This window comes from Mastacembelus armatus, chromosome 22, assembly GCF_900324485.2.
Source record: "Mastacembelus armatus chromosome 22, fMasArm1.2, whole genome shotgun sequence".
NCBI lineage: Eukaryota > Metazoa > Chordata > Actinopteri > Synbranchiformes > Mastacembelidae > Mastacembelus > Mastacembelus armatus.
The window spans coordinates 9,106,260-9,177,445 of record NC_046654.1 but is presented as its reverse complement, the minus strand read 5'-3'; the positions used below and the strand labels follow the sequence as shown (position 1 = coordinate 9,177,445).

General features: G+C 38.7%; 4 protein-coding genes across 9 annotated transcripts; 1 reads left to right on the top strand and 3 right to left on the bottom strand.

Annotated features, from left to right (window-relative positions):
- Positions 1-1,236: 1,236 nt before the first annotated feature.
- Positions 1,237-14,587, bottom strand: dcdc2c (doublecortin domain containing 2C). Its single transcript, XM_026305574.1, has 10 exons — positions 14,193-14,587; positions 13,740-13,788; positions 13,391-13,467; positions 13,132-13,263; positions 12,438-12,590; positions 12,256-12,308; positions 8,673-8,792; positions 6,980-7,080; positions 6,299-6,421; positions 1,237-1,326 (listed from the first exon to the last, which is right to left on the bottom strand). Exons 1-10 carry the CDS (start codon positions 14,474-14,476, stop codon positions 1,237-1,239), a joined length of 1,182 nt encoding a protein of 393 aa, XP_026161359.1. The 5' UTR covers positions 14,477-14,587.
- A 2,537-nt stretch (positions 14,588-17,124) lies between these two features.
- colec11 (collectin sub-family member 11) lies at positions 17,125-19,097 on the bottom strand. Of its 3 annotated transcripts, none has more exons than XM_026305803.1 (6): positions 18,818-19,097; positions 18,646-18,717; positions 18,078-18,149; positions 17,929-17,982; positions 17,701-17,796; positions 17,125-17,534 (listed from the first exon to the last, which is right to left on the bottom strand). In XM_026305803.1, the coding sequence occupies exons 1-6, from the start codon at positions 18,951-18,953 to the stop codon at positions 17,125-17,127; spliced, it is 840 nt and encodes a 279-aa protein (XP_026161588.1). In that variant the 5' UTR covers positions 18,954-19,097. The 3 variants fall into 3 exon arrangements, with proteins under 3 accessions (XP_026161588.1, XP_026161597.1, XP_026161604.1); XM_026305812.1 differs by having other exon boundaries at positions 17,125-17,516; XM_026305819.1 differs by lacking the exon at positions 18,078-18,149 and having other exon boundaries at positions 17,125-17,516.
- Positions 19,098-21,569: 2,472 nt separating this feature from the next.
- On the top strand, positions 21,570-52,713 carry myo6b (myosin VIb). 4 transcript variants are annotated; one of them, XM_026307120.2, is made up of 34 exons: positions 21,571-21,841; positions 24,654-24,800; positions 26,689-26,758; positions 26,851-26,924; positions 27,354-27,483; positions 27,915-28,020; positions 28,299-28,354; positions 28,447-28,544; positions 28,716-28,880; positions 29,625-29,705; positions 30,447-30,455; positions 31,308-31,488; positions 31,664-31,808; positions 33,073-33,230; positions 33,601-33,692; positions 34,121-34,193; positions 35,263-35,390; positions 36,365-36,460; positions 36,997-37,167; positions 38,316-38,354; positions 38,588-38,681; positions 39,157-39,287; positions 39,520-39,597; positions 39,743-39,872; positions 40,918-41,008; positions 41,868-42,018; positions 43,291-43,499; positions 43,639-43,717; positions 45,663-45,823; positions 45,964-46,014; positions 48,264-48,367; positions 49,831-49,965; positions 50,848-51,066; positions 51,613-52,713. In XM_026307120.2, exons 2-34 carry the CDS (start codon positions 24,684-24,686, stop codon positions 51,810-51,812), a joined length of 3,822 nt encoding a protein of 1,273 aa, XP_026162905.1. In that variant the 5' UTR covers positions 21,571-21,841; positions 24,654-24,683; the 3' UTR covers positions 51,813-52,713. The 4 variants fall into 4 exon arrangements, with proteins under 4 accessions (XP_026162915.1, XP_026162924.1, XP_026162934.1 ...); XM_026307130.2 differs by lacking the exon at positions 30,447-30,455 and having other exon boundaries at positions 21,570-21,841; positions 51,613-51,812; XM_026307139.2 differs by lacking the exon at positions 45,964-46,014 and having other exon boundaries at positions 21,570-21,841; positions 51,613-51,812.
- A 413-nt stretch (positions 52,714-53,126) lies between these two features.
- Positions 53,127-70,653, bottom strand: impg1b (interphotoreceptor matrix proteoglycan 1b). The gene is made up of 18 exons (XM_026305227.1): positions 70,448-70,653; positions 66,957-67,172; positions 65,734-65,900; positions 65,597-65,625; positions 65,424-65,458; positions 65,260-65,306; positions 64,992-65,141; positions 64,147-64,205; positions 63,685-63,884; positions 63,200-63,592; positions 61,311-61,918; positions 60,817-60,906; positions 56,452-56,671; positions 55,767-55,977; positions 55,069-55,254; positions 54,793-54,976; positions 54,179-54,262; positions 53,127-53,668 (listed from the first exon to the last, which is right to left on the bottom strand). Exons 1-18 carry the CDS (start codon positions 70,512-70,514, stop codon positions 53,585-53,587), a joined length of 3,030 nt encoding a protein of 1,009 aa, XP_026161012.1. The 5' UTR covers positions 70,515-70,653; the 3' UTR covers positions 53,127-53,584.
- Positions 70,654-71,186: the final 533 nt, after the last annotated feature.

Sequence of the window (71,186 nt, the reverse complement as noted above, 5' to 3'; positions counted from 1 at the left end):
CACCGTGACAGCCAGAGAATATGGGGCATGAATGATGCAGAACCATACATAAACAGCTGCAACAGTATAATGTGAAAGGGACAGAAAAATGAGTCTGTGGGTCTCGAATCAACAAGTAATAATGTGCTGTGATTTACTTCATATGCCCCCTGCAGTGCCCATTGATAACCTGCAGGGAAATCATTAGCAGTGCTAGTATGTACAAGGCTATACCTCGACCTCTAATGCTACCAATATGAGAATAGTTGAAAGACAATAAATGCATACAAATAAAAATCATGCACATGTGTACGAGAGAAAGATTTGATGTCTGTTAGATAACTCTGTACATATATGCATGCACATGGACATCTAGTCATATGTGTGTACTTTAATGACAGCATGAATGACACCTGGATGAGGTATGGAGTCTGCTGTTTGCGCAGGATGCAGTGATTTTCCTGGTGTCACACTCAGAGAACAAACCTCAGATTGAAGGGGCAGACAGTGATAACCACCTGCAGGGATTCACATCCCATTGCATTTAGTCACCTTTGGAATGTTCACAAGGGACAATAGAAGATGCAGGGAAACCAGTGAACGGGCCTCACTACCAAAGCATGTTTTGTAGGTAATTACAGTGAAATTGGCTGAACCAAGTGACAGGCACATTCTCACAAGAAAGGAGAATGTCAAGTTTACATCATTGCTATTGCTATGGTTTGTGTTTAACACTAGTTTATCCCCCCACACACAATCAAATGCGTATAGCACTTATTTTATATTTTTTGAGATGTGTTCTTCTCTAAATCAATCAAATAAAAGTCAGACCATGCAATTCTACTTACAATAAGAAGCCATGGAGAAAAAAATGGATTTTCATAGTAACAAGGTGTATTTCCCACTCATTCGGTCTGAGTGGCTCCAAATTACGAATAACACAGGAAATATAAACAGGGATGAATAATCCCAGGCTCTCAGCATGGCACACACATGATGTGCAGGTGCCTTTAATACTAGAATAAGTCATCTGAGATTAGGGAAGCGAAAAAACCCACTCAACCAGATGGTCTCCATAAAGCATGGCATAAAGCTCTCCCAGATGTTGAGAGGTGGTTGTGGATCCAGTGACATGCAATGTGAGGGAGGAACTGGTAATGCAGAGTGTATTAGTGGTCTCTTTATGAGTGTATTAGGTGCCGTGGAGGGGAACGCAGGGGGCTGCCGACACTGCTGCCAATGAGCTACTACCAGGCTTTATGCTTTGATGAACCTACCCTTGAAAAAGCAGGACATCCGTGACCGTATTCTGTCGAGACTGGTAGACACCTCCCGCTCTCTAGCCTCCTGGAAAACATAAATCAGTTTCTCATATCATCATCTAGTCATGTTCAACGCATATGCAGCTCTAATCAGTAAATCTGTCAGCTTTTTCCCCTTTTAGTGATATATCAGATTCATAATGCTCCTGTATATGTGGTAAATCTCTGACAATGTCTGTCTTTTAAAATTCAAAGACATGAAGTGAAGAACCTCACTTGAAAACAGAGACTGGAGTAGCAGTTCAGTTTAGGTCGTCTCTGACCTTCAGTGATTCCAAAGTGTCATCTCTCTCCTTACCACTAAACATTGGTCCAGACGGAAGGCCAGAATAAATTTCCCAAGTTCATTGTCCCTGCTGAGGACTAGCAGAACAACTCAGTCTGATTAATGGATGTACACTGCCTAATGAACAGTAATTGAATGGTATAATGCAGCAGGTCCTTAAAAGCCCAGAGGACTCGTCTTCCTCTGCATTGCTCTCTGGAAAAGCAAAGCAGTAACATTGTCTAGTGCTGATTATAGTTGACCTTGCATGAGGAGAATAAGGCATTTGAAATGGCTAACCTAAGCTTTGGGGAATAGGAACACAAAAAAACAACTGAAAGACAAATGAAATGGACTTGCATTGGTAAAGGAAAGGAATGAATCAATGCAACACTCAATAATGATTTGATTTTTTATCACAAAATTCTTAAGAAGAGGAAGACAATTGATCAAACATCCCTAGTCTTATTGGCATTTCTAACAATATTAATTAAGAAAAAATACTTAGCTAACTGCTTGATAAATCAGCCGATATTCTTAAATCAAAACAAATGATAGTTGTAAAGACAATACCACAATAGTGAGTACATGACTACAAAGTAGTGGTTGGGGAGAGTGTAGCCAGACAGCATAGGATGGTGGTGTGTAGGATGACTCTGGTGGTGAGGAAGATGAAGAGGACAAGGGCAGAGCAGAGGACCAAGTGGTGGAAGTTGAAAAAGGAAGAGTGTTGTGTGGCTTTCAGGAAGCAGCTGAAACAGGCTCTGGGAGGTCAGGAGGTTTTTCCAGATGACTGGACAGCTACAGCTAAGGTGATCAGGGAGACAGGTAGGAGGGAACTTGATGTGTCATCTGGAAAGAGGAAAGCAGATCAGGAGACTTGGTGGTAGAATGAGGAAGTTCAGGAGTGTGTTAAGAGGAAAAGGTTAGCTAAGAAGAAGTGGGACACTGAGAGGACAGAAGAGAACAGACAGGAGTACAGGGAGATGCAGCATAAAGTGAAGGTAGAGGTGGCAAAGGCCAAACAAAGAACGTATGAGGGTTTGTATGATAGGCTGGACACTAAGGAGGGAGAGGTGGATTTGTACAGGTTGGCGAGGCAGAGAGACAGAGATGGGAGGATGTGCAGCAGGTTAGGGTGATCAAGGACAAGGATGGAAATGTGTTGACAGTTGCCACAAGTGTGATGGAAAGATGGAAGGAATACTTTGAAGGCAGTTGGTCCTGACGACATACCTGTGGAGGTATGGAAGTGTTTGGGAGAGGTGGCAGTAGAGTTTTTGACTGGGCTATTTAACAAGATCTTGGAGAGTGAGAGGATGCCTGAGGAATGGAGCAGAAGTGTAATGGTGCCCATCTTTAAGAACAAGGGAGACGTGCAGAGTTGTGGAAACTACAGAGGGATAAAGCTGATGAGTCACACAGTGAAGTTATGTGAAAGAGTAGTGGAGGCTAGGCTGAGGTCAGAAGTGAGCATTTGTGAGCAGCAGTATGGTTTCATGCCAAGAAAGAGAACCACAGATGCAATATTTGTTTTGAGAATGCTGATGGAGAAGTACAGAGAAGGCCAGAAGGAACTGCATTGTGTCTTTGTAGATTTGGAAAAAGTGTATGACAGGGAGCCGAGAGACGAGCTGTGGTTTTGTATAAGGAAGTCTGGAGTGGCAGAGAAGTATGTTCGAGTGGTGCAGGACATGTATGAGAGCTGTAAGACAGTGGTGAGGTGTGCTGTAGGGGTGACAGGAGTTCAAGGTCAGGTGGGACTGCACCACGGATTGGCTCTGAGCCCTTTTTTGTTTGCTGTGGTTAGACAGGAATATCCGTGGACCATGATGTTTGCAGATGATACTGTCATCTGTAGTAAGAGCAGGGAGCAGGTGGAGGAAAATCTAGAGAGGTGGAGGTTTGCTCTGGAAAGGAGAGGAATGAAGCTTAGCTGCAGCAAAACAGAGTACATGTGTGTAAATGAGAGGGACTCAAGTAGAACGGTGAGGTTACAGGGAGCAGAGGTAAAGAAGGCGGAGGATTTTAAGTACCTAAGGTCAACAGTCCAGAGCAACGGAGAGTGTGGAAAAGAAGGGAAGAGACGTGTGCAAGCAGGTTGGAACTGGTGGAGGAAAGTGTCAGGTGTGATGTGTGACAAAAGAGTGTCAGCAAGAATGAAAGGAAAGGTGTACAAGACAGTGGTACACTAAAGTGGTTAGTGGTTTAGAGACAGTGGCACTGAGAAAAAGACAGGAGGCAGAGCTGGAGGTAGCAGAGCCGAAGATGTTGAGGTTCTCTCTGGGAGTGACGAGGATGGATAGTATCAGGAAAGAGGACATCAGAGGGACAGCTCATGTTAGATGTTTTGGAGAAAAAGCCAGGGAAGCCATATTGACATTGGACAGTGGTTTGGACATGTTCAGAGGAGGGACAGTCAATACATTGGTAAAAGGATGCTGAGATCAGAGCTGCCAGGAAGGAGGCCTAGAGGAAGACCAAACAGGAGGTTCTTGGATGCAGTGAAGGAGGACATGAGGATAGTTGGTGTGGGTGAGGAGGATACAGAGGATAGAGCTGAATGGAGGCTGATAATTCGCTCTGGCGACCCCTGAAGGGAGCAGCCGAGAAGAAAAGAAGACAATAGTGAGTACATATCTACCCTTGTCCACATTTCCTCAAAATGTATGGCATTTAAAAGACAGACACAAATCCACGTCATGAAATCAATCAGCTCTTTAACAAGTGTACTCTAAAGGAAAACCCACCCCTCACCTTCACAAACCCCAACAAAAGTCATTCAAGCGATTATAAGAAAAGCCTTGATAAATGTGCATCAGGCTCTAGCCCACCATCCTTTGCTCTCGTCCACTGAGATAGCCTGCCTTCACTCCCAGCGGACATCTCCACTTGGCAGAGATACTGAATCTCGTTATTCTTTATTTGGCCTGGACCACACAGGTCAATATCATCTGCCTCACCGGTGTGCTGTCCGTAAATGTATTCACTATTTAAATCCAATGCAATAAATCATTTAAAGGTTCAGCTGAAAATGTAATCATGTAATTGAATTTGGTCATCAATATCTTCTATATTCATGCACATATATAGAATACATGGGGCATTTCACAAGCCCATATGAGCACCGGAGTGGGAGGAAATCTGTCCAAACTCAGCTCAAAGTATGAGTCATAGCAGTTCAGTTATATCTTATTATTATTCACAGTGCTTTAAATGATGAGGTTGCCGACAGCAAGACAGCAACAGCCTGTTTGGCCTCAAAGAGAAAAAAAGAGTATGCATGAATGATGGTTGGACTTTAAGTTAGGTAAGTATCACCTGCTACAACATTATTTCTGGTCTGATGACAACTTGTATAAATATACTTTAATCTCTGCTAAAACATGGATGAAAATAAAATAGATTTACCACAAAGCACGTTTTTATTATGGTAGAAGGTGTTTGGAGATTAAAACTTGCTTTCGCTTTATGATCTACTGTAACTTTCCACATTTCAGGTTTGAGTTATGCCCTTAGCACTGACACAGTTTGGACAATTGTGCTGTAAACCATGATTAGTCCTGCTTAAGATGTGTTCTGGCATAATCTCTTTAAACTGAAGAATATGGAACAAAAATTATACCTTTTCCTAATGTCAGTCTTTGTTGGGTGACAAATCAAAAACTGCTTGGCAGGATGATTTTTGCAAGAAACAGCTGACTCTGTCCTGGGATTGTTATTATTTCCCATTATCTAATGGTCATTCCAAGCAATCCATAGCCAATCTGAATCAGCAACATTCATGTATGACTAAAAGCAATAAGTAATGAATTAAGCTATTGATGAGGTCTTTAGCCAGGGTCATAACTGGCCCCCAGAAGTCAATAATTATCCCAATAAGAATATCTTTATTGCAAAAGTGCATACGGCAGCAAAATCATCACCACACCAAAACATTCCCCTATGGTGTAATTGCCACTGCTTGAAATTATAGTTTTCATTAAAATGAAATGTTCAAGGTTATTGATTGCTTAAATAAGACTCAATATCTTCTCATTTCAAAGCCAAATGAAATTGCTTGGAATAGTAATAACACCCAACTATTTGGGGCATTCATCACAGTTATACTGCTTCATGTTACTGTACCTCAAGGATTATTAGAGCAAAATAAGTGTATTTAAATGAGTGTAATTTCGAGGAACCATGGATCCATGCAAAAAACATCTGTATACACAGCTCACCCCTATTGTGAATGTGCACATTAACCAGGGTAAAGGACAGACAAATAAAACCGCACAGTGTTCTGGAGTGCTACTCAACAAGCACAGACTTCTATGTATTTTTAAGCTTGATGCTGTGATACATAAAATCGCTATTGCTGCAGCTTGGCTCTACTAACCAGTACTACATAGGATTCTACCTCGGGCTGATGTATCTTTAATCCTGCGTCTCCAGTACCAGCACGTTGCCGTGTGCCTTCTACTTGTTGTGAAGATTGGCTATGCTGGCAAACATACAGTACACAATACACAGAGAAAACCATGGAGACAGAAAAACAGGTTACAGTCACACATTAAATAAAAGTATTATTGCTGGAAGCAGGTCTACAGTATGCGATTCTCTTGCAATTATGAAAATAGTGATTGCCATAATTACTGGTTTGCCCATTTTATGACCTAAACCAAAAGCAAATAAAAAATTGGGCATAATAATACAGTAAAAATGAACTCTTAATAATAAAGGCTGTTACATCCTTCCTGGAACTTGCAAAAGAAGACTTTTGCAGACTCGAGCTGTGTGAATCACGGAGGGAGGCCTTGCAGGGACTTGCAGAACTATCCTCATACTCCTCTTCAACTATCTTGGCCTCAACCTAGAGGGAGGGGGAAAAAAAAAACAAGATTCCCGCCAGCCTACACTGTACTGTACTGATATATTGATTTAGCAAAATATTTATATATTTATGTAACTTTTTCCATTGAGCATTCATAAGCCTTATTCTAAGCAGAAAGTGATACTGCACTGGCCTAGAAATTCTAAATTCTGTTTGAAGACAAAAAAAAAACCAAAGGTAAAGCTTAATGAGAGGAAAAATGAGGGTGCTATATTGCAATGATAGACACTTTTCCATCCAATACATTCCTTTTACAGCAAATGTAAATTGTTTATTGTTTATCACCATTTAAAGCATACTTCTGCTGCTAGCTCAAAAATTATGAAAACTAGTAAGTACAGTTAGTACATTCTATAGTATACTGAATGAAATCAGCCCAAGGCCAGGTGACATATGATTATCTACAGTAATGCACTGGATAGTGTTTTCAGACTGCGATCAGTTCTGACTTCCTGTCTGATAGAGTGGATGAGGGGGTCAAAGATTGTATGCTAAAGATCTCATCAGGATGCAATACTGTATGGGGCTGTGTTTTACCTGATCAATTGGCAGGTCCACCTGCAGCTGGCGGTCTTCCTGCACCTCTGCTGCTCCTACCATCTCACTCCTTTTGTTTTGTGCATTGAACACACTGCCCTCTGAGAGAAGTGATTAATCACAATTACCTCATCTGCTGGCAGTCACCATCTCATTCTTGTGCACACTCTCATTCTCTCCCTCTCTCTCCATATATATATATATCCCTCACTGCCCTCCTGTCCTCTCCTTTTTCTATCCTGTTCAGTTTCACAAGAGATCAATGTTGCTGTCAACCCATTTATTTATTTAGAGTGGTCCCACAAACGAAAGGGCCACACAAAGCCACAGCTGCTCTGCCACAAATATGGCCAGGCAGCATGAGCTTTCAGTTCAGGGTTAGTTCCTGACAGTGACAGGTTGCTTTTGATCCATGTGTAGAATAGCTTATACAGCAACATCACATTGTGCTTTTTGTTTTATTTTTCCTTTTCAACAAACTCCGTTTCTGTCTGTGGCTGCTAGAACTGACATAGGGTGGAAATTGAATAAGAAAAACATAGCTAATTATCCAAACCTCTAGACTTTATTATGCTTGTGGTTTAATTTTGAATATCTTTCTATACCAATTTTAGTTAGAAAAAGGCAAAAAGTTGAAATACATCTGCTGCTGAAATCTCTGATCCTGTAACAGATGATGCTCATGAAAACTTCTTGTATTTATGATGGGATCCAAGAGGTGGTTTATTTAAAGAAAACTCATAAACTTTTTAACTTTTGGGCCTTGAGTATAGGGTTTTGTGGGAGGATACTATACTATAGGTATGATCAAGTATCAAAATGTGGCAAAGAAACTGCACTCAGGTCTCAGGTCTTTTAGGCTACAAACTACAGCCTAAAAGTAGGAATAAATATTACTTTCCTTCAGATGGCTCATTATTTAATAATGTCTGCTACCACATAATAGTATGTTATCCAGGATGAATCTTTCACAAAGAATCAGTGTACTACTGTGCACAGATGGTAATACAAACACCCATAAAATAACCACTGAATAAAGAATAGAGGAATCAATGACACAATTACTGTCTAATCATAAACAAAATATCACTTTTAAACAGCACAAATTGATACAATATTCAAAGATATCAATCTAAAGGAGTATTTTGTCACTGTTATTGTGATTAATAACTCATTACCATTTTGAATCACATATCAGAAGACAATTAGAGCATTTTGTTTTCCCCCACATAATTAACAAGTCTTCGAATTCACATTGAACAAAATGGCCTTATTGAATTAATTTATGATTTAAACCCCCTTGGCAGTGTTTGAAGTCTTGTTCTGTTTAGCAGTCACAGAAAAGAAAGTTTCTTTCAAAAAGCAGGGAGCTGTGGCCTGTTTGGACTTGAAAGAACAGATTCAGAATCCAGAAAAGTTCCTTCACCTTCCAAAACGTAGATTTTCTCTATGTTCCCAACACACGCTTGACTCATATCTCCTTACATGCACACACAGATGATGTGTGGTATGTGATATGTGTGTCGAAATGGAGCCCTATACATGTACACTTGCACACTGTCCCAAAACACAGGTGTCTACACATAAATTCAAAAGCTAATAGTGAAAAAGGTGAAAAAGGACATGCTAGTGGAAAAATAAATTGAAGATGATGGTTTGGAGAGAGAGATTCCTTTGGAATTTTTCTTCCTACCCCCTGTCACGAAGAGAACTGGGTTTCTGGACACCTGCCTCTGTTGTTTGGTTGTCTCTCGCTTGGCTGTGTGTTTCTGCATCTGGCCCCTGGCTGTGTGCTCAAGGTCCCATCGTAAGCCTGTGTGAGCAAACTACATGGATAGACAAAAGAGATGACAAAACACAGGGCACAGATAAAAACACATTTCCTCAGATTTCCCTGTGATTCATGATCGACTTTGTGCTGTTGTTCTGTAAAGAGTAAGACAAAAAAATACAAAACACGGTGGGGCAAAACTTGTTTCTCCTCTTTTCAACGCTTTTTTTACATTTCCTATTGACCTCAATTTTTCATGAGCTGATATGCTCTGCAGCTCCCTCATGACTCCCACCGTATTGAATTCATCTGGTTCCAATACATCCAGTGCACAACCTATCAATCACTAGAGAGCGTGGCAAACTAATCATTTATTGATGAAATAGGGCAGCCCTGAATTTCTGACTGCATTTGTCTTATTTATCAAGCCAGATCAAACAATGAAAATCCAAACAAGCTTAAAGGAAAAGAGAGGGACTCACAGGGAATAACTTATTCTTCAGCAGTAGAGAACAGGTTACTGATGGATATGGGAGGGGGGGGCTTAGGACCTAGGACTGAATGGTGAGAAAGTGAAAAGAGAAAAACAGAGAGTCGCGAGAGTTAAGAGTGATGTTCAGACAGCAGTGTTCAGATCTGAATTAATGCTTCCACAAAAGACAATTTTCTCCTCCTTGGATCCTCATCCCCTTTCTAGGTAGCATGGTGAGGTATGTCTGAGAATGAGAGACACAGACACAAAGAGCAGGAGAGAGCAGACTTAATGTTTCTTTTCAGCCAAAGTGCTCTTTACTGTAGCTGCCTGGGTGGATCCCTGCACTGGCTCGGGGGATCGTGTAGTGATCTCAGGCTTCTACCAGAATACACTTCTGGCAATGGTGTTTGCAAGCTCACTAACATTGAGTCTGGGGAATAACAGCATTGTTTCTTCACTTGTTTGCTTTCTTTAATGCAAAGGCAAAGTCTGCTGATATTCTTTTGAATTTCTACAGTGGTTGGTGGGCTGAGGGAGAAAAATAAAACAACAAAAGAAGAGTGAAATTTGCCTGGTATATTCAGCGAAGAAGAGTTGAAACAGAGTTCACATGAGCGCTGTAGTGTCCACAAACACAAGATCAAAGACAGAAGAGCACTGGCACTGTCGCAGTGGAAGCTGTAACCTCATTTCATCTGTGAGTGATGTGAAACAACTTCACACTAAAGTTCAAAATCAAAATACATATGGGCTATCAAAAATTAAACATCTGGTTTTCCATGTTTACAGCCTGGTAGTGAGATGTAAATAGATCTTGTTCAGATCAACAAGGTTCATTCAAGACTGTCTCACTCTGGGAGGAGAAAGCAAAAGAGGAGTGGTGATGCAGAGCTGGGAGAGTACAGTACAAGTGGGAGCACAACTGGAAACATGGCAGTGGAAAAGCTGAGGTCATCTAGCCTCTCGTTCTGTATAACATATCTACAGTACCACGTCCTGTGGGAGCAGACAAGTGTGTGTATCTAGAAGCTCCAGAGAGAAGGAAACTGAGTGAAAAAGAGAGTGCTAGGAGTTAGTGTGGGGCTCAGAGGGGCTGAGCAGCAAGTAATCTGCAGTCCTCTCAAATGGCAGAGAACAGAGTCAACAAGAGGACACTGTGATATGATAGCCAGGGGAAAACAGAGGTCCCAACCAATTGGACCGACCAGTCTCCAGCCACAGTGGCTGGGGTATCAGGAGCCACTCCCAGGACCAGGTCCTTAGTGAGCAGACACGATGGCAGCAGTGAGAGGTTATAGTTTTCCATGGGGCATTACCATTTCCCCTAACCAATGAGATCATCCAAGGCAATGCAGAAATGGGGAGCAGCAGCAGCAGCAAGTCATCACTGATGTCAGACAGCACAGCTATTAAAGGTTTAGTCTTTCCGAGCTGTTTTCACAGGATGCATTTTAGGAAATACATATAAAGCACTGTACTCCTCATTGTGTTTAATGTAAAATAAAAGTATTCCTCTCTTCCCTATTAGTCTTCTCATTTTATGTCTCAACTCAAATGTTTCCACCTCATCATGTATGTGAACACCTAACACATCAGACACAGTTACTTCTGCTGAGAAAATGGTGTTCTGGAGAGTTTCAATATCCCAGTTTGTAGAGCAGTCAGTTTAGACTTCAGCAGTTGCTCCAGACCAGATGGGCCATTCGGCAGCACAGAAACGCTCAACCATCAGCACAAGTAAAAAAGGACAAACACCTTTTCCATACAGCAAGATTGCTAGCAAAATGTTACATTCTACACAACCACAGTGAGCACATTTAAAGGCTCGTCTTACAAGCATTTCAGACCAGATCTCTGTTGTTCTGTGGAGTCAAACCGAAATTAATGATGGACATATCCTATAAATGTATCCATAATCAGTAAGCTCAACTGCTGACAGATCAAGACAGAGTAGGAAATTTCTGTCCCATATATCTGTCACCTCTGAACTGGTCAAACCATGTTAACAATTTCATGAAGGATCAGATGAAGAAGCAAGTGAGTAAAATGCAGCAGCAACATTTTTAGTGAATGAGTAATACTACAATGAGCCGGTGGATGCAAAACACAGCCATAGCTTTGTCTCTGTCTCCACCTCATGGTACTATGTGATATGGCAAAGGCCATGGTCTATGCAGTGTTGATCTAGATTTGCTCATCTAGTGTGTCAAGACAATCACAGTTAAGAATGGTTTCCCTAAATTTCAGGGTTTAATAAAGTTTATCTCATCTCATTTATGTCTATTGTTTTATTTCTACATATGTTTTAATAAGATGAAGAAAACAGCATTAAAGTATGTAATGTATTAAAATGTATAATGTATAATGTATTATAAATAGTCTTACTGCTGGATAAAATGGTAGTCAACCATAAATACAGTAAGAGATAAGGCATGGGACATTTTTCTCCATTTGAAAAAAATAGCATCTGTCACAGCAATGTCATCTTTCATGTTTAAAAAAATCAAATGTCAGGCACATTTCTCACAGGATGCCCCATCTCCAACTCAACCTGCTGAGTGGGCATGTTCTCATCTTCATTGTGTGATTTGGTGCAGTGCAAGCCTCATATGGATTCAAAGCATTTCACTGTCTACTTAATCACAATACAAATTGTCCTGGTTCGGGTTTGAATAAGAGATTTTTTTGTTGCCCCCCTGGTGCATATGATCTGTCTACAAGGCTCACTGCACTTGATCAAGTGGGCCAGGCTGTCTCTGTGGGGATTACCCATCAAACTGGAAAGCAACAGTAACTCAGTGCCTTCTGTGGACAGTGATTGATGACACTGCTCTTTCATAACGAATCGTGCCCCCACAACAAGTCTCACACGTGGGAAATGTTAATTGAAATGCTGTGTGTGCAAAGAGACACTTTCAACTACCAAGGTGTTACAACAACAAACCAGGGGGGATTTATAAACAATTTAGAATGTCATGAGAAACTGAACAACTACATGGCAAACTGCAGCCAACTCTAAACCAACTGTACTCACCACATCCTTTGCATGTCTTGTCTTTCTAATAGCAGGTAGGATGCCTTGGCTGCAGAGACGAAAAGGAAACCAAAACTGACACCCATATTTCTCTTTCCTTCTTAAATCAATGAAGGTGCTCATTTGATGTGTGTAAATAAAAACTTATTTCAATGACTAAGAGTCAGAGGTCCCATACCGTTGATTCATGTTGCTCTCCCTGATTAAATCCCTAGGGACACTCGGATCATATGGGAGAGCTTTAAACTTTTCGGCACCAACTGCAACATAGTGCTGGTTATTCTCAAGTTCAGTGGGGCCACAGAGAGGACGTCCATCTAATGTACAAAGCCTGGAAAGTCAAATATAGAAATACCACAAATTGGAGCAATGCTTTGCTCTCAGTGTTTCGACTAAGCTTATAAATATCAGAGTTTTGGAAAGGAATAGAACATAGTTAGATGTTGCAAGCATTGTTTGAGTGGTTAAATTTAATGTTAGCATATTTTTTAAAAATCCATAGAAGCAGTGTTTGCCTAACGAGCAGTTTTAGATTTATTCCAGTGAGTACATCACAAACCAACATGGTCCCAGTCACTAATTAATTAGAAAAATACTTCCACTCTGCTACATGTTGCGGCATTCAAACTGACTGGAAAGCCTGCATTAGTCATACTTCATTTCTACAGGAGAAGCTGACTCAATGGTCAATGAAAATTATTATGGTAACTTTTAAAAATTTAGTAGTCTATCCAAATTTTTTGCAACTTACCCATTTTTCTGACATATTACATTTATTTGAAAACCAATGACATTATATATTAGGTACATAAGTAAGTAGCTACAGGCAATGTCTTTAATTGTCACTTAATGGTACTGATGTCAGACATTACCTGTACACAGCACCGGTACGAAGATGCACTTTCTCTGTCACCATGGCTAAAACATTTTCCCAACTTCTAAGAGTATATTTCGGGATTCGTATTCGAGCTGGGGGCGCCAAGACATCTCCGTTGGCAAAGACACTATGAAATACAACAACAGATGATACAGCGACAATTGTAAACATATAACACATTTATAAATATATTTATATTATAGCATAGCACTCTTCTCTCTTTAACACCTGAGTAGCTTCATATCAATACTCACTTTATTGTGCAAGTCTCATCAGTAGTTTTCTTCCAGCGAGCAGAAACTACTATTCTGCTGTGGACAACAGGTCGGATCTGAAATTTTCAAACTCTTGGTCAAATTTAAATAGACCAGTGGTAAATAAGGAATGAGCCACCTTTAAACTTTTTTGTTTATAATTACTTATTATAACTGCTCCATTTATTATTAGTCAGATCATTACCAGGGTTTAGGTTTCAGACACCTGCAACCTCCCATTAAAGAAGACCCCATCATCTGGTCAAATATAATAATATAACAAGTGAAAATAAAGGTAAATTTGTTAAATAATTTTCATTATAACTGATTTAACAAAATGTGCTTTTACCTGTTCTTTTTTCTTAGTCTGTGGCTTCTTGGCTGTGATCTCACAATACCTGGAAGGCATTAAAAAGTAATGCAAATGACTTAATCCCAACATAACATATACAGTTACCTATGGTCTACAAAGACAAATGGGATTTAAATACTTACCTGGTTTTACAGCTGAATGTCAAACAAAAAAGGGCTTTGAACACAAATTTAAACCCCAACTAATAAACACATTTAAAACGCACTTTAAAAGCATTTAATAGCTTGTTTAGTTAATGAAATAGAAACACATTTTAATGACATCCTTCCAACAAAAGAAGGAAGCAACGCAGAAACATGAGAGTTGACTTCGTTAAGAGTGTTTACAGGCCAAAACTAATGCAGGACACAGCTCGTCCTCGGCTAAAGAGACTTTGGCTGAAAACAGACACACTTCCACAAAAGCCTTACAGCATGGCGCCAAACTTACTCCAGCTTTTTGAACTGCTCGTTCCCGCCTGCAACATATGCGCTCCCGTGCGTCAGCTCGTCCAGATCCTGAACTCTGCGGCCCTGGATCGGAGTGTACAGCTTCCTCACGGCGCCAAACGGAGCTTCAATGCTTCTGGTCAACGAGGTCAAAAAGTTGTCGAAAGTGGACACCTGCCGCGGGTTCACAACTATTTTCCTTCCGGGGAAGAAAGCGTCTCCGTTCCTATATACAATTATAGTTTTTGTCGGTGGTGCGTCACTTTTCCCTGTGACAGCCGGCATTATCAGTTAGCTAGCAGTCCATTAGCTTAAAACAACACACAGCAAACAAAAAGTGTGGACGTAAATGTGTCAGAGGCGGGTGTGTTCATTCTCAGGAGATGTAACTGGAGATAGCACCTGATATGGAAACCAATTCTTCCAACATGAGAGGTGTAGCTAGCGTCAAGAAAGATATCCACCGTCCGTGTTGTTAGCGTTTAGCCAACGTTAATGTGCTGGTCGAGTCTAGACCGGAGAGTTTCCATGGCAACCTGTATGGACAAATCAAGCGGTTGTGTGTTTATCAATAGCAGTTTATTATCTATTTTTTATTGATTAATTTATTTATTATGCTTTTTCTTCACCATTTGGTTGATCTGTGTCCAAACAACTTTATTTTGAGTATGTGTGAGTCTCACCTGACAGGCAGATACTGATGGGCGGTATTAATACACACTCATTTTTAAATATTTGTCATTTTATTATAAACAACTAAAGCATCAATACTACAGTGCATATTTGATATTTACATTACCACTGCCTGAATAGATAGAACATTAGATGCAGGTGCGTGTGTGTGTGTGTGTGTGTGTGCGCGCTTCTCATTTTCATGCAGTGTACCCGTATCTCCCACTTGCAGGCCATTTTCACCATAGATTATGATCTGCAGGTCCAGTGTTAGACAGAGCGATCCAAATTATTTACCCCTGAGGTAACCAGAGATTGCGCCAACAATAGCACCTAATTGGTTTAGGCCAGACAACTCCTGGTCAATTAAATGCATAATTCATCTCAGCATTAATTATTCATTTCTTAAGAGACTGGTGCTGTGCTTTATTAGGAGAACAGCATCATGCATATTCAAATTCTTCTTCTAAGAGGGATGCAATAAGATCTCAGCTGGGATGCCCATCTTAAAAAACAATAGCATCCAGGACTGTAAGACAACTTCTATTAATCACACAATTAAACCATAGAGGATTTTCTGAGAAAATCTCATACTAACCTATGATGCAATGTCTAGTTTTTGACATTTAGCAAACAGTGGAATAATTATTTTATTATTCTTGTTAACTCTATTGTGTTGATTCAAGACGATGTTTGTAAATCATGTCACAGAACATTGTCGGTGTTGAAGTATAGTAGTAAAATCACAACACCACAGGATTTTGGTTTAGTTTAGTGCTTAGTTCAAATTTAATTCAATGCAATATTCATATAAAAAGACCTACAACAATTGGATCCAAATAAATATCTTTCAAAACATTATCTTAAGTGTGTTGTGCAGATTTAATGATGTTTTTCTTTGTTTTTTTCTTTCTTACTCTTCTACTGAAACTAAAACTCAATGTGTAGTTACCCAAGTTGATGACTCCTGTGTCTTGTTTTAAGATGTTGTATTGCTCCCTTGATAATCCATGAGACACTAACTCTGTTAGCTCAAGATTTTTGCATTAGCTATTGCATCTAAAGGACTTTGCATACCAAACAGAGAGGTCTTAACTGTTGACAGTATGGTAGGGTTTGGAAATATAGCCATGTTTTCAAAGTAGTGGCTGTGTTTCAAGTTTTGCACTTACACTACCTGTCAAAAGTTATATATAGAATTAAATGGGAACTGTATCCAAACTTCTGTCTGGCAGTGTATATTATTTATTCAATGCCATATACCTTTAAAAACTTAATATGCAAGTTTTAAGTTCAACATTATCTTTTATACCAGGGATTTTAGTCTAGATAGCTACAATATGTGTAGCCACATCTTAAAAAGGATCATAGGCCTTTTCATAGAAGACATTTTGATATGTTACAGTTGTAAAAACACAGGTGTGAGTAATAAACTTAATGATGGCTGAATTTAGCGTAATTTCTTCAGTTTTAACAGAGCCATAGGGAATGGTATCAATAGCGCCTGTACTGTACGTTTCCTGCTATGACAAATCAAAACATCTGCTGTGAAAAAGGGCCATGGGGCAGCCAAAGCCACAAAATATACGCTACAGTTTGAGAAATTGTTGGTGTGTTACAGCTTTTATCCACTGGGTGGAGGCTGTTTCAGGAATTGTTACAAAGCAGTGTTGCACCAAATAAATGAAGTCAGCTCACAGGCATAAAATAATGTACAAACTGCATCTCTTTTTTAAATTATTACTGAACAACTTATTGCACAACTGCCACACAACGTATATGAATAGAGAATAAAAACCGTATTCCTTTACTCTGATTAAGATCACCCAACTGGAAGCAAAATCCTTTATTTACTTTCACATTTTCGACACAATATACAACCTTCTGCATTTGCTTGTTTGTCTTGTTTGTTGATGTTACTGTTGCTCAGTGGATAGTATGCGCTGCATAAAAACTCAATACATTGCATGGTGCACAGTTGGAAATTAATAAATCACATGTATAAGAATAATAGTGTACTTAAAATAGGTAAATTTATAACCAAAGGGAAAAAAAAAACTCAGGTTGTTTTATGAGCAAAGAAAATAAATATCTTATAAGCTCATAAAAAGAGAAAGTAAAACATATACTACTTTGCACAACTTAAATGTCATTTTGTCATCCCATTTACAGATTAAAGACACAGAACAAATACTCCAAAAACATCTACCTTTTGTCATATTTCTCGTATTTTTCAGCAGTCTCTTCAATAAGGACCGTAATTAGACACTGTCCTTATCAAATTCACAGACAAAATACATGGTGGGATGGCAAGCCACATCAGTCCACTCCCCAGAGGCCACCATCTCAGCACAGTCCTCATCATCATAGGCATTGTTGGGCTCTCCTTTTCTCCATTTGCTGTAAGTAGTCATGGGAGAGTGATCCACATAGGTGAAAAGACCCTCATGGTCTAGGTCGTGAATGCCTATGTACACTCTGCTCAGGCCAGCTTCAGTAATGTACCCCGCGATGGCTGTGTTGGCTCCTTCATCCTTGGGCATGGCCAGGTGCCCTCCCCTCGTCTGGCAGTAGGCCTCAGCTTCAGAGTAGCGTTTCTCCTCCTTCACCAATAGATAGACCTTACTGTCTGTCTCTTTTATGCCAGCAACAGCTGCAGGGGAGGGCAGTGCTGAAAAATGAGCACTTGTATTTCTATAAATTTCACATTGACATGCCCAGCATTTGCAGTTCTTTGAGCATAAAACGTGAAGCAAAAAGCATGAAGTGATGAGAGTGGTAATAAAATGTTAAAATTGCTTTCAAAACACGTTTTCAGAAGAATCCTAAAATCATACCATTTTTAATGAACTTCAGTTCAGAGGATAGTTGAGCCACAAGATTGTCCATTTCTCCAATCATTTTTCTCATTGGTGTGCACTCACATGGAACACCTGATCAGGTTTAAAAAATATGTGGGGGACAACCACACATTTGTCATAATTACTTTTAAAAATTTTACCAAATGTCCTTCTTTAATAATGCAATATTCTGTTGAAATGAAATAAGATTTTTTAATATCTCACCTGGCTCTCCATCTGGGCCTCTTGGACCCGGATCCCCCATGTCTCCTTTAACCCCTAAGATATGAAATGTAATTATTTGCAAAACATGAAAACTCTTAATAGATTCCCAAACAATGGCATCTGAGTGTATTTGTACATGTTATAATTACCTTTCATTCCACTTGGGCCCACCTTTCCATGACGACCCATAATTCCTTTTTGTCCTTTAATTCCAGGTTGGCCTGAAAAAAAGTGTGACAGGAATCTTTCATTAGTGTGCAATCTCTTTAAAAAGTTATACATCTCTCACGCAAGACAAAATTCAAGGCATTAAAAGACACAAAGCTAATGAAAATAATTACTGAAATTGCAAAACCACTATTTACTTAATATTTTACTTCTACTAAGGTATGTTAATTAAGAAGATAAATCTGTGTAATATCCATTAAAAGTCCTCATTAAGGTCTTTGGTAAACACTTGTCAAAAGCAGCACATTTTTGCAAATGATTTCTCCTCCAACCTCTCATCCAAATATAAACACTGTGGCCATCTCTCCATGGCCTGTTAGTGATATAACAGCACATTATCAACCCAAGCATGTGATCTTTACTCCAGTTATTTTTTTGTTTAAAAAAATACATAAGTGTCTGTCTGGTAAATGTTGTCCCAAGTATTAACAAAAATATATATATATTCTGGAATCATCTTCTTTTGTCACAAGTGCAGCACATGTATACCTATCTCTCCTGGAGGGCCAACTCTTCCTGGTCTCCCTGGTGCTCCTTTTTGTCCTTTCTCTCCTGGTTCTCCTTTTGCAGAAAAAAAAAACATGTTTAAAAAAAAAAGTAAGAAAAAATGAAGGTATATTCTGTTTTGGTTCGCTTTTTATAGTGCGTCAGAATGGCGTGCCTTTGAGTCCGGGGACAAGGATCTGAACTGTGCAAGCCTCTTCTGCCGAGTGCTGTCCATAACACGTCTGTATTGGTAAAAAACTCATCATCACAGACATTAGTATCATTGGTAGTAACATCTTCTCTCCTCCCATTCTTCTACATGGGCTGGTTGATAATCTATACTGGAGAAACACAAGATATTGATAAAATATTAATGAATAGCATTTTCCACAAAATAACTAAAAGCTAACTATGGATATCTTAAATAAAATATGCTTTTTTGACTCAAAAGTAAACATTTATTCCAGTGGCAAAACCATAATATAAGTTACCAGATTCATGAGCACACACGCGCTGCTGTGATAACAAATAATACGATACACGCAGCTTTTATACCAAAAATACTAGAATCTTGCTTATCTGTGTTTATCATGGGAAATAGTGGATGTTACATGAACTTCAACTACACAGTTAAAGCCATTAACACTAGCGTCATAGGGAACATTCTTTCAAACCAATTCATGATTGTCAAATTTATTTATACTTCATCTAAAAAGCTTTTGACAAACAACATGGAAGACACAGCCATATTCGGCTTCGCTGTGATAATCTTAGTATTTCCAATACCTCCTGAGGAAAAAAATAATTAAAATGAACAAAAGAGCATACTGAATTTTCTGGCCTACCTGTAGATGAACTTTCCAGACAGAAGGAAAAAGTATTGGTGGCTTAAGACTTGCAGGGCTTTGAATACTGGTGGTCCTACAAAAACATTTCATGTTCCTCCGCAGGCACCACAGAATGTGTGTGATAGGGCTTTTATAAACAGTTCACAGATAGAGTCAAAGCAGCTGGGGCCCCACAGATAACTGGCTGGGAAACTAGTAGTGGTTGATGGCGGAAGAGACTGATGCAAGCACTGACTAAACAATGTATATCAATCATTTCATAAAATAAGTGAGTTTACAAGATATTGTAAAAGGTTTTAAGAGAATCATTAACATTTTTATCAGCCAGTATAACATTTACTAGCACCATATCAGCATGTATTTAATCAAACATGGCCCATTTTAATACCATTACCTATGTAGCTGTGGTATTACTTTGTGTTTTTGTTTTTCCTTAACTTTTCCACTTCTAAAAAAGTTTTTATTAAACTTTTTTATGAAATATGTAAAAGTTTTTTTTCCAAAGGCCCTAATGCACTTCACAAAATTAATGGCATAAGACTTCCAGTTCTCCTAATGTATCCTTTGAGATGTAATATGATTAAAGTATCTTTTTTCCTGTGTGTTCCAGACTCCATATTTTGTGCTACACTACATATCTATCTTATATAATTTATTTTTTTAATTTAAAAAATGCCTACATGGATATACAAAAATAAACAAAAAATGCACAAGATCAATGATATAATAAGGATTAATATATGCAGTACATGAAAGATTATAACTTTGTAGAGGTATACAGTGAAATATGGGAAGTTGTTGCCCAAGTCTCTAGCAGATGTTCACTGAGGCTTTGTGTAGGGAGTCTGTTTTAACATTGTAATTACTCATTTAACATTGTGACTAAGTAAGTGTTGGTATTTTATGGTTCCATATGAATATTGCAGTCCCAGATATTGCCACTGCCACTGTCATTTTCCCAGAGTGCACTGGTTCCTTGTGATGATCGGCTCTCCAGCACATTCCTCCCATACCCTTTATTCTTCTCTGTGCTTCCTCTAAGGGAGATGTATTTTGGGGGATTTGGCTTTAGATTTGCAGATTTGCTTCTCTCCATTATGGCCACTTGATGGAGCCAGTGTCCATGCAGGTACAGCAGTGGACTGCGGGCTGGATCTTAGATGTAGCCTAAGATTTGTCAATTTGTCTTATTTGCAATTAATTAGTGAGTACTACACATATCACATAGTAAAAATAACCAAAGAGATTATGCGGTTTAAAAAGAACTAAATATCAATAAACTATGTGAAACGAAAGTAATGTTACAGTGATTGTCTTCGTTGATTAGTATTCACCAGAGTGAAAAGGGAATGAACATGTTAACAAAATAATTGGCTGCACATTTCTCGATCATTATTGTATCTGCTGTTAGAGTATAATGTACTGGTCTATCCAAAACTAAAATATGTCAGCGCCTTTTTAAGGTGGAGTGCTGCACCTCTTATTCAGGATGTCTTGAAACTTGGACTTTTAACTTGTGAACAAAAAAAATGCCATATTAATGTTTACATGTTGTCATTTTGTGTCAGTAATCAGATATGGTGCAGTAGAGTAAAGTTAGTATCACATGTCCTAATTAGATCTACAAACCCAGTAGCAGCTTTCAATGGTGGATTGTGTGTCTCCTTCAAAAATCCCCTCAAAAGTTTTAGGTTACAAGCTTTTTAAATATTCATGGGGTGACAAGGCAACATTTGCTTTCTTTTAATGCAGCCAGTGAAGTAGTCAGGTATATACTGATTTTAACATCTAATTCCAGTGTTATATGATAATGAGTTTTATTTATTATTTTTAAAGTTATACATACAGTATGGGCACAAGCAGAAAGGTAGGCTTCCAGCGACTTGTTGCTTTTCGTATATTTTTCTATCCCATCACAATTTTCACCAGATTTTCCTCAGAGAATGTTTTAGCGTTTGATTGTATTATTAGATCTGTCAGTCGGCACATCATTGGTGTGATGAGAACTTCACTTCTTTCACAGCCGTGGATATTTACAGTCAGTTCAGTTCTACCGTGTGGGTTTCCAGACTAAAACACAGCCAGCAGCAACTGTCTGACACAGGATCTTACGAGCAGCACTTCAACGCACCTTCAGTAGTTCAGTCAGAGTGACGTCAGCCGTGCTTACTGGAGCGCGAGCGCAGCCGGTCATCCAGACACCCCGCTGGTCCTGCTGCTGCTCCGTCCGGTCCGGGAACGACAACACGGAGAAAACTGGACTGCACAGCCCCGCATCCGTATGAGGGACCTAAAACTCTTACAACTCATCACCGTCGCTCTGAAAATAGGTTCATTTAAGGAAACAAGTAGTAAGTGCCCCCTGCTTCTATCTAACTTTTACCTCTTATTACCTAATATAGTGCATTAGCTATAATCTTCTGTTCATGCTAATTACTTATTGGTATAGTGTTTGCTGCCAGTCTCTTACAGTAGTCAGTCAGTCAGTCAGTTTTTCAGGGTGGTCATATGACTGAATTCACTAAATTGTGAAATTGTCTTAGATAATATCCTATAGTTTCCAGTTATACATTATAGTTTATGCATTATATTATAGTTTCACTATGTCCCATGTTGGTCCCAAAATGGTTACATTTGGGTTATTTTGTACATTGAATTATTTACAAGTTTTCATATAACTGCCTCCTCTCTTCTGTATGTTTCATTTTATCATCTCTGACTTGTTGCTATTTCTTAGAAAAGCGTGCACACCCGTTACACCTAAGATATATGTTTCTGCACGTTTCCCCAAGACAGACCTCGGAAAGTGTGACCTCCACGTACTCTTCATCCTGTTGCTCTGTAGTCGATCTCCAATGCATTTTCCATGTCCCTTCTGCCTGGCAGAGAACAGGAAACAAGAGGCAGGAAACAAGAGGCGTGTTTGTGTGTCCTGCTTTAACTCTGACCCAGCCTCCAGTCATTTCTGCATGTATATTTGTTTCCTCCTCCCTGTACTGTACGTCTGTGTGTTTCAGTGGTACATGTGGCATTTCTGATTTGCATTGTCCGCCTGACCACTGACTTTTAGACTGAAGTGTCTCACCTCTCTGTATGGATTAGGGTCACATACTAAGAGGATTTAAGGCTGTAGAGTCAAAGTTACTCATGAGGGATTGGTCTCAGTTTGGCTGCGAGCAGTCAGATACTTATGCTTTGTGTGTTGGACTCTGAGGGTGAAGGCACTCACCCTAAGCGATATACCAGAATGTTTGTAGGTGAGCTTTGAAAATAATATGGGGACAGTGCTCTATATTATGAAGACACATTTCCTGTATGGAGCTATGTTTGCAGAACATTAGACAATGTTGTTCTTGGTTTATGATCAGTAATTAAGAATCTCCTTTTTATGGAGATGTTCTCTTACAGCACGATGTGTGTTGGTTTTTGGTGTGCTCGTAGAATTGTGCTGACTTTCCTGTGGGTGTGGTGTAATGCAATTAAACTTAGACTGACGTTTCTAACACAGATAGTTTTGAAAACCCCACCAGCCTTGATCTCACGCTTGAAGGTTGAAGATAATAGGCTGGGAATTTAATCTTATCCTCCCGCATTCTGGTGCATTTTTTTTCCTGCAGTATAGGTATGTTTGAGCGTGGTCTGAATAGGGAACTATACTGTGTAAACCTACAGCTTTAGTGTTTGATAATCAAATCACGGCCGATACACATTTTTAGATGCTAACAAGTAACAAGCAATTTCTGAAATACTGTAGATCCTGTCTTTCATTGTAGTCGATCCTAGTAGAATAATCGTTGTACAGTACAATCAGATTTATATCAGCTGTGTCAGTGTTCAGACAGTTCATTGAAACAGTTCAGCAGCCCTGGTTTTCATTATTAATATCATAAATAAATTGTTCTATAGATTCTCATTTTAACGGGTTCACCATCTGCAGCTTGTGTTCTAAAATATTTCAAATGAGTAACTGGAAGGAAACCCACATTGGAAGAGAAGCCCACATTACTGTGGTGCTTGCCAGACGTAAGCACATTGACCAGGGATGGCATGTGCTTGACAATGAGCCAGTAGTTAGTCAGTCCCACTTTATGATTTGTAAGGATGCAAGGAACTATCTTCTTTTTGGGGAGGAAAAAAAACAGTTGATGCAAAGTGCAATAAGTGCTATAGTCTTTACTGACATTGTATTTATTGTAATGCTGAGTAGACATACCTGATAAAGTTTGAGTTCTTGTTGAAGGCAACATCAACTGGTTCTGCCACCCACAGTCGCTTCTCTGACATTGACCTTAATCTCTGAAAATAACTGAAGATAACACAAGCATAACACAGGCAGTTTTGCTTTACAACACTGCGGTTGTATGATTTTTAATAATCAGGTAAAACCCCAGCTTTCACTTTGAGATTGTCAACACAAGGGTCAGGCTAGCTGTGATTTACTGTATTTCAATCAATATAGAATAACCACTATACTAATCTAAATATTATTTCTTGTTTAACCAACCAGAACACAGAATACACCCCAGAATTTCATAGTTTGATAGCATACTCTCAGGTTTACTTGCTTTAGCTCAGCATAGTCCAGACCTAAAATGCATCAAATTGGTTTGTTTCAATTGGAAATGCTCCCTTAGGTTTATGCTGTTCATGATGTTTACAGACTTGTACTGTAGCAGCTGCATCTACATTTGTTTTGTTTGAAGTTTTTTTTCCCCATAGCTAATTGTTATAGTAGCGAAAGCACAAAGTACTAGATCAGTTTGATCATGAATTCATTCTGATCTTTGTTTTGTGGGATTTCACCTACTGTAATGTTCTAGTAGTCTTATCTGCTCCCCAGGCGTTCATTCACTGTATAGTTTAGCAAAGGCTGTTTCATTTTGAAGGGGCTTACAAATAAAGATGAAAAATTAAAAAGTACACTTGTAAGAGTTTAAAGTTCTCTTAGTCTTGAAATTAGCAAGACTGACATCAGCTTTTGTTTCTCAGCTGTAATATAATTACACATACAGGTCTTGGGTCACAACCGATTCAGTTTGTTTTGAGTACTTAAAAAACTCACAAATTGTCTACTGTACTTTAAACATCTATTTTAATTCCCAATATGTGCTTGACTTCACTAATTTTGCCTCCTTCCTCTTTTTGGCCCTTTGCTTTTCCCAGTTGCACAGCTGTGCTGACTCACGGTAAGCCATGGAGGATGGGAAGCCAGTATGGGCACCCCACCCCACTGACGGGTTCCAGCTCGGTGTGATCATTGACATAGGAGCTGACACGCTCACCATAGATCCACTGAACCAGAAGGGCAAGGTGGGTCATCACACACAAACACACAGGCAGATACTGAACACGAACTCCAGCATAACATTTGATCAGTTAACATAAGTCCAACTAAGAAATGGGTGAGGGGCTTGTTTCAATTTCTTGTGATTCTGCATGTGAATGTGAGAATGTGAGAACTGCACATTCATTGTCTAGGTCCTATAAACGTGTCGTTTGCCTTAAGGTCATGAAGTACAAAGTAGTGTGTAAGGAATTAAATCTTACATTTGATGTACTTTTGTTGATATCTGTAAGTGGGGTTTTACTTAAAAAGCCTTTAGCACAACAATGTGTAAAATGGGAGAAATATGAGAGACCACATGCACAGAGCCATGAATAAATAAAGACAGCAGCAGCAGGGGTGCTGATACTGTTGCCTAGAGAGAGAGCTGCTCATTAGGAGGTAAAGGCCACCTGTTACACCTGAGCCATCACATGTCCCCAGCAAGTAGGACTCTGATGTTTACAGGCTTGTACTGTACTGGCTCTATATTTGTTTAGTCTGAAGTGCTCTTCCTATACCTCCCTAACTGTTATAGTAGCAAAAACACAAGTGCATCTACATGTAATAACATTACATGACTGTGTTTGACCAGTCAAAATGCTCACTATGAGAATGATATTTTATTATGTTTGACAGCTTTCTGTTTTCTCTGGTAAAAGTTACAGTTACTGTGTTCAGTTTGAACATTGTAAATAATGTTCTTGTTTCTTTTAAACATGTTAAGTCAATCTACAAATGTACATTTATATATATTTTAAAAAGACCACTATTGGTCAAATTTGAAGTGAATCTTATTTGGAGTAGCTGTGAACTTTTAATGATCATCATTTGTTAATGCCTGTTTATCTTTTGCAAGGCATAAACTCTGTCCCATTCAGTGGGAGAATGAAAGGCCCATTGAGTCTTTTTTACTGCGGTGCTGAGCTCATTAGGGCCTCTGCTGTGTACATGGCCCTCAGCCTGGCTGCCTCTTCTTCTTTGTCAGTTTTATTGGTTGGACAAATCTCACATGGTGGTTATTGTTGATGGGACTGTCCAGACTAAGCCAAGTTAATGTAGCAGACACACAAAGCAGATTCTGTTTATGCTTACAGGCTGTTTGAGGTAATAAACCATGCATCATGGCTCAGCCTGGGTCCCACTCACACAACTAGATGGTGATACTAGTATAGGCGATGTGTAATGAACATGTAAATGAAGAAAAATAGTGTTTATTATATTCAGATACACTGTAGGGAACAGCCAAACACAGGCATTGTTCTACATTAATCAAGTTACCGTGTGATTGCCTTGTTAAAAGGGTAGGTGGCACCATCAGTAAAATCCCTGGGCCTGTTTAATAAATGGGGGTGGAATTTAGTTGTTTTTAATACAGTGACTTGTTTTGTTCCTACAAGATCAGCACAGAGCACCGGCATCATCTTTTGTATACCACAAACATGCACTCACTTACTCACTCAGGTGTTCAGGTACTGTTGCTCTCTCACCAAATTATTCATTACCCTGCCATGTTTCCCCTTGTTTCTCTCACAGCCGGCTTGTTCCATTGAGTTTATTTCCATTAACTCAGACTCTTAAACAATAGTGCCAGAATATCAGTAACTAATTTAGCAGGGAACATGTCACACCAAACATCATTACAGTGATGTTTAAGCATTATGAATGATTCATGTTTATGCATGCTCGCTTAGCTTCTTATGATGTTTTATATGTCTTCCACTTTTAGGATGCTAATAAAATTTGTTTTGTGTCATAAGCTTTTCAATGAATAATAAGTAAACAATGAATAATCTTGTACAGAGCTAAAAGACTTTGACTGCTTGCTACACCAGTATCATTAACGTTAATACAGAAAACTGTTCACATTAACAGACCTTTCTTGCTCCAATGAGCCAAGTCTTCCCAGCAGAGGATGATGTCAACAAACATGTAGATGACAACTGTAAGTCTGCTGGAATTATTTAAACTAACAAGTTTTTGTCTGTTTTTAAAAACTGTAATTTTAATAATTTTGTTTTTCTCCTCTGTATCCAGGTTCTCTTATGTACTTGAATGAAGCTACCCTTCTCAACAATGTCAAAGTGCGGTACAATAAAGACCACATTTATGTATGTATATGTATATATCTTTTTCTATACTTGTCTGCATTAGCTCAAGTATAAATCCTTAATGTCTGTCCTCTTACAATGGCTTAAAGCAGTTACTACACAGATGCCTCATAAGGAGAAAGGTTGGAGGACAGATGGAGAGAGGATACCTGTCCTTGTTTCCCTGAGGGGAAAGTACCAGGTGGCAAATAGGGAGAAAAAGCTAGAAAAGGGGCACAAAGTCACACTGACAAACCCACTCACTTAGGAAATGAGGGACACCTGGTAAATGGGAAAGCAGTACAGGGAAACAAGATGTGTCTCAGCAGCCTTTACTATGTTCTTTTTTGCCACTGTTGTCTCTCAGTGTTGAATAACATCATGTATTTTATTTCTAACTTTCTTGAAACGCGGTGACCTGAAGCATCCTTGTATTAATATCTTTTACAGACTTATGTGGCCAATATTTTGATAGCTGTGAATCCTTACTATGACATCCCAAAACTGTATGGTCTTGAAGCCATCAAGTCGTACCAGGGGAAGTCACTGGGCACGCTGCCACCGCATGTTTATGCTATAGGTGAGAGCTCACACCTTCTCACTCCCACATTGTCAAAGTATCTAGCAGCAAGTTAAATTAAAATTACAGGATAAGTCAAAAGAGAGATACCTTACTTTTTTAAGACTGATTATAACGTTACAATCTTAAGGGTTCTGGCGTTATCCTTCTTTAACCTTTATTCACATTGGCCTTGAGAACTCAGTGCACTGCAGCTTAAGAAAACACATGCAAATAGACAAAACACAAGCAAATTAAGAAAACATCTTTACCAATTTGAAGACACAGACCCAGCATTTACAAAAAACACTGCAAATATGAGAAAAGCACCCAAATACAAAACTAGGCCACAAATACAAGTAAAATACTGGTAAATACTAGCAAGTCATGTAGATGTGACAAAAAATACAATAGTAAAATTAATACAATGCAGTGGTACTTTTCCTTTGTAGCTGACAAGGCCTACAGGGACATGAAGGTACTAAAGATGAGCCAATCCATCATAGTCTCTGGTGAATCTGGTGCTGGAAAGACAGAAAACACCAAGTTTGTTCTCAGGTATGAACTCATGAAACATAAATAATTCTGCATTCCTTCCTTACCTTCCTTTCACTCAGTCCTCTTCCCTGTAGCAAGATACTAGCAATGGTGTAAATCTGAGTTTTTATAAGGACATTATTGTTGCTACTGTAGCTATATGTCAAGTAGCTGTAAAATTAAAACTGCTATAGTCATATTTACATTTTTTAACTGGGTTTCACTGAGTGTGTTTCTGTATTCCAGTAATTTACTGTACATAAGCATTGTTGATACTGTCTTTCATCCATGCCCTGTAGATATTTGACCACAACATATGGAAGTGGTCAAGATATTGATGAGAGAATTGTAGAAGGTAACGTATTATCAAACTAAAGACTTAATATTCTATGTGCTGCTTCGGGAAAATCATGATGCTTAATCTGTTTGTCACATTTCATAACTCAGCAAATCCCCTTCTTGAGGCCTTTGGAAATGCAAAGACAGTCCGGAATAATAACAGCAGTCGCTTTGGCAAGTTTGTGGAAATCCACTTCAATGACAAGGTAATGGATGAACACTGATTAAAGTGTAGCTTGTTGTATAATTTGCTATATTTGGACCATCATTTTTTATATCTGCTTTTAAAGGTCCTTTTTATTATCCTTCCATTCTTTAATATTATTATCTCTATGTATTATTATTATTATATTTCTATTATTTTTTTGTGTTACCAGAATGCGGTTGTGGGTGGATTTGTCTCCCATTACTTGTTAGAAAAGTCAAGGATATGTATGCAAAGCAACGATGAGAGAAACTACCACATCTTCTATAGGCTGTGTGCCGGGGCATCTGAGGACATCAAGAAAAAACTGCACCTGGACTCACCAGACAGCTTCAGGGTTAGCAGGCTTGTTAAGAACACATAGGATCCCGTATTGTGACCCAAGACAAAATTGTGTTTAATACACAAAATTGTGTGTATTAAATTGTGCCATTACAAAATGAAATTTATTAATGAACTGTCCAGTTTTTATAAAAGAGCATAAATGATTATTTTTGAAATCTCTTCGTTTTGCAATTAAATAGTCTATCTTGGATTTAGCATGGGAAGCAGTTCTGTTGGAAACCACTAGATGTCACATGAGATTATTGTAGTGATGCCTTGACACAAATAAAAAGGTCTCTTGAAGTGAAATAAAAATCCTGTCAGTAACAAAACGTTTCACAACTGAATTCTGTCCCTTCTGAATGCAATTATCCTCCCGGCAGGGGCAAAGTCAGAGAGCATAAAGGTATTTATCCTGGTGTTATTTTCTTCTACATGCTCAGCAAAACAACTCTTAACGGAACAATAAGCAGCTTGAGCAGTTTCTTTAGGTGTTTATCATAGCGTCATTATACCAGGTCCCTGAGGTGACGCTCACATCAACAGAGGTAATTACTTTGTGCAATTCACTGCTAGTCAGCTGTGGAGCAATACTTGAAGACAACAGAGTAAATCTTTTAGATGATGAAAATCAATACAAATATCCCCAGTAGGTTTGCCACCATGAGTGAAATGATCTTATACTGTGACTGAATTTTATCACTCAAAATGCTAATTATGTCTAAATATTTTCTAAGATCATCTTTCTCTGTTGCAGTACCTGAATCGAGGATGCACCAGATACTTTGCCAGCAAGGACTCCGATAAACAAATAATGCAAAACCGCAAGAGTCCTGAGGTAAAGTTGTGTTCTGTTTGGTTTATTCACATTGGATTGCAATATACTTAGCGTTTTAATGTAAATTTCACTTGTGTATTTGTATTATATTTGCCTGCTGTGTGATGACATGGTTGCATGATATGCAGCAACCAGTCAATATGAATATTTTATCCCAAGAAATTAGTTCAGGTTGCGTGATGAATTATGTAAGAAATGAAAACAGTAACACTACAAAGCCTGTAGGAGACATCTAATTAATATCCTGAAATGGTGAGAAGAATAAGTGTGGCATGGGACTAATTATACATCTTCACTTTACTTTCTAAGATAGAATATTTTCTTTTATATGCTAATCAACATTTCAGGAAAGTCAGGTGAAAGTGGTTCTTTGTTAATGTGTTTACTTATGGTTGATTTATTTAGGCTGGTACATTAAAATAAATCCCACCAGTCGAGCCTTTAACTGCTGTATTGATATAATATAATAACATCATGTATTTAGTATTTTAACCTTTGATATATTGCGTCCTAAGAACAAGCTAAAGTTTTTTTCTGTTTTAGACTATTTTAATGATTTAAAAGGCCAGTCCTATATTAAATGCGAAAATGTCTGTAATTAACATGCAGACGAAGTGTAGTAACTTAATTATGGAAGGACTGTGAACTTTGTGGTTGTAAGTACACTGTGTGTTATTAATATGTTTCTAATTAAGTCACTGTACATCTGTCTGTCTTGCAACATGTCTTTGTTATATACAGGACAATAAGGTGATGTTTCTTTTCTTATCAGGGCTTTGTGCTCCCTGTTTTCTATCCTGTATCTTTCCTCTCAGGTTTTATATGCTGCTGTTTGTAGTGCAAACAGGAAATTCAAACTAAGAGTGCATGTTTCCTCTTTGTCTGCGTGTGCCTGCCAGGCTTGGATGTGATGGGGCTGAGTGGTGCTTAGAAAAATACAAAGGATGTCCTCTTATTTGGCTTTTTTTTTTTAAGTAATACTGCACATCACAGGGCTGCACAATTATTGTATATTGCACATAGTCACATTCAGTATTTGTTGAAAATCTGCATTTTATTTTGAAAGCTTGCTGTTTTCACAGTAGAGTGATGATGAAGATGAAAACTAAGCAATTAAACTACCTTATTCCCACCAAGATAATAACTGTGAATAGTCTCATATATAGCAGTATAATCAAGAGTACAGGATATTCAGTTTTAATTGTGCAGCCCTGGTTTATTATCACTGTGTGTCCTGTTCTAGTGACATTTTCTCATTGCATGACTGATATTTCTCCTTTCATCATTCCTGAGATATTAAACAATATTAGATGGATTTGATCTTTTGTTATTGGATGGTGTGTTTGCTGTGTGTTGCTGGTGGAGGCTTTTTAACACTTTGCTGTAAAGTATTTCTGGATTATTAAACATTTATATCAAACATTTGGCTTTTAAGTTAGGTGTGGGATGTTGGGTCAATCAGATTTACTCAATATTGAAAGTGAATGGAACATTTATGAACAGCACTTCATTTGAGTAAATCATGGATCAAAGTGAATTTAAATGCCGTCACGTTTCTCTGTGATGTTTGTTCAGTTTCTAATGCTCTTGTGTCTTTTGCAGCATCTAAAGGTGGGTACCCTGAAGGACCCTCTTCTTGATGACCACGGCGACTTCAACAGGATGTGTGTGGCCATGAAGAAGATTGGTCTGGATGACACTGAGAAGCAGGACCTGTTCAGGGTGGTTGCTGGTGTTCTGCATTTGGGCAACATTGACTTTGAAGAAACAGGGAGCTCCTCAGGTTAGACAGATACTGTAACCTGAGACCCTGAGAAGACCTTCTGGCAATTACTCTGCTTTTGGTGCCACATTATGATACTGCCTTTCTTGAACTTTTTGTGATTTATTAGATTGTAAGAACAACAAGTTGTAGTTGGACGCTTTTTTAGGATTGTTTGTCTTATTTTCTGTTTCAGGTGGTTGTGTCCTAAAGAATCAGTCTGGCCAGTCCCTAGAGTACTGTGCTGATCTGTTGGGCCTGGACCAGGACGATCTGCGAATCAGCCTAACAACTAGAGTCATGCTCACTACAGCAGGGGGCGCCAAAGGAACAGTTATTAAGTAAGAACAACATCACTACGCTTTATTGATCAGTCACTCTTTACAACTGATTATGAAAATGTTTTTGTTGAGAAAAAAACTATCCTGTTAATTTTTACAACAAACCACTTTCATTGTTAACTGTCAGAAAGCCTGAAAACAGGTAAACCTAATAATAATCCTTAGAGATTAATCAATTGAAATTTAATCTGTGCATATATATTTTATATTATCAGTAGTATCTTGCAATTTCATAATTCTGCAAGATGATGATATTCCTCCTTGCAGACCACTGCCAAGAAACACACCACTGCACTCAGATTGTGTGCCGATTTCTTTCGGGTTAAAGATAACATGTTCAGAGGAGAATAAGATGCAGAACTGGCAATGCTTCTTGGTTGTGATGTGGTGTTTGAGTGATGGGGCCTGGTTTGGTAGATAAATATTTAAGGAGGGCCAGATGATAGCCTGGCTTGGAAGTGTTTTCTCCACATTAATAATGCAGCCTATATCTGAAGAGGCAGGCAAGCATAGCTGCAGTACAGTAAGGCCCAGTGTCCAGGGAGCAGGTGGAGTATAAAGGGTCTGGCTTTGTCATGAAGCTCACAGATCCCCCCTCCCTTTACCCGTGAGGTTGAGGGTAAGTGGTGGTGGAATTAGGGATGACTGTCTAACTAGTGCGCATATCAAACATTGCAAATGATGAAAACACCTGTCACTAAGATATAACTGTAAGGTTTTGTGTGTTTTGACTAGTGAAACAAAGAGCAGCTAGCCTACTCATGATAGGTGCAGTATGGCTGTTTGTAATGGATGAGGATTTTTTCACTTCCTAATGGGGTCTAGGTGGATGGAATACCAAAAGAAAGAAAAGGGAAAAGATCTTTCATAGCAGAAAGCAGGTCTATTTTTAAATTCACCTTCTTCCCAGCTGGGACAACTGAACTGAACTCTGAACCACTTTGGATCTGCACTTTGTCCATACAGTTAACCTCTCTAAATATTTTAATATAAAAGATGTTAAAGCACCATCCGAACACCTTGAAGAATTCAAGATTTTTTTATTTTCTCTTTGGCTCAGAAAGACAAATTTTAAAATGATCGCCTAGTTTGAGTGTAGATTTCTCGAGAACAGCGCAGCAAAAAGTGTCACACCAACACTGCTACACTTTTTCTGCCACTTGAAAATTGGGTTGATTTAAAAAAAATAAAAAAGGGGGTTTAATGAGAGACTTGTCCCAGTTTCGGACTGTTTCTCACTGCTCTACTTTGTGTATCTTCCCAGGGTGCCTCTAAAGGTGGAACAAGCAAACAATGCCCGCGACGCCCTGGCTAAGGCAGTGTACAGCCGCCTCTTCGATCACGTGGTCAAACGAGTAAACCAGTGTTTCCCTTTCAAGACTTCCTCGAACTTCATTGGGGTGCTGGACATTGCCGGGTTTGGTAATCAAATACGGTTGATTGATAAAATGTGGACATTTTACTCAAACTTAAATCAGTATGTAGACTTTAGCTGAAACTACAACCTCCTAGATATACTTGCACTCTGTTGATGTGTACTGGCATATTTTTTTAATAGGTTTAGTTTAAATCCAGTAAACTGAAGAGACATTTGTCTATGCAGTATGATTCTTAATATAAGTATCCAATAATAATAACTGGTAATAAGTAGTACGCACACTTGTTACCAGGGCTCTTACTTTAGAAATAATTTCCTTCACAGTCATAATTAATACAAGCTTTGCAAAATTTCTCATTTTGAGAGTTAATTGAAATATATTTTTTCTGCTTCTACTGTTTTTTTTTTCCTTAGAGTATTTTGAGCATAACAGCTTTGAGCAGTTCTGCATCAATTACTGCAACGAGAAACTGCAGCAGTTCTTCAACGAGCGCATTCTGAAAGAGGTGGGTGAGCCGCGTGTGCTTTCATGTGGTTCAATGTGGTTTAATTCTTTTATCCCAGGAAATCTGCCAGGTCATGTCACTCACAAGACAAACTAGTTGACTCTTTTACAAACTAAGAGGTGGTTGGCTCCTCTGTTGTTCCTCTGTAGATTTTTCCTCCATCTCTCAAGTGTGCTCTCTCGTTCGAATGCTAATATCTCTTGAGACATGATGAGGCCCGTTTCTCTCCTGTGATCTTTTAGCGTTATTCTCTTCCAAGGTCCCCAATTAATGTGCCACAATTCTGGTTGGTTTCCCCTACTATCTGAATTGTGTGTTGTTGGTTTGATGTTTTTTGTTTGTTTCTGAGGTGGATGATGTTCTTAACCAAAGATCATATAACACAATTTTCTTGTGTTGACATTTGTCTTTTGGGCATGTCTGTGCAGGAGCAAGAACTTTATCAAAAAGAAGGGCTGGGAGTGAACGAGGTGCATTATGTTGACAACCAGGACTGCATAGGTAAGCTGCTCTCTCTGTTCTTATTCTCAGTCTTATTTTGAAATTAAACTAAAGTCAAAGAACAAAATAATAGAAAAATATAATTCATTCTGAAGCTGAAAGATGACTACTTTGAAATGATCAGTGACAATGAATGACAGAGCTGTAATGCTCTGTGTTGCACCCACACACCACAAATGTACTAAGGTTGTGTAACATCAGCTCACCCACATGGACATTCATTGGGGCCTTTCCTTGTGCTCTGTGCTGCGCGTCAGACAGCGAAAATACACCTGTCAGAAGGGAAAAATACGACTTCTCATCATCTAAGAAGCTGGCATATAAATCTGTCTGAAGGGAGCAAGTGTAATGAGTATTTGTAGGTTTTATGGCCTCTTTTGTGCATCGAGAAGCTGAAGAAACGATACCCCCTTGTTTTTGTTATATGTGTCCTCAAATGAATCCTCAAATTAACGGGATGAAGTAGTCAGTGTATCAAGGTGAAGCAATCTGATTTGTATTTCAAAGGCTGTGATTATTCAGGTGCGAGGTTAACTGACAGCCGTGAATAACATTTATGACTTGCAAATGACCGTTTGGGTTAGCCATTAATTCACTCATCAATCTTCAGGATTTATGCACAGGTGCTTGTTCATGCAAATTTTTTCTAAGGTCCTTGGCTATTAGATTATATTCTGAACACAGAATGCTGTATGAATAATTCAGATATGGCTAAATGAGCATCCTGATGAACATGTTTTGTGATTTGAATATTCACGTCCAGATACAGTAAACGCTGGAAATTTCCAATAAATCTCATTTTTAGACAAGGAATGTTTAGTGATGTAGTAACTTCTGTATCATCATGGCCATAATGGTGATTCCCACCACACATCCGAAATACTTTATATTTTATTCTTGTCCCTAAAAATATTTGTAAACTATTGGTAAAACACATGGATTGGAAACATTTTCTATTTTGACATGTTTTTGTCATGTGGCACCACAGGATATTGCTATTGCTGTTTGTACTGATGCCACTGTATACTGTTGAGCTGAACATCGCAATACAAATATTTGTTGTTTGCAGATCTGGTGGAAGCAAAGCTGGTGGGAATCCTAGACATTCTGGATGAAGAGAACCGTCTCCCTCAGCCCAGTGACCAACACTTTGCACTGGCTGTTCACGGCAAACATAAAGACCACTTCCGACTAACGGTCAGATGTTTTAGCTGACATCTCCTTCCCTCACCCTCTGCCCTTTCTACACTTCTCTCGGCTTTTCAGCTGTGTTTATTATTGTCTTTCTGTCCTTTTGTCATTGCTTTCTTCCCAGTATTTTGCCAACGTGTATTAATCTTTTCTGTGAACCCACGGAGCATTGTAATTGCACACTGGTTTTGTCATTGTGATTGTTTTTTCCTCCACTTGTTTGTTACAGCAGTTTCGTGAATGACACACACAATTGCAGTCCCTCCCTCTGTGTCTTTGTCACTGTTGTTCATTATTCTGCCTGTATCTGTGCAAGCATGAAATCTTTTTAGTAGTGTGGCCTTGACACTAGGTCAAGCTAAAGATTAGAGGTGACTGGCTCCAGCCATACTCTACTGCAAGGAGAGTTACTACTCAAATAAAGGCTGTTCTGGCTTTTAATAAGCCATTAATCTTAATCTAAAGTCTTTGAAAATGCTGTGAACATTTCTGCTGTACAGATTTTACACTTGAAGGATAATTTATTATGGTTCTCCTCACTGATGAGGTTAATGGAGTTTAAAAATGCTGGGTGCTACATTTTATTTTTCATACTAAAGAATAATGATGGTAATGGATTTTTAAGGTTCTTTATAATATTTGAGCCACATATGAAGTTAATCATTTAAATGTATAGCTTGACTGTGATTCAGTTGATGGTTTCCTTCTAGTTAATGCAAATAAACAGACTAAATAACTATAAACTACCCTATACAGAGGATACAGCTTGAAAATAGGCCTACAGTAAATTTCTCAAACAATGTCTGGCTCTTTTGCTGGATTTCACTGCACTTCATTAAGTTTCATTTCACAAAACAGCCCTCTACCTTTCTTTTGTTGTTGATGTTGTGAAGGGGATGGATACGATTAGAGTAAAATAAATATATATATGTATTATTGCTGTCATTAAATACAGATTGTTTTATTCCTCTTACACTCAGGTTCCCAGGAAGTCAAAGCTGACCATTCACAGAAATCTCCGGGATGATGAAGGGTTTATCATCCGACACTTTGCTGGAGCAGTCTGCTATGAAACAGTAAGTCCTAACACAGGTCTTATTATATAGTGCTACTGGGGCAAGGTGATATTCAAACCCAGCATTAGAACGTTTTTACAAAATATTCACTATTTATACTGTGTCTTACAATAAGTAGGTACAAGCCGTTAAGAGTAAAACTCAGTTCGTGAAGCAAATTATGTTAAGCATACAGCTAAATTCATTGTTGAATAATCTCCTGATTATTTTTAGATGCTGATCTTTGTTTGATCTATAAAAACTGTTACCTAAAGTTGTGAAATTATTTGTTTTGGGGCACAAACAGCCTTAAATGACTGATCGTCAGAGTGAATGCATTGACCTTCAATCAGCTAATCGATGAATCCACTAGTTTCAACTTTTCAGCTTTAAAATTTTTCTTTTAGTTTCTTATAAAGAGTTGCTTGGACGATGTGTATTACAGATGAATGTTGGCAGCACTGGGAGCTGCAGGGGTTGAGTCCTTCTTCATTTGTTTACATCTGTATACAAGTCTGCCACTACATAAATGTATGTATTTGCGTGTGTGTCCACAGACTCGCTTTGTGGAGAAGAATAATGATGCCCTCCACATGTCCTTGGAGAGCTTAGTGTGTGAGTCGAAAGACAAATTTGTTCGAGAGCTGTTTGAGAACTCCAGCAACACCAAAGACTCCAAACAGAAGGCGGGCAAACTTAGCTTCATCAGCGTTGGCAACAAGTTTAAGGTCAGAATGGGTGTCAAAGTTTTGTCATTTCTGACTATTAGACAAAGTCCATAAACAGAATTAAAAGTGAATAAAAGCTGCTCATTTTCTCTTTATGATAACACTGATGAAGAATCCACTTCATTTAAAGACATCATAACGTGTTATTGTATATTATAATGTCTTATAGAGCCATGGAAAATATAACTTCAATAGCCTTAATTCATTTTAGTTTTCCCAAACAGGATTGGTGACAATACTATTTGGTTGTCCAGGACTTTTCCAGAAAAACAATTTTACACTAGACTAACAATTTAAAATGCTAATTTTCTGCTTCATTTAATGTCTTGTTTAGAGCTTTACAAGTAATACTGTTTGCAAGTGAAAATTTGTTAACAGTGCTTTTATCATCCTTTTTAAACTCTAATCTCCAGGCCTGTTCTATAACTTTTATCCTGTTCACCCTTCTTCCATCCCTCTTTCTTCTCCTTACTCAGGGTCCCCCTCTTAGACTTCCTTGTCTTTCCTCTGAGAAACCCTTCCGTGGTGGATAAAGCTGGATAAAGTTAGCTTGAGGTATAATACAGAGGAGTTAGGAAAGGGGAGTTAAAAAAATAAAAATAAATGAAATTGAAATATTCTTGCTGCAATGTGTTGAGAGAGCCAGAGTTACACAACCTTCAGCAGCATATTGTAACAGCAACCAAAGAACACTCTCTTACCTACTTCTGTGTCTGTCTTTGCCATTGAATAAATAGTGTTTTTGCACCATTTCAGAATTGTGCACCATCTTTTACAATAGCTATGGGGTTTATTTGCAGCTATTATGCTCTCATCACTAATGTACCAGACACTGATCCAAGCACAAAGATCATGTGCTTCTTTCAACAAGATACCAATAGCCAACAAAGCCACATTTGTTTTTTGTTTTAAGATAAACAGAGTCTGTCAGAAGAGGCAGTCTTTAGCTAGGCAGCTGCATTTGATTAACAGTAATTGTAACTTCATGTACAATATTTCCTTAATTAATAATTCCCTAATTGCTCCCTTCCCTCACCATTCGACAAGGACATGTAGCACTCATACCTCATCAAGCATCTGTCTTGGCAAACTTTATCATAAAAATATGAAACAAATAAACATTTTCTTTTGTCTGCTTGCACACACAGACCCAACTGAACCTTCTACTGGAGAAACTTCGCAGCACTGTGAGTAAAATTTGCATCATATTTTCACTGTGAAATATGTACACATCCCTTTAAATCAGTGTAAAATAAACCACCCTTTAGAACCTAAAGTATGTACTAGAATATGTTAATTTATCGCAGTAACACTATTATAGGAAGTACATGTTTTTACTCAGATGCCAGTCATAAAGATTAGTGGCTCAGACTGACAAGTACAGTGCTGAGACATTCCTGATTAATCTTTGGGTGTGCAGGGCTCAAGTTTCATCCGCTGTGTAAAACCCAACCTGAAGATGGTCAGCCACCAGTTTGAAGGGGCTCAGATTCTCTCCCAGCTGCAGTGCTCAGGTGGGTCCTAGAACAATGTAAAAAAACACCATGTGTGTATGATACAAATATAGTATATATATTTCCAATCTTTAGAATAAGTAAATGTTCTAACGATACATTCACCCAGAAACATAAAAAAATGTGCAAACTGCGTAACTGCATGCTGCTAATTGAAATTCAGTGGAAATGAGATCCTGAAACAGCTGTTGTGATTGTGATTATATTAAAGTATCATTGTTTTTTCAAACAGCTTTTATGTTATTTTGCCCTTACACATACACATCAGTCACTAATAAGGTTCTTGTCAGGAATAAAACAAAATAGCGTGTGCTGTATGTAAACTAACAGATTTCAGCTTGCTTACGTTCACGCTCATAATGGTTCTGTCAGTAGTGCACATTTCACGGTGTATTATAATTCCTCAGGCTATCACATTTCACTTTAACAGCCTTTCTTGTTAGGACAATTTTTCTTCATTGTTTGTCTTGATCAGGAATGGTGTCTGTGTTGGATCTGATGCAAGGAGGGTTCCCTTCCAGAGCCCCTTTCCATGAACTCTACAACATGTATAAACAGTACATGCCGGAAAAACTTACACGACTGAATCCACGACTCTTCTGCAAGGTGGGATTACATGAGCTGTATAGTTTTCTCCTTGACTGGAGAAATACAAAGTGTACTGTTGGATTTAAATAATGAGCTAATCGGTTTAAAATAAAGCCTAATTAGTTTTGTAAAACAGCCTATAGTCTTGCTGACCCATTTGGGAAATTATTACTAAACAGTTTAGTGCCCTACATTTTTACAACGTATACAATATTAATGTGTTACTTACTGGAAATGGGTTCCTCTATAGGCTTTGTTCAAAGCTCTGGGACTTAATGACAACGATTTCAAGTTTGGATTGACCAGAGTGTTCTTCCGCCCTGGAAAGGTACAGTAAAATCAACATGATTATTTATGTTCTCAGTGTTGCAGTTCATTATGTATATTCTGCAAAACACAAATATGCCATATACTCTAAAGGAAAAGTGTTAAAGCTTAATTTGTGATTGTCTCTTTGCCTGTGTGTGCCTCAGTTTGCAGAGTTTGACCAGATCATGAAGTCCGATCCAGACCACCTCGCGGAGCTGCTGGAGAAAGTTAACAAGTGGCTGCTGTGCAGCCGCTGGAAGAAGGTCCAGTGGTGCTGCCTGTCGGTGATCAAACGTATGTTAGATATATACAGTAATTTAGAAAAGATTTAAAATGTCTTTTGTCATTGTCATAACAAGCATCATTTACTGTATTTAATTTTGAGATGATATGATACTTTTGTCTCGTTATACACAACAGGTAAAAAGTGTCTTTGGTTATGTCTGTTTCAGATAGGGACCTTATCAGTAAAAATAGTAATAGTAAGTCATTTCTAATGGACAGATGACACTTACACCACTTTTGAACAAACCCCAACATTGGAAAATCAATTGAACTTGAACTGTGGAAAGAGACTTCTACACAGAAAGTTCAATAAAAATGAATAATTGATGAAAGACCATCAGCATACCCTATTTTTGTTAGTTAAGCTATTTTATTTCTAATGGATGACTTTAAGATGCTGTGTCATTTCCTCACAATTTATTATATAGCTGTGACATCTATGCTAATATCATTTACACTTTTCCATTCATTCTGAATATTATAAGCAGCAGCCTCGAGCAATAAGGAATAGTACTCTAAAAGCAGTTTTACTTAAACCATTACACTCTATGCCAAGTTATTGACTTTCACCAGTTAACAAAGTGGAGGCTAGATTCTGCTTGTTCGTGTAAAAGCATCAAACGAAAATACATTACCGTTCTAACAGAACCTTGCCTCTTTTTTGCATTAGTGACCAAAGAACATTTATGTTCCTAGTCCTGGTCCTTTGCATGTATAATGTATAGAGTCTGATCAATTAGTCCATTATACAGTAGCAGTAGCTGTTTTATTAGCTGTGTTAGATTACAATTTAGGCTTTAGCTTTTCAGGTCAGGTCAGACTTTCTGGTGTTTATCATAAAACATTTTTGTATTTGTTATTCTACTAATATCTTAAATGGGCATTGCTGAACATTGTTCTTGTTATACCTGTGGTATTTGCAAAGCAGGGTTCTCATGCCCTTAACAAGGACAGTTGTGTAGATTTGTGTGTGATAAGTATTTATATTATGTATTTATTTATAAGTATTTCATAAATCTTTCTTTAAATACATTCTTGCCATTTTTTTCAACAGTTAGGAACAAGATGAGCTACAGAGCTTTGGCCTGCATTAAGATTCAGAAGACTGTCCGCATGTGGCTGTGTAAGAAGAAACATAAGCCACGGTGAGTCTACCCCTGCTGATTGTATCCCTCCCTCCCCCAACACACACACACTTTGACACACATGCATAATTTTTATCATCTTTCAGTCTGTGCCCTTTACTCTCTCTCTTTATTCTTTCACCCTGTGCTTTTACATTTAAACAGATTCACGCTTGGTGGATTTTGATGGCTTTTCCACATCGTGCATTTTGGAGTTCAAATCAATGGATGCATGTGGAAATGTTTCATAGCAGTGTGCATGTGTAGCTCAAGGTTCATGCTTATACGTAACAGTAATATATAATTATAGGAATAGAAGGACGAGTATCTGAGGTCTCTTCTGAAATGTCTAAAACCTAAAAGGGGGAGTGTTTTTTTTTTTTGAAGTTGCAGTGAAACAGCAGTGTATTCCTGAGTGAGATTTAAATGGCTTGACGAGAATAGCTTGGTGATGACGGAGTGATATGGCGCTATGAATGACTGCTAGCCACCACCCACATTGTTAGAAGGTGTATTTGCCAAAAGATGCAAATACACACCTCTGACCCGTGATATTGTTTTTTTACCTGCTGTAAGTAGCTAATACTTTTATGTGATAAATGATGTTAGCTGGTTGCCCCAAATCACATTGGAATTGATTAATTTCTGCTCTAGGTCCAACGTACTTTGTGTAATTACACTGATTTACATATAAAAAGAAAGGCTGGACAGTTTTCAGGCCACATGATTTTAACTTTGAAATATATTTTCTTTATCTCACTGTATTTAATCGAATGCACTAAATTGTTCCTTTTATGATTTTGTCATTTCTAATTAGTTCCATGTTTTGTTTTGTTAATGCCATGCTCATATCTAAGTGCATTTTTCCCTCCTCTCATAGCATCAATGGTTTGGTGAAGGTTAAAAACCTGAAGAAGCACATGAAACAGTTTAACGAGGTGGTGAACGGGCTAAAGGAGGGCAAAGAGGACATGACCAAACAGGTTGAGGAGCTGGCTGCTTCCATAGACTCTCTGTTAGTCAAGATAAAGGTGAGTCCTAAGCGGGCCTAAATGTGTTCACTTTGTCCATATCACCCAAGGATTATTTCTCTGAGGATTTTAAAGCTACTCATGTCAACGGTTTTTGAAGTGGTTAGGACATGATACAGTCTGAACAATATAGTATACACCAAATAATTTGCTCTTCTTTATATGTTTTTATCCACATGTGTTGCTTTAGGCAGGACTGATTGCATTTTACATGCTTCACTGTGTTTGCACCTTGAGCTCCTAAACACAACCAGTCTTCTCCTGTTGTACACCTTGCCCTTTCCTAGGTTTGCTTTGCCCTTTTCTCATTCTTCTCTAGGAATCAATATTTTCAATCACCTCAGGATAAAAAGAAGAGCTGGGTGAAGAAGAAATCTTTTCTTCTCCAATAATTTAATTTAGTGAGGCTCTTTTGCTAAATCATCAAACTTGGTTAGTGAAATCCCAGCTCTCCCTGTGCAATAACCACCGATCTTATTGGACCCTGTAGGTACAAGAAATCATCACAAACACATCCACATGCCATCTAGACATCTGGGCATTGAAATCCCCAATAGTGGTGATTTTCTTGAAATTTTCTACTGTGTGGTTACCTGTATGCAATCAGCAGGTGTGATTAGACAGCATACAGGCTCTTCACAATATTCTAATTGACACTGAAGCACCAATGTACTCTTGACCCCTTTTGTCCCCTCTATGCCAATCACTCTCCACTTCCTCTGTTAGCCTATTAAAAGCGCCACTGGTGACACTCATGGCACTCTGACCACTTAGAAATCGTGCCTAGCATGGTGTCTATGAGTGAATAATGCATGAGATGCCAACGGCTGTCACTCAATACAACTCAATACACTGGGGACAAGACCTTGTCATCATCCCTCCCTGTGTCACTGTTAGAGAATCACTCTAATGAAGCTGCACAACACAATGACCTCATCTCCGCCCTCTGATTCTCTGACAAATATATAGTGGGGAACAGAGAAACGTGGCTGCAGTGTGCAAGTGTCAGTCGGTCAGTGTCTTTCTTTTTTTAATACAAGGCAGGGTCTTACTATAACAATGGGGTCTGTGCCAAACTATGCTAAGTGCTCTCTGACATTTCTTGAAAATTCCCTCCACTGACTGAATGTTGCCACTAATAAACTCAGAATAGCATGTAAAGCATCCTGCAGCAACCTCCACTGAAGTTCAAGGCTGAGAATTGATTTGACATTAAAGTTCAAGAATTAAAATAGTCTTTATTCTGTGACCTCTTTTTCTTTTGACCTCCAGGCCACAGTGATGACTTGGAAAGAAATTGACACAGAATACCAGAAGCTGGTGAAACACTCAGAGGTGCTGCTCTCCTCCATGCAAAAGAAGAAGCAGGAGCAGGAGGAGAGTGAGAGGCTGAAGCACATTGAGGAAGAGATGGAGAAGGAGCGGAAGACGAGGGAGAAGGAAGAGCAACGACGCAAGCAGGAGGAAGAGGAGAGAAGACTGTAAGTGCTGCAGAGGGAATCTATGGGAATGTTAGTAAACACATTAGTAAAGTGTTGAAACTGTAATTTTTCTCTCCATCTTAGTTGGGTTTACTCCCAGTAAGGGTCAGTAAGGGTTCCTTTTCTCCAAATATGTTAGGAAAGCAGAGATGGAGCTGAAGAGGAAGCGGGAAGAGGAGGACAGAAAAAAGAGAGAAGAAGAAGAGAAAGTTAGACAGGTTTGGACCACCTTCAGTGATGTTTTTCCACTGTGCTGCTGAAAATGTCTGGGACTTTGGGAACATGCCCGAACAAACTGTCATAACCTTCAGCTTTTAACTTTTGGAAGACTTTATTTTAAGTACCAATGTTAATAAATGCATGACTCCTTCAGCTTCATGTTTACCTCAAGTGAGGTCACTCCTGAGGTGACTGACCACTAAAACCCAGAATTGTTATGATTTCTCCCATTTCAAGGTTAAAACACATAAAACAAACTGAGCAATGCACAGGGTTTACCACAGAAGCTTATTTTACAGGAATATAGCTTGTGTGCATAATAGCAATACATTTCCATCCATCCATCCATTTTCTATACCCGCTGATTCCTTAACCAGGGTCACGGGGATCTGCTGGAGCCTATCCCAGCTGTCTTTCAGGTGGAAAGCAATAGATTTAAAACAAGAAATCAATGGATTAGTACAGTTAGAGAAACTTAGACAATGACAGGAAAATAATGTTGAAGCTGTTTTGATAATCAAGTAAACACTTGCTTTTTTAAAATCTTCTATTTAGGTTTTGGACAGTGCTAAAACTATGAGTATTTTCAGACCTTTTATAGAGCTAAAGCTTTTTTGATGAAGAACATTTTCATATTCATTGGCAATGATAAAAAAAAATCATCACTATCTAAAATGGCAACAAAGTAAAGCAGCTGTCCTCCCTAAGTATAGGATTTATTTACTCTTTAGTTTCCCACAGCAGCAGCTGGGTCATGACACTGGTCAAGTTTCTCAAAGGGGTTTCCAGGGTCTTGATTGATGGTTTTACTTTCTACCAAGTTTCTCTGAACAGAACCCCTAAGCACTATCCTGTCATTTATCATCATAGCTGTTTTTTCATCTGCAGTTTTATCAACTTTATCCATCTCAGGCTGCATTACTCATCTCTAATTGTCATGGTTTTATTTTAATATTTTCTTCCTCTAACTTTTCTCTACATTAACCTGATTTGACATTATGTCTCACTGTTCCTAACCATCCATTCATCCATCTGTTACACAGACATCACACTTTCTGTACATCTACAGCTCCTTTTATTCACCCCAGGCCAGTTGGACATTTGCATAGATTTTTTTTTTCTTTCTGGCAGTGAGATAGTTGACACCAGGCTGTCATAAACCAGATGTCACAGGAGAGACTTTTTTATCTGCTGTTCTAATGCTCAAATCTGCACCAGTAAACTTTCTGAAGGTGCCTACTGTGACTTCGATGGCATTTTTACTTTGTGTTTGCTGCTATTTTCTGCTGTGTCAAAGGTTAGTCTGGCACTGTATCTGGCTCTTTCCAAACTTTATATCATGGTGTTGTTCCACCTAATCTAATTTATTGTATCATCCAGTCTTTGTCTCTGTAGAATTTCTTCTCTTAGAGAGGGGGCACCACTCCACTCAGCTGGAGCCGTCCCATGTGTTACAGTGCTGTAATGAATATTTCTGGAGCTGTTTTTATGTCTTTTTTTTGTTCAGGATACTCTTGTGGTAGGTAAGTCAGTGCATTACAAGGACATTGCTCTGCAAACAATACATATGAGTCAACTTATTTTGAAGTAACTGGATTATAGATTTTATGAATTATATCTATGCTTCAGACTTTTAAAGATGCATGGTTGTATATAAAACCTGCTTACACTGGCTATAAAGCAGATCAATATTTACACTGAAAGCCAATTTCGGTTGTCATGCTTCACTCTGATCACAATTGATAGATATTTTATTAAATACCTACTAAAGCTTTATTAGCAGCCCCACAGCCTGAATAAACCGTCCTAATGAGCCGAGCTTCGATTGTTACAAAGGGTCGGACACAGGGAAGCATAAGTGTTTAAACACGATTTATGTTTATGTAGATTTTAGAAAGCCACATTAAGAGCAGAAGTGGTATAGTGTGTGTTGTGTGTTTTCAGGTGGAGGTGGAAATTCAGCTGGCTCTGGAGCGTGAGGAGCAGGTCCAGCGCACTGCCATACTGGAGCAGGAGAGAAGAGACAGGGAGTTAGCCATGAGAATCGCTCAGAGTGAGGCGGAGCTCATCACTGAGGAGGGGCAGATGGATGCAAGCCTGAGAAGGTATTATATATGGGAACCCAATGCATGCCTTTGCACTATACCTACTGCACTTGTGCACAATTGTAGTGCACAATAAACAAGCCGTGCTGACTTTAGCATGCATGTGTAACTGTTTCTCGTGTTACTGTGTTTTCTCCCAGTGAGGAGTGTTTTTCAGATCTTCCTATTTCTTCCTCCTCAGCCAGAGCCATGTAAGATATCAGTAAAACCTTCTGTGACTGCCCATATCCAAGCATACCTAACACCAACATTAACTACTCACTCACTCCTGTCCTGTCTTAATGTCTTTCACAGTCCTAAATCTCCCAGCTGCTTAAAAGAGATGCAAGATTACAACCAGCAATACAAAGCCAACATAAAACTCCTTTCGATTTTAAGAATCACTTGTCAAATTTAGAAGAAATCATAAGTGACAGGTGGATCAGAATGTGCAGTATCTGGTCTTTTCTGATCGTAATGTGCTTTGCATGATTCTCAAGTGCTTAAAGCTTGTCTGCTGGTGCACAAAACAAGCTCAGGCTATCTATGTTCTTCCCTCTTTTAATTTTTATAAATTTGTTAGCAGTCCATGTCCTCTGTATCCAGAGGACATGGACTGCTTTATAACAGCCTGATATTTCAACTTACATTTTGTTGTAGGTCCTAACTCAACTACAGTACTTCTAGATTAATCTCATTAGAGGTATCAGTGAGCTTTAGGTCTTGGAAAAGATGTCTCTTAGAAGATAACTATTTTGTGACACAAAATAAGTCACAATATTCTTTTTTTAATGTAGAAATTTACAGCAATTGTGTGTAAAGGATGCAGTCGTTCCCCAAGACGAAAACAAAATGAAGAGAAGCTGATATAATGTAAATAACACACAACTATCCAGCTCATCAGTAGAAAGAGGCAATCGAAGAATTTCAGGAAGTTACAGTTACAGCATAAAACTGTAAATATGGCTACCAACAATACACTTTAATGTAACTTAGAAACTGAGTAAACATTTAATGAATCTACTGTATGTTTAAAAGACACATATCTGGCAAACCCAAATACAATATATCATAGCTACTACCCACCTCATACTCCTAAAGCTTAGTCTTAATTCAGAATCAGATACTTTGACCATGGGTCTGAATTTCCAGCCCTACTTCGTGTTTGAAGCCAAAAGTTCTCTAAAGCCTATAGGAGCCTTATCCGTAGGTACGGTGAGCACAGAATTACATTTGATCCAATAGTCTGTAATCTTATCAGTCCTGGCTCAGGCATCCAGGAGCCACATTGCATGCATCTCCTAACCCTGTGAGTCAGCTGACCCCTGGCAACCACACGCAGATCTATGGCAGGAAAGCAGCTCCAAAGGCCACATGTGTTGCATGCACACACCATAGAGCTTAAAGCACATGAAAGCATGCGCGCATTAGAAGTAAACACCCTGGCTAGCATTGCTGGCATAGTAAGTAAAGGACAGCCGAAACCCCCTAGCTTCCCTCCATCATCCTCTTCCAACTATCTAATTCCTGCTCGCCTAGTGCCAAAACACAGAGACCTGGCCATTGTTTGACTTTTTTCGTGCTTGCAGCAAAAGTAGTCTCAGCCCTGGTTCATCACCATCAAACGTCTTAGGCAGAATTTCATCTTTCCCTCCAGTTTGAATTATAAATGGAACTACTAATCTGGCTAATGATTTGTACATTGGTAATCCTCTACTCTGAGTCATTAGCAGCCATGCTGACTGTAAATAGAGGAGGTAAATCCTTCGTATTTATTGAATTAGCAGCCTCAACTCAGCAGGGAAGCTGGAGACACAACATGAGCTCAGATAGTTGCGGCAGCCATTGAAGTAGCTGAAACTCTGTGCCACCAGTTTGATTCATAAAGTGCTTCATGCATATACCTCACATTTTCAGTCATCTCACATTTCTTGTTAACGTAGGCCCTAAAAAGAAACATATCGTCAGCAGATGTAAATTGGCATCTAGCAAGTAGTAAGTAAGTAGAAGAGCTTTGCATCACTTTAAATGTAAGGAAAAGGACAAACTTGGTGCTTCAGGTTCCCTGCTGTCGGGCCTCTAATGTGAACATAATCGGCTGAGACAATGAGGACTGAAAAGGAGTGAGGCATCTGTTTCCATTTTTCATTAACAGTGGGACACTTAATAAATCCTATGTATCTTTTAATATTCATCTGTTTGTCTGAGATTAAAATCCTGTTTAACATCACGCTATGCTTGAAAATGATTAAATCTAGTATCAGAAAACCCTCAAAGCTTTGGGATTTTAGTTTTATGTAAGGTACTGTTTTTGTTAGGAGCTACGTGCTCAGTGTCGAAAAATAAGAAGCCCTTAGTCCTTAAACCTGGTTGCTCCCACCTCGTCACACTTAGTGTATCTGTCTGCATATTCACCATTTTTCTCTCTATCTCACCCACATTCATCTGTTCTTTGCCACAGGGGTCCTCAGGTGCAGGCGACCAAGGCAGCTGCTGGTGTGAAGAAGTATGACCTCAGCAAGTGGAAGTATGCTGAGCTGCGAGATGTCATCAACACTTCCTGTGGTGAGAAATCCAAAACACACCCAATTTCAGCATGATGCCACATCTATCAACAGAACACATGTATGGGACAGACGGCGTGTACACCCAACCAGCCGTTATAAGCAGACCGGGGTAGATGATCTCTGCATGACACACATCTTTGCCCTCGTCTTTCCAAATGTGTTTACAGTTTTTTTTTTCCCCTTACGTTAAATAATTCAGCAGCAGCAGCTCATGTTTTGGCACATTGGATAACCTAAAATGTTTGGCACCATCTCTATACACACACAAATTTCTCATCTGCATGCTGACATTTTTTGTAATTTTTCAAGTAGCCAAAGTGGCTTTTTAAAATCCGAGGCTGCAGCTGTACAGAGTGTGGACACAAAATGTCTTGTATGGGGGGAAAAGGGAAAAAAAAAGCTGATGCGAGGATGTTCCCACAGCTGCTACAACTCATCAGAACGCGTTTTAGTAGTGGAAAGAGAAAATTATCTCCATTATGGAGGATGGCAAACTTCTGCCCTTCCTAGTCATGCCCAGCCAACCCTCTCCTCTCCTCAGTCAGCATGAAAAGCAGATGCCTTTCTCTGCTCCCTCCCCTGATGCCTTTATAATTGCCACTGTATACAGTACTCTGATCACTATAAGGGGCTCTGATATCCTCTATGGGATTCCAAGGACATCTGGCTAATTTGTGGAACCCATTTTACCTTGTGGGTGCTGGTGGTGATACCAAAAAGCTGTGTTTGAAGTCTGATTATGGCCTTATGTTCTCTAAAAGAACTGTATGCTGTGAATGTTTTTTGTTTTCATAACAGGGAAGAAAACATACTGTAATCCCCCCAGACTCCTTAGTAGACTGTGCTATATTTTTCACTTCATCAAAATGAATGAACCATTATCCAGTTTACCATGCTTTATTCTCTAAGTGTTTTCAGCTACTTGGTCTTCATCTGGGTGGTATTTGTGGTTTCTAAGTCAATCTACAATTAAAGTCATCAGATAAAAAATGTTTTGGGGAAGAACTGCAATACATTTGAAGCTTATTGTAATGTTAGACATTTGTTAAAGTTTGATTAGAAACAAACTAACGCAAACACAAACACATTCAGTACTTGGCACAAATCACAAGTACTGCTCAGTCTGTAAAAACAGGTTTTATTTACTTTATTTTGGCTCTGGAAGGGGCTGTTTTTACTCTATGAAAAAACTGATGGTTATCTCAGTTTGGGTTTCAAACAGTGATACAGACTGAAGCTGGGGATTTGAAAAGACTCTGGTATTTAGCAGTCGGGAAGGATTTTATAAAAGATGTCACACATTGTTATAGGAAATGTTTTTTGGCTTTTTGAGTTTTCACCCATTCTGGGGACTAAAAATCAAGAGTTCAAACAAATTATGGGATGTTTCACACATTTGTCCTGATATTTCACCCTGTTGTCATAATTTGAGTAGTCACTGGTGTCACTTTGTGTGGACAGATATTGAGCTGCTGGCAGCGTGCAGAGAGGAGTTTCACCGTCGCCTAAAGGTCTATCACGCATGGAAGTCCAAGAACAAGAAGCGCAACGATGATGGAAGTGATCAGAGAGCTCCTAAATCTGTCACTGACTATGGTTAGTAGAGTAAAATCTATCACCCTCTTGCCCTAAATGATTTTAGTTCTAATGCTTTACCTGTGGATATGAACACTGGTCCCTATATTCACAAACGCAGCACATCAAGTTATCCACACCTCAACTGAGGCACTTATCATTAATGTTTATTATGGCAGGAATTCATTATCTGCACACAAATACCCTAGCTGTGTTTTCTAACGTTCAATTAGCCAATGAAACACCAAGGCCTAAGAACACAAGTCGCCTTCTGTCTGACTCTGCCAGAAATATTTGTTCTAATTAGCAAGTAACTGCCAGCCAAACCCTCTCAGGTTTAGTTGCTGCTAGTATGACATTTCATGCTCACTTCATCCTCAACACAACCCAGCATGGTCTGCTTCCAACACAAACACAGCAGGGTTGTTTAGCTGCTTGAAATGAGTGCTCTGTATTCCCCCTCATCCCATTTTTATCTTTAAAATAAATATGAAGTTTGATAGGGAATGGGAACATTCTACATGCAGCTACATTCAGTGTATTTACTCGCCTTTTATTTGTGATATGAGAGCACCTGAAAGCCACACTAGCTGTGCTTTGTTTGCCTTATATTTGGATCCTGTTCTTGGCCTCTTCTGATACAGTAAGGGTTTTATGAAGACCATTTCATAAGAGGCTAAAAGGTGCTTTACCAGGCTTTTTATGTGGTATTTACTTGAGCATTTCCTGGGTCTTGTATGTTTTGAACTGTTTTTACCTCACTCTGCATTATAAGGTTATATTTGTATATTTCTATTATATAATAGACTTTTTTGTGAATACTACTCCCTGCAGTCCTTTTCTAAACAGCCTTCACTTTTAATTCAGACCTAATATTTGAATGATCACTTTGTTCTGCTGCAGCTGAACAAAACCCAGCTCCTCCAATGACAGCCCAGCACCAAGAAGTGGCCATGAACCGCCAGCAGCGATATTTCCGTATTCCTTTCATCCGTCCAGCTGACCAGTACAAGGACCCCCAGAATAAAAAGAAGGGCTGGTGGTACGCCCACTTCGATGGACCCTGGATAGCGAGACAGATGGAGCTCCACCCAGACAAACAGCCTATTGTGTTGGTCGCAGGTGAGTTTGAAGCTGAGGCGTCCACATCCCCTTTGGCCCTTTAAAATTAAGCTACATTTGTTTGTGACTGTTCTTATCACAGTTCATGCACTCACTTAGCAGTTTATTAGGTACAACCTTGCTAAAACTATCTGCTGCATATGTAGTCTGTATTGCATTATACTGACAGGTATTTCTAAAGTTTGTCCACCCCATTTATATCAGAGATGTTATGCTAAATCACAGAAACACCTCCCTGTTTAATGCAGTGCAGTTGAACAGCAGCATAAACTACAGGCCAGTAAATGATCACAGTCACACTAGTTCTGTGAAACAAAAACCAAATATATTTACCTTCCTGGAGCAGGATTTATTAAAGAACTTTAATATTACACTTTACTGATTCTTGCATCTCAAATTTAGGTTTTATCAGAATTCATATTGGGATTTTCTTTCACGACAGTTTTAGCAGTACTTTGTGTGTCACGAAAATGTACAGTAAATGGAGGTTTCTGCTGTTTAGTCTAGTACATATTTTGTCATTAACCCCATTCCTCCACCACTCAGGCAAAGACGATATGGAGATGTGCGAGCTGAGTCTGGAGGAGACAGGTCTGACCAGGAAAAGGGGGGCAGAGATCCTGCCCAGGCAGTTTGAAGAAATCTGGGAACGCTGTGATGGAATTCAGTACCTCAAGAAGGCCATTGAATCCAAGCAGGCCCGTCCCACATACGCTACCGCCATGCTTCAGAGTCTCCTCAAGTGAACCAGAGCGCACAAGATAAGCTCACAACCGTTTGGTCCTGATACCGACACACACACACTTACAAACACAAACATGCACATTCAAGGGCAGCACAGAGCATCTGGGGATTAAGATTAAGGAGAAAGATTTTGGTATGTTGTTGTTTCCAGTTTTTATGGCTTTACTTTGCAGTGTAACACATTATGGTGTAGAGTTAGTGTTTGTGTTCAGTCTTTTCAACAATGCAATATCATACTGTGAGGCCTTAAAAAGCAGTATCACTGCACTACACCATGAAAGTCTTAACTGGTGCACAGCAAAAAAAAAAAAAAAAAAATCTAAAATAGCTATAAACCTAAAAACATTACTGTCTAACATTACTATAGGGACAATATGTTAGACTTTTAGAGAAAATATGCAGAAATGCTTTTAATAGTGTGTAAGACTTGGCTTTCAAGTCAAGTTTTATGGAGTTGTGATATTAAGAATACCATTGTCTATTAATGTGATTTGATTAGGAGAAACTGAATTTTTCCACACACATGCACATTTTCTTTCTCAGCTTCTCAGCTCTGTCTGTATCTTTTTTTGTTACTTATTTGATATGAAAAGTGTAAGAAATTTGTTTTCATGCTTGCTGTTATGTGGGTTTGGGGTTGTTTCACAGATATAAATTGTAATTGTGCGTGTGTGTGATTATGTATTTTCTTAAGATAATTATTAGGTTTTGTGGGTGAAGTCGGGAATTTTTCAATCATCTCACTGGACATGCAAACATTAGTATAAGCTTTGTTTAAACTCGCACTTATTTAGTGAAAAATACAGTTTACAACTGGACTGTAATGTTGGCTTTCATACATTTCCTCTGATTTTCTGTTGTAGTTTGGCCTTTGCACTGGAATATTGGCGAAAATAAATGTATGCCAATATGTTCTTGATTTTGTGTGTTCTTTTTGTGTGTAAATGAGAAACAAGAGCAAGTTAATTCACAAAATTAGTAAACCTAGTGGTCAGTGCTCTGTAAACCGATCTGACATCTTAGAAATAGCAGATAGTGAGGTTTGTGGGTAGATTTAATTAAACAAAGGCTAGTTATGTCATCATAAGGGACCAACTGGATTAAACCATACTTGGGGTAAATAAATACCAATTAGAAATCTGTATGCAATTTTCAACTTTTTTAGACTTCAGTCCTGAAGTCAGTCAGAAAGAAAGAAAGTCAAATGTAATGCAAAAAAAAAAAACATTTTATTTTTTCCTTTTAAATGTAAGATGAGTAAAAAAAAATTCCAAATCTCCAAAGACAAATGATTGAGAAATGTTTTTGTGAGTAGGTCAAAGTGATGGACATAGAGCACAGCAGCCAATATTTTTAAAAACAATATGTCAACAGTTTATACAGTACATTCATTCTCTTTTAGGGGTACAACTAGATTTAAGAATAGCATTAGCATAAACAGTCTTAGGTTTACAGTCTAAACCTATGATACCACCATGTGTATCAGTTTGTAAATAAGTACCTCATTGTGAGGGAAAAACAACCTTTGCCAAGGGTATACAGGAAATGTTCCTACCATTCGATACAAATAAATATTAGGTTCCACTTTAAGCCAACCTAAATCCACCTGAATATTCATAGCTCTCTAACATGACACTTTCAACACAATGAACAAATAATCACTCACTGCTCTACTGTACCTGCATCCCATATACAGTCTAACAGTAACACTGGCCTGTGCTTCCTCGTGCAGAGTCACTGTGCTCTGGCTGCTTCTCAATCCAACAAGGTGTCGTCAAAGAACTGTTACTTCAAAACAATCGTGATCTGATGCCCTTAAAAGACAACATGTTCTGTATTCATTTGGCGGTCGCCACGTCTAGAAAAGAGAAAAGGGAGAAATAGCTCATTCAAGGATAAATACCACAACACATATGAACACCTGTCTACAGGTTATTTTGCATTGTTTAAATCAAATCAAATATTTACTTAAATGGTTCTACACAAGTCATGGTCTCATGGCATGATTTGGAAAATCATCTGAAGGTTAGAATTTCAGATTTTTCTATCATTTGTTTTCTATGACATTATTACAATGCTATAAATGGGATTTGGTTTGTGAAAAAAAAAAAAAAAAAATCAGCAGCATGCAAAAAACTCTTTACCTTTGCACACGAGACATGGCTGTAAAATATTTGATGTAAATGTCATTGAACATTAGCAAAACTGTCATAGACCACAGGATAAAATGATGATAAACCATGTGAAAAAACACAATTTAATTTAACATCCAATGTCCCTCTATCTTCTCCAGGTTTACAGTTTTAAGACTTAGTTTCAGTATCACATTCAGTTTCTTGGCATCTTTAAATCAGGGTTTAGTCTTCACCTCATTGTGTGGAATACGCTGATGGAAGTCCACCATTTCTGAGACTAACTTTTCTGATCTTGTTGTGTAGAGTTGTCGGGGGATCTGTGAAGACAGGGAGTCGACAGGTGCAGTATTTATGGTGTGTCTTGTTAATACATTTTAGTTCCAGAGGCACTTCCAAGTATATTAACAAGCACCATACCCACAGAAGGAAAGCCAGAAATAGCATCTACTACAGGTCATGCACTAAATCTACTGCTGCTGCTGCTACTACACAGTGTTAAAGACATATTGTTTCATTTGGCTTAGAGTGTCTTCAAAGTTGGGGATTATCAGTACATTAAACTGCCTCAGCTGTGTTCGTCTCTGCATTACGGCCTGTGAGTAAACGTAGAAACTTCCCAAGGATCTTGATCAACATTTAATTAACATACAAGTTCAATATAAATACAAAACACAGATGAAGAGCATGTGGGACGAGAGCAACAAAAACGTTGCTACAAAGAAAGCAGGAGTTATCTGCAGAGTTTGTTAAAGCATATTAGTAAATGAAGAAAGAAAGAAATGTATTTGAAGGTTTGAGGTCAGCTGTTTAGTCTGTTTAGTCACGTGTGCTCTACAGCACAGTGTACCTCAATACTCAGATGTATATTTTCAATTGAGGCGAAATGTTCCTGCTCAGACTGTTGTGACTGGGAAGAAGCAGAACTTGAAGGACATGGTAATGTGGACACTTGAGTTAAGACACCGTCATCATTCTCAAATACTGGGTTCACCCTCAGTGAATTGTCAAAGGCATAGGGAGCAAGGGTGTGCCTACAATGTAAAGGAGTACATGGAAAATGCTTTTAAAACAAGAAACACACCACGAATGTTTAAAAAGATGCAGTAAAGAGTCTCATACTTACACCAAAGTTATAGCCTTTCTGGTTTTTATGCATTTTTTGTTAAAGAATATCAAAATGCCAATAATGGCACAAACAAAGCAGAGACTTCCCACGAGGCAGGTTATAATTATTGTAGGGTCTAACGGCACAGACACCAGCTCGCTGCAGTGCTCTCCATGGTAGTGCCAGTATTTACCTACAGGGCATCTGAAACACACGAGATAAAAGGTCAGAGAAGAAAATGACAGTTTCACTTTGCTTGTTTTCATAAGAAATGTCCCCAAATGTCCTTTTATTTCTGGAAAGATACCATTTCCGTAATTATTAAAATAATTACCTCATACATACAAACATAATTAAATCTGCCAACCAATTCAATTACTGGATTTATTTTCACAAGCTTTGTAATTTAAAGAAAACCACTTTCATACGAAATAACTGGATGACCTTAGCATTAAACCATAAGTAAACTGAAGACAGTAGTTAAAGGAGTTAAACCCTGCGTTTGCAAGTATATTAGTCAGAATAACTTCTGTTTTCTTCTTATTGGTGCAATGATTAAAGAATTAAAGAATAAAAAAACCAAGAGCTGCCAAACAGCAATATTAATTGCAAGAAACAAACAGAATGCAGTTTTTTCAGAAGTTAGCTCATCTTTAATGTTCTTGAATGCACCATCACGAAAGGTTTATTTTTACTGTTCCTCAGCTTGTGTGTACCTGCAGGTGGCTCCATGCCCTGGGATTATTTCACAAAGGCCTCCATTCAGGCAGTAGTTTGGCTGCAGAGTGCAGGTGCTCTGACATGGCAGGCCATCCACAGTGCTGTAACCTGGATCACACCGACACTCCGCCTCATCGGTCCAACTGTTTACCACGCAGCGTGAAAACTCATTGCAAGCCAGGAACTTACAGGGGTCTGCTTGGTCAGCTGAAACCAACAGATAAGAGGGGAAAACAGACAGAGGAGCAGCAGAGGGGAAGAGAGGTGTAGACCAGAGAGGTGACAGCTCATTAACATTAATACTGTGCCCAAGTGTGTCCACAGATTTAGAGGAGAAATTAAAGGGCATTTGATTGATGTGAATGGAGGTGTCTGCTTTCAACAAGGTGTATTTAAACAGGTCGCAAACAATCGTGAACTCTTCCAAGCAAAAAGATGCATGAGATTCAGACCTTGCCTGCAGGTTGCAAAAGCCAGCAGAGTGGACTGGCAGTCTGACCTTGCAGCATGAATAAGCATAAGTAACTGCAAGAACAGAGCCATGTATTTCAAAAACTGAACTTTTTTTTTTTTTTTTTTTACATAATTTTAAGGGTTTTCTAGATAAATTGAACAGAAAACAAATTCACAAAAATTGAGTCTTTTTAGGTAATAGTGAATGCATTAGCAAAAACATTTCACCTGGCTCTACTTCCAAGGAGCGACTGTCGATCTCAATGTCAAGCCTTTTATAGGCAGCACTACAGAAGTCTTCGAGCACACAGTGTACAGCTTCTGTGACATTATAAGGTACTGGCTTGTTCAGTTTCATCCTGCTGTTTACAACAACGCTGCCATTCCTGAAGTTGAGGATTTCCAGCTGCTTAAATCCAGTCAAATTGGACTGTAGATATGGCAGAAGCTGTGGGGAATGAGAGGGAAAGTAAATGAATTTCTGATTAACCCATTTATTCAAATGTTCCATGTTAATTTTCCAGAGGATGGTCTGAAATTTCTCATTTAAAAAGATTAGTTTTGTGTGCACTTACTGATCATTGAAAAAAAAAAAAGTGCTTGTTTGCAGCAGAAACATGGAAAATAGTGTTTCTGAAAAGCAATTATAAAACCAAGATTGATTTAATCTTACAGGATAAAAATGTAATCATTTTTGATCCTAGGAGGATCCAGATTTCTGCTTGGATATTAGGGTTAATGAAATTACTCAGATCCATGTTGGTGTTAAGTGTCAGTAAATATCTGGGGTTCAGAGCACATTTGACCCTCTGGTTTTACTTCCATGGTGACAGGGGTGACGCTGATTGTCACAGCTGATTTTGAATTATTCAGGTCACATTTTACAGTGCTGATACTATGAATAGTTCATAATTAAATTTTGATGCAAGCATGAAATCTAGCTATCACTGCACTGACTGTGTAATCAGAACAAAATTAGAGTTCGGTTTATAGGAATTACTATAATAATGGAACACGCTAGTTCTAGTGAGTCGCAGAAGACTTGATGAAAAGATCAGACACTAAATAAAACACACCTGACAACAAACAAGACCAAAATACATCTTAACATACTTTCATCCTAACACATACATGTTATATTGTTGGTAAAGTGTCTGTATTCTCTCTCCTACTGCCCTTTCAGTGTTAACCTTGGTAGCTGCATAGTATAAATTCAGCCTTATTCAGAGGCATATTCATTATTGTATAAATTTTATGCTATATTTATGTTTTGTGGCTTAAACAACAGATGTAAAAACCTTGCTTTGATATGGAAAAGACAGCAGCACCTTTAAATGACACCTTCAGTGTATTAGGTTTCATGCACAGTAAAGAATGACCATTAATAGAGTTTTTGTAAAAAATAAAAAAAAAAAAAAAAACAGCTGTGCAGGAAAAATGCACCTATGCAGCCACACTATCACTCCTATCTTACAATTTCTCACATTGTTGCATTAAAAATAATAATCCCACCGATTCAGACCTGCAGCTCAGAGAACTGACACACCGGCCTATTAAGACTATGGACTTGCATCAGTGTTCATCGATCTGAGCTGCTCTCCTCCAAGCTACTTCGTGTTCACTACAGACGAGGCAAACATCAAACCACCACAGTGTGAGAGGGAGAGATTATGATGCTCTGCCTGGCCTGGCTGTTGAGCGGGAGATAAGAGGCCTTAAGGAGCTCTGCACTGATCGGGTTACTTCACTTATCGCTGGCAGACAGTTTACTGTGGGCTAGGTCCCTATAGCTAATAGTCTCTGAGAGAAGAGTACAAGAGTGTCCAACATCTATGAACAAATGGGCCAGCCTGGAGTTCCACTGGGCACTCCGCTTGCTATCCGGTCATCCATTTGTCTCAATGCACAATGTCAAGTTATACATGGCGACTGTAGATTAGATACAGATCTGTGGATCTGTTGCCTTTCACACAAGGTCAAAGCCAAGTTCTTTTCACAACAAACCTTAGTGCAGTCTGTGCTCTGGACTAAGGAACAACAGAGCTGCTGTAGATTCATTTGTCACCTGTACATACACTAGACTTTTGTAAAGAAACGTAGACGACATGGAACAACACCAAAATTTCGTTTCCATGATATTCACTTCTCTGAGGTTACACATGTATCTACTGGTTCTTTTTGCAAAACAAAAAAAATCCCTTTCTCTGATGTCAGAAAATGAGTCCCAAGGAATATGCTGTGGAAATGTTCCTGATTCACTGTAGAAAATAAAGTGATTACAAGCTCCATGTCCAATTTTATTGGTTGCTTCACAAACCAGTAGGTACAGGAGTAATGTGGAGGAGTGTGGCAAAGGAAAACAGGGGAACTGAAAGCTATAGTTTAGTAGCTACAGTAAAGTATCATTAATGGGGTCCAATAATCAACAAGACCTTACATTATACATGTCCATTTAAATGGGCTATATGATGTATATAAACCATTTCTTCAATTCTGTTGCTGCTACTTCTCAATGATTTAAAACCAGCTTGCACCAGTTTGAAATTTGTCTGTAAGAAAACAGCCCATTTAAAGGAAGAGGTCCTATGAGGATATTGACAATAGAGTAAATGTAAATACTCACCACTTCAAACTTCTGACCACATTAATTTTGCCAGGAAGCTAAATGCATCAATTAATAAGGAGAACTGCAGAAACCACAGTTTTGGCAACCATTAAAGATTGGAGATGGAGTGCTATTTCATTATTACTGCTATGTATTTTTGTAATTTGGATTTATGTCTGTAATTTGTGTCTTTCCTTCCCAGGAGTTCATATTGTATTACTGTATCTTCACAAGACAAAAACTACCAAGTTGGAAAACTGTCATTTCTTTTTCAGAATAAAAGAAATCAAAATCATAGCATCACCAACCCTACAACTTTTCACACTTTTGTACACTACTACAGTAGATACAAAAACATTTGGAACATCTAATTTCATAATAGTATACATTACTTTTCTTAACATTTAAGGTTTGACTAAGAAAAAGCCAACCTGCCCCAGAACCTCACATTCCCTCAGCTCCTTGACATTGCAGCAAACACACAATCCAATTTGGATCGATGCACCTCCTACATTTTAGACTAAGCCTTTTACATAACACAGAGCACCTCTGAGCCTAAAAATACACCTGTCAACCTCAGGGTAAGCCTTGAAACTACACACCAATGTCAAGAGATGCTTCTTCCTCTCTGTGATCAGCTAATGAAACTCATTTACAGAAAGAGCCTAATGTAGGAGACATTTCACCAATTGTTTTAAATATGTGCAATAAGTTTACACATAAATGCTCCAAATCAACATGACCTTGACCAGAGATCTATTTTATTCCACTTCCCTGTAGCAGTAAATATCTATAAAAGCATGTTACCTATACAGTAATACTGCTGCAACATGCACACAGGTGACCACACAAACCTGATTGATGTCAGCCAAAGCAGATTGAAACCATTAATAGCACACTGTGTGGTGTTGGTAGTGACCACAATTACTTAAGCTTCTTACCACAAGTCACAAATCAATGACTCAAGCAAACCCAGGTCTCATGACTCAGACTATCACAGGCTAGTTAGTTCTCTACCATGTACAAAACAATATAGTGGTAGTAAAATAAAAACCTGCATGACTTTCCATTTTGTTTAGTAAGCTTATTACAACAATATTCTGTGCTCACTTGATTTATTTATTTTTTTAAGGCTTCAGACATGCACAAACACAGGTTAAATCTGTGACAGACATGAGACTCATGTACAAAAGTAAACTCTTGATGTTGCTGATGACAAACTGACCTAACACCACATAGATATTTATAGCAGAGTTCCACAGTAGACAATTACTAAACGCTTCTTCCTGAGAGAAAGCAATTTCGACATTGTGCACCTCTTGAGTTTATCACACCAAAGAGTTCGGAGGAAATGATAAAAGATATTTTAATTAGGTTTTACAAAGGAATAGTCCAACATTTTGGGAAACACCCATTTGTTTTCTTGCCAAGAGTCAGATGAGCAGGATGACACCATCACACCAGAGAACATTTCCTTATTTTTTCTAATAAGAAAGTAAATAAGCTCTCTGCAAATAAGCATATTTAAATATTCACATAAAACAGAAGCCTTTTGGTTTTTTAAGCCCATAACTTTGGAAATAACTCTAGCAAACAAATTTTAGGTAATATGAACCAAACAGAACAATGTGGCCCCTGGAAAATTCACATTTTGATCACAACTTAAAAAAGGTTAAGGCAAAATGCTAAAAAAACAAATAAACAAAAATAATCTCACCAATATGAGAACCCTCGTCACATATGAAACAAAAATCAGCTGCATCAGAAAAGTCTGTTGTCTAACGTAAGTGTGAAAGCAAAGCTCAAAACTAAAGCTGGGCATTTCAGAAATGTTAGAAATGTTAGGTGCTTTAAGAATGTTAGATACTGCATTTGCGAACAGTTACTTAGAGAAAAGGTCAGATCATGCTCTCTCAGAGGCATGGGACATGTAGTTCCAATATGGAAAAAAAAAAACAAAAAAAAAAAAAAAAAAAAAAAAAAAATACCGGTATGGAGGCTAAAGTCGTTGCTCTCCCAGGCCCAGATTTACTGGAAGCTCCAGGGTTTGGCGAGTTTCTGGACCCAGAGTGCTGTGTCTAAGTAAAACAGAATCGTTTGACCAGCTTTCTCTTAACATCTGAATTTAAAGTATTTGCATATGGCAGATTTGATCAAGAACTTGGAGATTGGTTAAAGCCTTATCACACATCTATAAAAATAACATTTATTGATGAAAAATATATATACACTTCACATCAAAAATATAATTCATTGCTTTTTGTTTTTTACATTAAAAAGCAACTGTGAGGATAAGGCTTAAAAAGTGCATCCTCACAACTGGGGGCTAATAAAATGTTCTTACACGTGTTAAAATTTTACTTTAACTGATTTCTAAAAAGTAAACATTGCAAAGAAACTCCTTCTGCCTGAGCTACAAAAGTAAGTATGAGAATGAAGCATGGAGAAGCATAATATCCAGCACAAAAGCTTGTGTACTTACCAGCTCAAGAAAGGTATTCTCCAGTGATTTATATTCTGGTGAGCTCTTGTTGAACAGGTCATCAGAAAACATCATGTTAGTGACTCTCAAGCTAAAGAAAACCACTAACTCTTTGCTCTTTTCCACTGCTGTAATCAGGGGGGTGTTGGCTTGTCTCATGGCAGGCGCAGCTGTGGATCCGTATGGGTGTTCGTCAGACTCAGAAGGAAATCCACTGCCACTCTCTTCTTCCAGAGGCTCAGTCAGTTCCACCTCCGTCCTGTTTTGGGTTTGTCCCACATCATCTTGAATGTCCGAGTTCTCAGCAGGAAAATCTGTTGTAGCAGTTGTTGCTCCGCTGTGCCCTCCACTAGATTCATCTTCGTCTTCAGGGACTTCCGGCAAAGGCTCCACATCTGTTTCTGGTGCAATTCCTTGGATGGTAATGTCATGAGGTGATGATGTGGAGACTGGGTTTATCTGTGTAACAGAAAAGTGTGTAGGCTCCACTAAGTCACTGTTAACCTCAATAGGTGTATCAGTGATCACTTCTTCAGGTTGGAAGTCTTGTGTTGTCCGGGGAAAGTCCTCGTCCTGTAGCTCAGGATGTTCCTCAGCTGCTTCAGGTCCTTGTATAGCTAAACACACCAGGAAAGACGTTTTAGACTAATAGTAGTTATTTTGTAGAAATATACATGCTCACTCCTACATCATGTTATGCTGTTTCTGCCGATGGGTATCTCTCACTGCTTTGGTGAGTTGATTGCTTATTTAAAAATTTGTTGGCCAACAGAGGTCAGTGAGTCTGCTGAGGAGAAGCATATGGACAAACTGCTGTCACAAAAAAGTTATAGCATGTGCACCAACAGAAACTAGAAATCAACCTCCTCATCTAACACTAGGAAAAAAGTGAGTTAGTGCCTTTACAGTTGTTAAATAACCTCATTTACACTGACAGTATGATATATTGAATAGGCTTGTTAAAACACTGTATCATGTGCACACTGAGTGAAATATTCAAATCAGAGCTTCCATGTATTCATCAATTAAAACTTGTCTGCAAAATTTCATTCACATTTCTTGAGCTTCATGAGCTGTACATGCTTGACATCTTTGGAAACTCCACCAGCATTTAAAATGTTTTGCAGGTTTGAACAAAGTTTGGTTGCACAGCATGATTTTGTAATGACTTGACCACCAGGCAGGCTGCTGACGATAATGGGCTTTAATATAATGTGCTGCCTCATCAGGGAGTATCTTCATGTGCAAAGCTGAACCATCAAATCTAATTGTACTGTCATTTCCATTTCCTTGGAGAGATGAATGTTCTTTACAGTGTCAGTTTAAGAAGAAAAAAATAGGTCACTCTATTTGCACAGTGGTGAGACTTTAATATGTCATTTAATAGTGTAATATTAAATGTACAAATATTTAAATTACTCTCAGGGTTGAAGTTAAAATGAAAAATGAGGCTATGGTTATATAATCTTTAGACACAGGCCACAGAATAAAGTGTGAACGTGTGGATGAATACCAGAGTAATCAGGTGTTATTACAATTAATTTAAGCTCAGTTTAATTTCAATCAGTATGAATAGTTGACCAGCTATTTTTGGATTTTTTTTTAAAAGCTCTCCCTTTTTTGATATCATCCAGTCATGCAAGATTTAAATTTCTTCTTCATTTTGTCCTGGAATCATCTGCTCCTGTACTTTGGGTTTCATAGCCACAACATATGGATTAAGCTGTTAGCACTTTAAGGTTCTCCCTGCTTTCTCTCAGTTGCTCTAAATGGTTTCCATGCCAAAGTCTAATATTTGATTAATCAGTAAAGCTGAATTAAATTTCTCTCATCTGATTGAACTTCAACATCCTACTTTAAAAACAACATTTAAGCTGAAAGTGCCTTACTGTCTGTCACATCGTGTTCAGGTTCATTCTCGTCATCTTTACTTGGCGTTTTCACCTCCACCACTGACTCTGCTTCATCTTCTTGCTCTGTGGTAGAGTCCACTTTTGTGTCTGCAGGTATAATGTCACTGGTTTCCTCGGCGGGATCCTCTGTGGACTCCTCCTCTACCTGTGCGGTTAAAGCAGTCTCATCAGGGTTTGGGATGAAAGGCACCAACATAGGAGTTTCAGGTTGGACTGTGGACACTTCCAGAGAATTTATTACTGCGACTGTGGGGAAGAAACTGTGAGTGGGAGTGCTGTCCTCTGTTGGGCTCAGTGTTTTGTAGTCCTCAGATTCTCCACTCTCAATTGGGTTTATTCCGAGCTCAGCGACTGGATAAACTGTAGTTACTGAAATGGAAAAGTTAAAGAATTTACACAGCATCTATTCTGAGCTCTACCGCATTACTGCATACTGTTAAATCTGAGCATGATATACTTACCAGTCTCAAAGCTGAGGGTCTGGATGTCCAGTGGTAGGGATGTCTCCTGTTTTAAGGCCTTTACGATGATGTGCTTCAGTTTAGGGGCATTTACATCCTCACCTGCGTCCATGTCCAGCTCATTGAGGCCCTCAGGATCGTCATTGAGCTCTGTTTCTCCATTAAAGACTACAGCGTAGCGCACAGACACATCCTCTGATCTGATCAACACAACCAGCAGACCAAAAACCCTCAAAGCAAATAGATCTCACTGGTAATAGATTTCGGAGGCATATCACAAAAGATGATTATTGTTAGCCTGAGAAATAAAACCCTTCAATTAAAGCCACTTCAAGGGGAAAATAGGAGAAATTTATGACTGGAATCACTTTTCTTATTTACTGTGTTGTTTTGTCAAACTCAGTCATTGTTACAAAGCAGAAATGGTTTCTCAAACAATTAATAAAATTTAATTCTACTCACCGAACTCCCAGAATACGAATCTCTTTAAACCCTGGAACTTTTTCAAACACATGCAGCATCTATAAAAGGAAAACAAAGACAGTAAGAATGAAACTGGTATCAAACAAACGAGCATTTTATCGCCACTCCGTTTTGACGTATTGGGCTTGTGAAAATGATGTGCAGCGCCTTTATATTTGTTGATTTTGGATTTAAATCAAACGTTCAATAAATCCATCATTTCTGCTATTATTTAGGCTAATAAACCAAATAAGTCACCAATTATCTAAAACAACTATATATTGTCACAAAACATTGATTTCCCCATTTCATGAAAAGTTTATATTTTGGAAATATATTTTCATTACAGAGACATTAAATTTAAAGATGCATCCAAAATAAAACATAGAATGGTTGTTAGGATGATTAATCCAAAAAAATGGGGTAAGTAAGAGAGGCCAACATTATAACAAGCTGAGAGAAACCAGGAACAGGAAAGCACAATTAAGGCGAAACACACAATAGTCAGACTGAGGAACGAAGCGTGAATCTGCCAGGGAGTTGCTTAGAGGATTGGGAAAAGGTGGTGTGGGAGTCAGGTGATGGCAGGAGGAAGAAAACACCTTCAGTTGTGTAAGTTAAGACTACTGCAGGGCAAGGAAGGAATAGGAAGCTCTGAAATGACAGGAATCATTAGTGACTGGTCAATGGAATAGAAAAAAACATTCAGATGTGTTTTTATAGAATTTCTTTACAAGATTTTACATCTACCAAACAGCTTCCTTTGTGTGGAGGGAAGTAAATCAGGCAGCTCAGAGAAACATTAACATTTTCTTTGAGTCTGCAACCTCACACTAGGCTCTCACCTTGTCTGTAAGCTCTTGTGTTATGTCGCTGTAATATGGAGCTTCGGGGTCACTGAGCAGCTCACTGTACGCCGGGTCCATTATGGTGACGCTGAACTCAACAATGTACTCCTCATAGTTCTCTTTTATCATGTTGGGATCCTCTTTTATCTGGAAATCAGCCAAACTAAATTGTTATCACTCCTAGTGTCACATGACTGTGTGTGTTTAGACTGTTGAATAAACAAATGAATACAGTGAAATAAGACTCAAAAATATGTTAACTTGCCACATCTGCCTCAGTTGGAAGCACAATCAAAGGGGGAGTCCAGGTGCCTGAGACAAAGCAGAAATTCAGCAGTTATGATACTAGTATAACAAAAATTTTAGCAGCTTCATAAGATAATTTATGGCTTCTATTTGACAGTACTGATACATTACAGTCCAACTGACATTCTTTTCCTGGCTCTTGGGTTCCAGCAACAACCCTGGGGAAAAAGAAAATACATGAAATTATAAACATTTGCTCTACTAAACTTGCACATTAGTCATGAATTTTAGTGTTTAAAATTAATATTTACTCTACAGGAAACAATTACCACAAAATTTAAAAGGTTTGCACATACCCATCACTTTCAGCCTGCTCAGCTACTCTCTGGACATAAGAAACAAGGTGTCATCTCTCTATCAGAGGTTTACACTGATGATCGACAACCATACAGTATGATTGTTTTGGATAGCTACTGTTTGTCACTGCACTCACTCTGGCCACCATCTCCAGGTGCTCCTGAGAGCTGCTGAAGTTCTGTGCCAGGTCGTCCATGCAGAGGTTTTCACGTTGGCAGGTGTAAACCCAGGCTCTGTACTCCTCGGAGTTTGGGACCCTGTCCAAGAAAATCCGAAATGCTTCCCAGACAGCTTCCTGACAAACTGAAGAGATATCACATGAATGCCTTCTTTTGACATTTTCCAGAAAACATTACAAGTATAAATAGACATTGAAAAATAAATAGACATACATGGTATTTCATGTATGGGCAACAAGGAGAAACAAGAGGGAAAATACAACATATAGCATCTAATAATTGAAGGTATTGTGCCATAATGTCACAAAAAGCAAAAAAAACATTTTGAACATGACATAACTGGCACAAGATGGGGGTAATGCCTGTAAATGTCAACTGCATATTTAAATGTTGCTGCATATCCATGACATTTTTCTGACTATTAAAATCATGAGCACAAAGATCCCATGGAAGCTACAGTGTATTTTATCTGCTTCTGTGGGGGAAACAAGGATTGTCCAATATCTTAAAGCCTGTGGAAAATGAATTCTCTGACAAATTCATTTCTGCAGAGATGCGATTGCCTCCAATAGAACAAATTAATCTGCCTCATAAAATCACAGGACACAGCAGCTGTTGTGGAACAATTTGCACTACCAACCAATTGTACCAGCCAAGGTTGCAATCTTATCCACTTAAATTATCCACAATCCATCTCTCTTAGACAAAAGACATTTGCATATAACCTTAGCTCTCTTTGTGAATCCCTGAAGTCAGTATTATTACACAGTTTTAGTGTATCATTCAGCAAAAAGTCATTGCCAACAGACCCTCAACAGTAAAAACAAATACTGAAAACCTATATAGGATTTATCATCCATCCATCCATCCATCTTCTATACCCGCTTTTTCCTGAAAGCCAGGGTCACGGGGTAGGATTTATCATAATCAAGAAAAATTTTAATTTTTTGTAATCCAATAGAAGTTCCAATGCAGAAACAAAAAAGCAAGGAATTCTATATCCAACTGCAAAGGCATTTCTATGTGCTTTATTTTCATTTTACAAAGTGTTGTGGGAAAGGATTATTTGCTACATTGCAAGATGTCTGGTCGTGCCAAGGCCCAAAGTGCAGCATTAAAAAAAAAAAAGTATTTACAGTATAATCACCCATCAGGTCTAACAGTAGATGTCTCCTTTTACCTCTGAGTTTGTAATAGGCCCGATGGCTCCCTATGACCGCTTTAATTGTCTCCTGGGGACACACTTTGACCCCTGTGGTGAAAAGCCCTGACCTCTTCGTCCGACGTCTGTCCTGCTCTGCTTTGGCATTGGTGGTGTGTTTGACTGGTCTGGATGCTTCTAGAAAGTGTCGATACTTCACATCCCTGAGCCCAGAAAAACCGGAATCATGATAGTCTGCAAGAGCAGTCAAGTAAAATTAGACATTCAGGAGGAAATGTAATAATTTGCTCTAATACCAAAAATTAACCTGTTTTGCCCTGAATGCTGGCTTTGCCTTTTTTAACAAACATTATAGTTTGCATTAGCCTGGCCAGCCAGACTAACACTATTTCTATTCTATACAAAGAATTAGTCTGGAATCTCTTTGGTTGAGATCAATTTCCAGGGGGTGGACCAATGGACACAGAATAAACCAATCAGAGAAACAAACGGTATGATGCAAGCAAAGCGACAGTGAGACCAGTGTAAGGCATGCCATAGTGTGGAGACGCCAGTGAACGCCTGCTGCCGTTTTTGTTGTAAAAACATGAGAACACACCGTGTTATCATCAGTTCTGTACATATTTCTGAATGGAGTAAACGGCAAAAGCCAGTTATAGAAAGATCTGACGACCTGGGACTGGCATTGAGAAACATTAGGAACAAGTCACACATAAAGCCTCCTCCATTGCAGAAAAACAGCAGTGACTGGCCCGGCTCATTTGAAGCTGGAGGAAAAGACTCCCTAGGGCAGGGACTGCAGACTCCTGCAGACTCTCTTTCACTGAGAAAGGATTGGGTCTGGCTGGCCAGGCTAACTTTGCATTGTCCATGGCGTGAAAAAAAAGAGTAGGCTGCATCTTTACAGGTCTCGTATTGTGTATCCACAACTCAGGAAGCTAACACTTTATTAATCTGACCGACACTTAATCCAACAGGTTACCTCATGGCATCTATCCAGTCCCCTTAATGTAAGTTAACTGCTGCTCGTCCCTGCCTATAAACAGCATCTGGCTTTGCAATGAGAAGTTTACTATACCCACAGGCCCCCTGAGAGTCTATCTTGGCATTATAAAATATAATGAAATGTGTGTGCTTTTTGTATCTCTTTAAGGTGCAATAATATATTTCAGCTTTTTAAGTTCACTGTAGTGTAAAAACAGCCAGCATCTAGAGGTGCTGCTTTGTGACTGAAAGGCAGTCATTTTGAGTCCTGGGAAAGTGCACATACAGTATTTGTAGAGAAAGAGAATGAGGAAAAAAAAAAATCTTCTCCCTAAGGAACAGTTGCTGAGATGCCCTTGGGCAACATGACACACAATGCATCACTGAAGCTGCTCAGCAGCCAACAGTGATGATGAAGATGAATTTGTACTGGTCAGGACCCAGGTGTGTATGTGCAGGAATTCATAAATGTGTATTACAGCTGAAAAAGGAAGTGCATGCAGGTAAAGTAATCCATCTGATTTTAGAAAACTCAGTACATTCAAGCAAAACACAGTATGACTCAGATTCTGCACACATGAGATCTTGCCCAAATTTTCTGATCACCTTAGTAAAGAAAACAAGTCCAGTCAACCTAGTGAAGCATTACAGGTAGGCAATTCTGCACCATTACATAAGCCAGTGTACCAGACTACACTCCCTAATACTGCCACCTCATTGAGGGGAAAAAAAAAAAAAAAACTATTTTAGAACAAAGGCACTCATTGTGATGCCAGGTGGCAAACCTCAAAGAACTACTTAAGACAATAAGCCAGGATTTGTGAGCCCCAAAACACAGACTGGAGGTCACTGGACCCAAATAAACTGCTTCCTCTGGATTAAGAAATAGCACAAAGGTTACAGAAAGATAAAAAGATCAAATTAGTGATTTGACCTGAAATTTGGCCACATCAGATGTTTCTATCTTAGATAGAAATCCAATATAGAGGTTTTAGCTGGAGATGATGCTGTGTTTCCTGAGAAATCATCCAGAAAAGAGCTGTGTGTGACTGATATTCAGCATGCTGCACAAATGCTGTGTGGACCACAAACAAAAGCATAATCTGGGAACAGTCTGGAGAGTGGCAACGTTGTGTATTAGCAACTCCAGTGTATAGACACAACATAAATCTTCATACAAGCTCATGCAATGAAACACATAAGCCAGAAAATACATTCATTTTTCAAACATTACTGAACTTGCATGGAAGTTTAATTCAATTATAAATAATTTTTTTAAAGATATTTTGATTTTTTAGTATTGTGACATTCTGGTCAGATTTATGGTAAAGTGATGATAAAGTAAAAGTTTATGGTAACAAGCAAAGGTTTACGAAAGGTTAGTTTCAGAACAGAGGGATTTATTGATGCATTGCTTAGCAAAATGCTATTGAAAAACCAAAAAAATGCTTTAATCTTTGTAACAAAAAATAACCTCTACAATGAACAATACTGTTTTCCTCAAATCCAATTTGGCTAAACACCAAGAACATGCAAAAAATGTGTGGGCACTGCAGCCTGTAGCTTCCTGAGCAAATACTTCCCTCTTTATTGACTGTTAGGCAGAAACCATTCACTCTCATGCCTTCAACAAACCACTTCCAAACACTCCAGCAGGTCAGAATATGGCCTGAAATTTGGGCACATTATATGTGTTTTTGTTAGCAGTCACGACACCAAAACAACATTTAAATTTGGTTTTTGGGGAAGCTTTAAGCCTGACTCACACATGAACAGACACGAGGGGCTGAGCGAGAGAAGGGAGTGCTGGAGCAGGCCATAATGCCCCGTGCAGCCACTAAAAGGCCTCACAGCACAATTACAAGCCAGAAAAGATTAGTGTCCTGCGACACAGGGAACAGAATGGCTTTTGTTTCCTTCAGGATAATGAGCTCACCCGGGCACATCACAGTGAACAAGACAACCAATGTGGACGCAAATGTTATCACTGGTGAAATAATGCTATCTTTATAAGTGAACATCTATATGTCTCAGCCTGTTTTGTTCACAGGGAATATTCATGACCTTAAAAGTGACAAGCAAAGATCTGAATGAGCATGAGTTAACGTTTCTGGAGTTCTTCAGACATTATAATCAGACATTTAACTGGACAAACACATCACCGTCAATGCAGATTGTCACCTCTTTAAGTCTCCTGCCATGTAGTAGACCCTCATCAATAGAAAACCCAGAGAAAGATCTCTATACCAAAGGGCAATTTCTCATCAACTGTGAAAATGTGCAGTGACCATTCTTAATTTTCCAAAGCCCTTCTTGAGGTAGGTGTGAAAAATGGGGCATGGAAATCGATTAATGGCTTAGCACTTTATTTAAGGCATCTTAGATTGTTGCAGCCTTGCTCATAAAGAGTGCTGTCCAGCACCCATGCACACAACTACTAAAATATGCTGTGTAAGAAACAAACAGCATCTCTTTCTCCAGTCATAATATAGTCTTAAAAATTAACAGGCCAACAGGATTCTTACCTTTGACTTGAATTGCCTGGAGGGTAAAAACACACAAAGTACAGAATAGTCCTGACTTTAAAAGCATGATGGGTGAATTTAGGTGGTGTTCAAGCCTGAAGTTGGCATTTGTAAGGAGACTGTTGCAAACCACAATAATCCAGAAACTGCTTATCTCAGGTCCTTTAGTAGAATGTGCACAAATCTTCTCATCTGTGCTGTCAAGCTCTTCGACGCACACCAAAGGAGGGAGCCCAGTTCACTCCTCTCTCCAGCTCAGCTCCTCAGCACCACTTGGTTTCTGGATGCTGTTGGATTCCGTTATACAATTGAGGTGGCTGCATTGATGGATGACCAAAGGGAGAGAGGGAGGGAGGAGAGGCAGAGGAAGGAAAGATGGGGAATAGATGGAATTTTGGCTCAGGAGTTTCCTTCTCTCCTGTCAGTATGACAACAGTGACGAGGTTAAAAAAGCAGGCTCCGTTTTGAGTCTAATCTCTTTATCTTCTTCTTGCTGCTTGTAATCCTTGCAGGGCCACGTGGCTGCCTGGCTTCATCCTGTTAGCCACCTTCTGGACCCTCATCTGTCATCTGAACAAACTTGGGGATCTGTCAACCAGCCAAAACAACTACTCTCCATAGTTGCCCCAAGTTGACCACTGACACCCAGCTTTTTTGTCCACCCTGACTGCTAATGCTTCCTCTATCCTCTCTGAGTTTAGATCCCTGGGCACCCACAGTAAATCCTTGCCTCTAAGGT

Bases quoted from the DNA above. Each gene is read 5' to 3' on its own strand.
- dcdc2c (XM_026305574.1), bottom strand. From the start codon at position 14,476: ATGCCGGCTGTCACAGGGAAAAGTGACGCACCACCGACAAAAACTATA. The intron at 13,264-13,390 runs GTGAGTATTGAT...TGTATTTCATAG, and splicing joins GATGAGACTTGCACAATAAA to TGTCTTTGCCAACGGAGATG. The intron at 1,327-6,298 runs GTAACAGCCTTT...TATGTTTTCCAG, and splicing joins TTGCAAGTTCCAGGAAGGAT to GAGGCTAGAGAGCGGGAGGT.
- colec11 (XM_026305803.1), bottom strand. From the start codon at position 18,953: ATGGGAGGAGAGAAGATGTTACTACCAATGATACTAATGTCTGTGATG. The intron at 18,718-18,817 runs GCACGCCATTCT...TTTCTGCAAAAG, and splicing joins CCTTGTCCCCGGACTCAAAG to GAGAACCAGGAGAGAAAGGA. The intron at 17,983-18,077 runs GTAATTATAACA...TTCATATCTTAG, and splicing joins GGGCCCAAGTGGAATGAAAG to GGGTTAAAGGAGACATGGGG.
- myo6b (XM_026307120.2), top strand. From the start codon at position 24,684: ATGGAGGATGGGAAGCCAGTATGGGCACCCCACCCCACTGACGGGTTC. The intron at 24,801-26,688 runs GTGGGTCATCAC...TCACATTAACAG, and splicing joins CACTGAACCAGAAGGGCAAG to ACCTTTCTTGCTCCAATGAG. The intron at 28,545-28,715 runs GTAATGGATGAA...TTGTGTTACCAG, and splicing joins AAATCCACTTCAATGACAAG to AATGCGGTTGTGGGTGGATT.
- impg1b (XM_026305227.1), bottom strand. From the start codon at position 70,514: ATGCTTTTAAAGTCAGGACTATTCTGTACTTTGTGTGTTTTTACCCTC. The intron at 67,173-70,447 runs GTAAGAATCCTG...CTGCTCTTGCAG, and splicing joins CCAGGCAATTCAAGTCAAAG to ACTATCATGATTCCGGTTTT. The intron at 65,142-65,259 runs GCAAGTTAACAT...GCTGATTTCCAG, and splicing joins TTCCAACTGAGGCAGATGTG to ATAAAAGAGGATCCCAACAT.